We start from the raw sequence: 72089 nt of genomic DNA on the forward strand, positions 1-72089 counted from the left end.
AAGGAAATTGACCCACAGAGAAGCCCCAAAATCGAGACAATCTGGTCTGCACCAGAGGGGAGACATTGAGGAAGAAATTTTTTGATTTAGTCTAATTAACCGTTTGTCTAGAGAACAAAGAATAATCCAAAATGATCTTGTTAATGACCTGAGCTTCCTCATAGTAGCTTTTCCAAATAGTAATGTGTCATTCACGAATAAGAAATGAGTATGACTCATGATCATATGAGGAATGGAAATCCCCTTCCACAGGCCACTCTCTCTGGCAAATGAAATGGCTCTACTAAAAGCTTCAACCAAAATGATAAACAAAAAGGGTGACAATGGATCCCCTTGCCTAAGGCCTCTAGACAAGGAAAAAAAACCACATGGAGAACCATTCAAAATTATTGAGAACCTAGCCATGCTAATACAAGCCTGAACCCATTTGACCCATTTAATTCCAAACCCAAATTTCTTGAGCACAATCAAGGGTGCCTACCAATTTACCCTATCGTAAGCCTTCATCATATCCAACTTGAGAATCATGGCAAGAATAGATAACTGAGAGATGGAATGAAGAATCTCATGGGCCACAATAGCCCCTTCTATTGTCTCCCTACCAGGGACAAAGCCCCCTTGCTCACCCGAGATGATTTTAGGAATGAGCTTAGCAAGCCTTAATGAAATAGCCTTAGTAAGAATTTTATATAAGGTGTTGCATAACGCAATTGGGCGAAAATCCACAAAAGACTTAGGATTCTCACATTTCAAAATAAGAGCAATTAAAGTTGAGTTAAGCTCTCTTAACATAGTCCTATTACATCTAGCTTCTTCTAAAACCAAACGAAGATCCTCCCCAAGAAAAGACCAGCATTTTTGAAAGAAGAGAGCAGTAAAACCATCAGGACCAGGAGCCTTATCCAGTGACATTGAGAAGACAACATCTTTGACTTCTTCAATGGAAAAAGGAGCCACGAGCATTGCATTATCCTCATTAGTTATAAGCTTAGGAATGGAAGAGGCAAAATTAACTCTTCTAAAAGCAAAGACTTAAAAAAACGGACACCCTTATTAACAATCTCTGATTCTTCAGTGAAAACAACCGCATCAGATTGTTGAATACAAGAGATCCTACAACATTGGCATTTAACCTTGGTTGAAGTGTGGAATAATTTGGTATTTCAATCCCCATCACTCAACCATAAATCTCTGGATTTTTGTCGCAATTAGATTTCTTCTCTGGAGAGGATCTCTTCTAACTAAGAATTCAAAGACTTATGCTTCTGAAAAGTAGTAGAATCCATGCCACCAATCATAACCCTATCATTAAGAGCTTCAAGTTCTTCCTGAATCTTAGCCTTCTCAGAAAAAATAATTTTGAAATGCAAAACATTTCATTTCTTGATTTCTAGCTTAAGATAAGAGAGTTTTTTAGCAAACCAGAACATCCTAGTACCTTGAACATAAGGAGCCGTAGACCACTAGAATTGTAAGAGAAACAAAAAGGAAGGATCACAAAACCACATATGTTCAAACTTACAAGAAGAATGAACAGGGGCTTTATCATCAAAAATGGATAACACAATCGGAAAATGATCTGAGCCAGCATAAGGAAAGACCAAGGCAACCCCATCCACATTAGAGGAGATCCAATTGTCTGACACCAAAAAATGATCAAGTCTCTCAGCAATCTGTGATAAATCCTTCCTCCTATTTGTCCAAGTAAATGACCCATTCAAATTTTTACAATCCATCAGATCATTATTTAAAATGAAAGTAGAGAAATCCTCCAAGATACGTTTATTAGGAAGAATTCCCCCACACTTCTCATCATCAGAGGAGATGGCATTAAAGTTGCCTCAAAAAACCACAAACTGACCATGAAGAGGGGAAAGAATGAGGGATAAGGAATCCCAAAGAGCTTTCTTACCCCCGATTGACATTGGACCATAAACATTAAACAACCAAAGTTTAATATTCGAAACACGACTTCTAACCAAAGCCAACATCCAACAGGGAGAAGAAGCAACCAATTTCAAATCAATAGTCATATCCTTCCAAAGGAAGGCCAAACCCCCAGAAGCTCCCATCGAGGGGAATACACAAAAATTCTAAGGCTTCCATTTGGAAAACAACAAATCAGCACCTTGGCAACTTAACTTAGTTTCTTGCAAAAGTAAGACATCACACCTCATTAAATCCAACTGAGATTTAATGAGATGACTTTTGTTAGGGGCATTTAAGCCCCTAACATTCCAAGATACAAACTTCATTTCCCTCGAGGGGAGGCATCCTCTCCCCTCTTCTTAATTGCTAAATCAGCATTCTCCAGCTCAAACTTCAAGCAACGCTTAGAAGCCACAGACCGAGTAAAAGGTGGACTAAATTTTTAATATTTTTTACCAAACCCAGATTTTGGTCTCAAGAGTGTAGATTGAATGCCAGCATCAATTTCTAATTGTGTGTAAAAAGTATTCGGCTTCCTACCCCTCTTCGCATGAGAGCGAGAAGGTAAAGTAGGGGTTTATTAATCAAAGGATCCAAACCTACATTCCCAACTCCCTCCCCAGATAAACCCAAAGCAACTTCAACATCATGAATTTTATCAGGTAGAATATCAAAAGGATTGCCAGTTTGGGGGATAACCAGAGAAGAGTTTAAATTAACCAAATCTTGATCAATTGCATCAACTATTTTATCCGTGGCATCTGAATTCAAAGTAATGTTATGATCAAATACCACTTTCTGAACTTTAGAAATTAAATCATCATCAGGAAGGAAAGATTCCATACAATTAGCCATCAAACCAACATCTATCAGTGAATTGATGAGCGGGTCATCCTTCATAGATGAAGGGAGACCTAGCATTATCACACCTTCCCCACCCTTCTATAAAACTGAAGGGCTATCGCCATCATCTTGCAGAGGAGGGGGAGGAGGCCGACAAACCTCATCAAATTTAGAAGTGAGAGGAACAAATTTAGATTTTGAAACATTAATCCCAGGCCATGAGACCTTATCTGTAAAAGATAAACCCCGAAGAGAAACAAAAAGACTAACATCCATGATTACAGAAGCCTTAGAAAACCACACAGAATCACAGACAATACTATGATGCCAAATACCATCAATTGACTTCAAATTACAGTTAGAAGGAAACACTGCAGATGAAGCAATCAAAACACAGATTTTCACCAAAAAAACCCCATCCTCGAAAACTGAATATGAATGGATATATTTTTAACAATATCTTGAGATATAGAAAAAATAGGTTTCCAATTTTCAGCAAAAATTAAATTACGCCCTACCCACAAATATGATTTTTCCAAAGCCTTTTGTTTAGCCTCCATAGAATCAAAAATGAGAAGGAAAGTGTTTGCAGAGAGAACCTGAAAGTATAGTGTTCCATACTAGAGAGAATGAATTTCATGATGGAGCTTAGAAAGAAAAACATTATCTCCCCAAACCTGAATAAGAACTACCAAGGAATGTAAATCCCTCGCTTTCTTATCAAAAGGGGCGTCAGCCACAGAAATACACGGCATTGGAGACCAAACCTTCTTTGGTGAATCTAAGGGTTTATTCCCCGTAGCTGGGGCAACAAAGTTTGGCTGAGCCACGCGAGAAGGGTTTCTCCGAGGGCTATGGTGAGGATTTAACTAAGGATTTTTTCTAGACCCTCCAATCCCACGTGACTTTGCATGCCTCAAAAAATTCTACCGCGGCCCAAAGAAACCCTTAAAATATGAAGAACGCAATCTGCCCAGATGCCGCTGATGCCACTTCGAATGAACCTTTGATAACACATCCACCCAAGAACCATTCCGAAATACCCATTGGGGGACATGGCCAGAGTGATTCCTGAAAGGATCATGAGGTGGCAGAGGGTCACAGAGAGCCTCCTCACCCCAGCGCCGCTTATCCTCAAAAACCCTAAAGTGCGAAAAGTGTGAATTTTTGCCCATTTTAATTACTGTCTTTACAATAAAGAGATACCACTTTTACCAAAACCTTACCTTGATAAATTTTAGAAGATTTGACACAAACATAGAGAAAAATTCTAAATTTTTCCTATTTCTAATTTTAGCTTTACAACAATTAAACATTAATACCTCCATCATTTGATTTCCCATATCTCCCATTTCTCTATGCAACCTTGTATGGAAATTTGGCTCAATTAGGAAATGCAAAGAATATATATTGGTATAAAAAATTAATGCATGCAACCCTTATTAATAAGATAAGGCACTTATTTCCATTTATAATTTCTTTCACTTGTTCCAAATATATAATTAACATTTATTATCACTATATAATGGTGAAATAGTAAACAAAAGGGAAAGGTTTTAAATACAATATTGTTGTGAAATAAAACAAATTCAATACCAAATATTGTGAAAATCAATCCCTATCTAACAAACTAATAAAAGGATGAGATAAAAGCCTTGTATAACTACAACATGAAAATTTGAAACTCATATGCAGATCTAAAAATTTAGTTACCTTAACTATGGAAAACCAAGATTATATTCTTCTTCTTAATGATGTCAAATGTTGGGAAATAAATAGGTTCAATACTAAAGTGTTAGATTCTGTGAGAAGCGAGAACCAAGCTAGGATTTGATGTTGGTCATAGATTACATGCAACTCTAAGCAACAGATGATCAATGATCAAAATAGTTGAATGAAGATAAATCTGATATGAGAGGAAAAATAGACACATAAGAGAATTTGGAGAAGACTCTCACTGAGCTATCACTTAACTAGTGAAGGAGAGAGTATAGTTATTATTATATAGAAAAATAATAGCATATACATTCAAGGGGTGCATTAACTCCTATTCCTCATAAAAAGTGGAAGGTTTTACCTTCTTGGTAAATGCCAAAACATGTGGCATAACCTCCTTGCATGTAGATAGTAAGGGAATAGAGAAAGTTTGCACATAAGGCTAAAAGAGGGTAAGAAACCTAACTACCCTATAACCCACTTAGGAAATGACAAACTAGTGGTTGTGAGAGGTGGCACAACAAGCCAAAAGAGGGTGTGTAACTCAACAACCCATGTGAGGTACAGAGTTACACATGTAGCTGAATTATTTCACGACATGTTCTCATATTAACCACTCCTAATAACCTAAGAAAGCTTAAATAATATGTGTAGAAAAATAAATACCCCCTAACATAAGGAAAACAAAAAACCTACACTATCACAAAGGTTGTGAAGATCAATCTCTATCCAATCAAATACTCAAAGGATGAGATTCAAGGCTTGGATAGCTACAACATTAAAATCTAAAACTCATATGAAAATCTGTAAATTTAGTTTCCTTAATTGTAGAAAAATAAGATTACATCCTTCTTCTTTATGATGCCAAAAAAAAATGTTTATCATTCTTAATCAACCTATCTTATGTGAAATAATAAAAAAAAAATGATTAACATTAACATAATACAGTAGTGATAAGGCATAAATCATCAACACAATATCAACACATAACACATGATTTACGTGGAGAAACCCTTGCAAGAAAAAAACCACCAAGAAGAGAGGACAATTTTCCATTATCAACAATAGAAGTTCTTACACTACAATCAATTCCACTCTCCTAGTTCCTCCTACCCATCCTTCATTCCTACAGATAAATCTACATTCAATTGTTACATATATGAACTCTACACTTAATGGATAAATTTATGAATGGAAAGAGCTCCAAAACCACCAATACATGTTCTCAAATGAGCCTCTTCATTCATCATGACTACAACCATTTTAATGCCTCCACAAAACTTTAAAAGACACCGGTTTATCTTCCAATACTTTCCTCCAACGTACGTGTTCATACTTGCATGACAAACATTACAATAAATATAATAAATGATTGGATACCAAGAGACACTTATTGTCTCTTACATACTCCCAATTGGAGAAGCTCATAGGTCACTCTTTTTCCACTTTATTAAGCCATTAAATATCTTATTCGATATAGCCATAGGTGGGGAAAACATTATTAAATAATTATGTTCACAACCCACTTTTACCATTGCTAGTCGAACCCATGACCCCTTATGAATGCATTACAAATAATGGTCGCGAGAATTAAATATATTGTAAATAATTTTCCCAATACCTCCTAAGTGCGTTATGACACTTTCCAATGATGTCAGAACCATGCCATAGGATTTGCAAGGAAGATGGCACCTTAATCCTAACAAATAGCTCTTTTATTTTTTAATTTCATCGAATTTATTTGTTAGACCTCATCTATTCATGTTATAATAAATAAATACTTATTTTAGGTTAATACAAGATTTACCTAGGGTACTTTCCACTCCATTTTCCTCTTTATAATAATGACCAAAAGAAATGACCTCAAAAAGTATAGAAGGGTCTGAAATAAATACGATTTCAATTTTTTTGAATGATAAATGTGAATATTGTTAAGTCTAACCATGAAGCCTCCTTCAATATGAAAAGAGGAAATACATAGTCCCAAAGACAAAGAATAAGCATGATCCTCTCCCTTATTATTTGTTCCATTTAATTCCTTATGTGCTATTTTAATTAAAGAGCATAAAAAGTTCCTCAACACTCAACCAACTCTTGAAGCCCCCATATTGCCACATGATAAATTGTTAAATTTTATTTTAATAGTGTAAACAGGAAGGGGTCCATTTTACCTATATTCTTAAAAAAAATTAGGTTAACCTCCAAAACCCCATGAATGAGTAAAAATAAATTTAAATTAATTTTCACTTTTTAGAATTTTCCTCCAAGACAATTAAATTTTTCACATAGATTCAACCCAAACAATATCATCATCATTGTTCAGATATTATAGTTTTTAGTTAATTTTATCCATAATTGAAAACATGCATGTGAATCTCTTCATACCATTAAAATAATAGTAAAAGAGATTTATGGCCTTGCCTTAATTTTTTTTAAATCATTAAGAAATCGTCATTCAATTACATGAGCTCAAATTTAAGTGTAGATGTCTACTAAATGGGGGTATAGTTTCATATTTTATTAAGTTGAGAGATTAATTGATTTGAAATGTATAAATTTAATTTAAATAATAGGTTATTATTCCAACTTTAATTTTTTTTATTTCAATAAATTCTAAACCCTAGTTTTCATGTTTTAATATTAGAATTGTTAATTCTTTGATTTAATTATATTCTAACTTTAGTGTTATAATGTTTGATAGAACAAACACAATTTCTTCTAGGGAAAGAACCAAATGAGCTTCTTAGATGGGAAGACATTCAAAAAATGAAATACTCATGGATGGTAGCACAAGAAACATTGCGTTTAGTGCCTCCATTTTTTTGTAGTTTCAAAAAGGTAACACAAGTTATTGAATATAAAGGCTATACAATTCCCAATGAATGGCAGGTATAATTACTTTTTAAATATATTAGCATATATAGTGAAATAAAATAAAGTAATAGAATTAAAAATATACCTTTATTATTTGAATCAAATGATATCAAAATAAGATGATGCAAATAAAATACTATTTTTTATATTAGTATATAATTTGTTTGATAAACAGATTTTTTGGGTTACAAGCTCTACACATATGAGTGAAGATATTTTCAAGGAATGAAATAACTTTGACCCATCTCATTTTGAGACTCAAATTCCTCCCTACAATTTTATACCATTTTCAGGTGGACCTCAAATATGTCCAGGCTATAATTTTTCACAAATAGAGACATTATTAGTTTTGCATCATTTAGTATCTAAATACAAATGGTCTACTATGGTTTCAAGTGAGCAAGTAATTTGTCAACTAGAACTAGTTCCTTCATTGGGATTGCCAATCAAGTTTGAAGCTAAATCAAATTCTATGCTTTAAATTGTATAACATGGATAACAATAGTTAGGAGTTATGATATATATTTTTACTTGACCTTATTATAATTTAAAGAATATAGATAGGTTGTAAATTCTAATGACAATATAACAATGAAATAATTAAAGTGGTTTTATTTAATGACTTGGCATAGTACATGTATAATTATATTTAAGTGAAAGGGTCTTTGGTGGTAAATAATTCACTTTATTTTTGTTTGTATATAATATTTTATGTAAAATCGCAAAATGATTAAATAAATGATTAATACAAGTACTTTACTATCGACTATCATATCAATTGATATTCACATATTTTTTGATGTGATTATTATAATGACATTATTTTTTATATTTGCATATATTTTATTATAAACTTATTTGTACTCAACTTGAATGTCCACTAAATTATTCTCCAAGGCGTTATCACTTAAGGTTTCTAACATCTTATACAATTTTAAGATCTAGTGGTGTCAATGCATGTACTTATTATTGACACCCAATATTACAATTGTTCAATACATCTCCTATATAATATGTTGGCATCCTTACAATAATTAATTATAAATAATTTTATTAGATTCCCATCTTTGTGAAATTATCATATCTTTTTTCAATATATTTATATCTCTTATAAATATTAGTGATATTGATAAAAATAAGGGATAGTTGATGAAGTGTTGGAATATATTATGGAATGAAACTCAATTCTTGACACTTGATAGATATTGTAAGTGATTATTGTGATTTACACAACTGAGATGATCAATATTATTAATGGTCCAAAAGTTCTTTCATTTATTTTATTTTTGAGTTTATTTTTAATTACATAATATATAAGGAATTTCAAGGATGGTAGTTTTATATTGATTTTTGGTGCAATTTATGTCATGGCTGTTATTTTATGAACTAGAGAATTAGTGATCCCTTGAAAAGCCCGAACTTAGTGATTTCCAATAATTTCCTATTTTATAGAGGAAATATATTGTTTATATCAATAATTGAGGGAAAAAATCAACCTTATAATTCTTAGACATTAAAATAGTATTATGTTTGATTTGAGGCTTCCTTCTTTAATTTATTGAATTGAGCCTATCATCTCTACCTATGTTACATCATTTTGTCTAATTCAATTGAGTTTGTTATGGTTTATTGCAAGTTATTGTTTAAATTTAATTTTCTTTCTTGAAGGAAATGAACAATTATTAAAAAAGGAGTTAAATGCATCAAGAATTCTTTTATATATTTTATTAGTGAGCATGATTTTTAAAGTACATATTTAGAATAATATGGTATGGGAAACTCAAATATGGTGTGGAGATGCTCCTTCACTTATCAAATCATATTTAAGTTACCATAACTATATTTTGTTTTGAATTAGCTTACCACGTCACTTAATCCATCATGTTAAAATAGGGTATATTGACATATGTTCACAAGCCATTTTCCAAAAAAAATTGTGAATTTTTATTGCCAATGAGTTTAAATTAAAATCAAAATTAGATCCATTATGAGATGCAACCATTGTTATCATAAAATTGTTCCTCTGAATAACCGCATTCTCATCAATGTAGGTTCTAATGAGAGTTGAGAATATTGGGCAATCTTGTTTGTGTATAATTATACTCTTAAATTTAAATATTATGCAGCCATTTAGGAAACCAACTATTATTTTCATATATAAACTCCATAAGTTGAAAAAAAGAGCCTGCGAATTGCTAATTAATTATGAAATAATTTCCTATGCACATAAGTTGAGGGATCTCCAAGGTTTATGAAACAAAAAAATCTTTTGAAGCTTGTCAAAGTAACTCTTAGTAATATAAATTAAAGAGAGAAAATATCAATCAATTTCTATTCTAAAGAGCACTTTTGTGGCTAATCTGAAGTAACTATGTACTCCAATCTAAGGAAAATAAGGGTTTTCAAAGCTATGGTGGAAATTTTTGTAACGTGAACCCAACTATAATGCTTATATATTATTCAAGTAAAAAAAACATATTTAATTTATGAGGATGTAAATAATGAAGTGTAACCCTACAAGCATAAAGATTGTGTACCTATTCGCATTATGTATGTTAGATATTAGAGATCCTAAGCGGCCATGCAATATTAAATATTAGCTTGAAACATCCTCTTTTTGTTGCTTTGCTAGTGCACAATGTTTGAATATTTTAATTTATATATCTCTTGTTGCTTTGCTAGTGCACAATGTTTGAATATTTTAATTTATATGTCAATGAGATAAAATAAACAAGAGCTAGAGTCTTGGTTAATATGTGGGTGGTGACTTTGGTAAGGATTTGAATCTAGGTTTGTAAAGATGCATACAAGTGTAAGTAGATAAATGCTTGCAAACATTCAAAGTATCTTTAGGATAAAATACATTAAAAAAGACCATTTGAAAGATACCATCAATTTTTATCCCACTAGGAATTTTGAATTCTCCTTTTCCACTTGATGGTTCTTTGTGTGCTCTAGATCTAGTTTTATACCTTGGGTCACATGGGAAATATTCCCCACATGTTGGACATGCTAATACTCCACATATCACTTATAGCCCCAAGGGAGTGGTTGGCTTTGGGTAGTTTTCTATCCATTTTGAGGTTTCCTACTCCTATGAGGGAAGAGGTGTGGGATTGGTAGAGACTTTACTTTGGTCTATAGGTGTATTTATTCCTACATCAGGTGGTTTCATAGATGTTCTTGATTCTTCTTGTTCTCCATCTTCTCCATCTTCTACATGTTCTAACACAATTAGGGCTACTTCTACATTTCTTTTTGCTACTAGTGTGGGGCTTGTGGGTTTTTATGGTTGTGGGTAGGTTATTTGTTCCTCCTCCTTTATCAATCTATTGCACAAACCCTACTGAATTTTTTTAATTCTGCAACTTCTTTGTGCCTTTACTTACTTGGTGATCAGGCACACCATGGTTGAGATGGTCCAACTCCCTAGTCTCACTCTACGACTAAGCTCATGCCATATCTAAATTAAAGACATCTCAAATACATCATTGGTGGAAAGATGCAAAATGCCATTTTCATACATAAGCAAGACATACACAATTGGGCACGATCACCAAGAGAATGGTAAAAAGTGTGTTTGAGATCATTGTCCTAAGTGTGGTATGGTCATGAAGAGATCATCGTAAATTTATCAACCTCTTTGTGACCACACTACAATTAGGACAATGATCTCAAACACACTTTGTTCTCTTGGTGATTGTGCCCAATTGCGTATGTCTTGCTTATGTATGAAAATGGCATTTTGCAGCTTTCCACCGACGATGTATTTGAGATGTCTTTGATTTAGATATGGCATGAACTTAGTCATAGAGTGAGACTAGGGAGTTGGACCATCTCAACCATGGTGCGCCTGCATATGTATATAGTTTTGTGTATTCATTAAAGATTTTCATTTAATTTTGAGCATTTTGGTTAGCAAATCAGGGGTGCACTTTACATTCTTGTTGTTATCCAATTCACTTACTTTAGCTTTGTTTCTTTCTTCAGATTTGGGGTCTAGAGTGAACCTATTTGGTTACTAACTCTCTCACTTTAGGCTCTGCAGGACCTAGGCGGGTATACCTACTCAATAGTTGTTCCTTCAACTAATGCTTTTTATAGTAGATTTAGTGTCTTGATCTGACTTCCCCCTATCTTAGAATGGCATCAGTTCCTAGAATGGAGATATAGCAGATGAGTTCAAGATTGTTGTTGTAGAATCTATTTGATCTTGGTGCTTGAAATTTATATATATGCTATTGCTAATTTACCCTTGAATTCCTACTCAACTACTCCTATTATTCTTTATGTGAAAGTATGAATTGATGGGTGGTGTTTTATAGATGACCAGTGCCTTTATATTTCTTTAGGACTTATTGTGTAAACTTATGAGACAATTTTTAAACCCACCCCCTCTCAATGAGTCTGTTAATTACTATTTCTTATGAGCTCTACTTTGATGTCTTTATTGTAAATTACTTGAATGAAATTTAACTCTAACCTTAGGAGACCATCCAAGGAAGAAATGCGAGGAATAATTACAATTCGCAACTAAATCTTTTATTCAAATCTACAATATGAAACACAGAATTTTACTGGAAGAACACAAGTAACCTTATCTCCTTTAGATAATATCACAAGCAACAACCTGCAGAAAAATGCAGTAATCCTCAATGGTTCGAATCCACTTCCAGGATTCACTAAAATGCTTCATTTCAGTTTTCTACCTTATTGTTTATAGGTGGAAAGCCTGAGGTTTAATGTTGAACTTGGTTTCTCTGATACCATATGTAATATTCCATTAATTCTATACTTAAAGAAAATAAACTTTTATCTATATTAAGATAAAAAATTAGGCATTTCAAAATAAAACATAACTACTTCAGTTGAAGGAGAAAACTAACTAAATGTTCTTCAACATAATAAGAATCTAACTAATTTATCTAAAAGGAAGGTAATCTTTTAACGATAAAAAACATTGAATAAATAGTATTAAGCTAATCAATATGAGAAAGGAATTCAAATGGCATGTTTCATTTTTGAGGGAAGAGATAAAGGTTCAGAGGTTACAATTCATTTAACTTTCCAACTGAAACTTTTGGTATCAAGCCTCGACATAGTTTGGAATAGGGAGAGCATCATCAAGGGCTTCTCCATTCAATTGTAGACTTGTTAGTCTCCCATGCCCCTTCCAATTGGAAGAGACCCAACCCTTCATCAGGGTGCATTCTAAGGATTGGGTCTCTTTTACATCTAGCCATCTGATCTGGGTATTAAAAACCTACATGCAACTAGTCAGACACACACTATAGGTAACCCCTAACTACTATGACCATCTAACTAGTAGGTGTATCTAGTTCATGTGATCTAACAATCACTTACATAAAGCATCACCATCTTGGCCAAGGTTTTAACATTGCAAGCACCAATGCGTTGTTAGTGTTCACCTCCCTTGCTTGACTTGTACATCCAATTCTTGAGCTCAACAAACTCACTAGTTACCAACCATCTAAACAAGCCATCTACTTAATGTGTACTAACAATAATGGTTATTAACAACCATCATATGATAAATAGCATACACTTGAGCCAACTAACTCACTGGTTTACTAACCAACTATCTAGCGAACTACTTAATGTCTACTAAGAATAACGGTCATAAATGACCATCATAAGATAATTAACATAAACTTGAGTTAGTTGATTCATTGGTTATATAACTTCTAGGTTTAGCTGATCCAATTCGTTACATAACAATCTCATGTCTACTGACATTAACGGTTTACAAGGACCTTCATGGGATTGTGACATAACCTAATAAACCAACTGCTACAAATCCCCTATCTCTAACAAGCTTCAACTGTCATCATGCAATTAAACCTAATACAACATTGGCTCCCTTATTTAGCTAAATTAACACATCATATTATGACTCAACAAAAAATACGGTTCTAATATATTTTTTGTCTTTGTATATTCCCAAAAGTATGCATCTAATTGATGATAAGAATCCTTCTTCAGGTCTTGCAACCATGGAGATTGGTTATAATCTGATTATAACCGATGTGCATTTATTCCAAGATGAACCATATTCAGTTAAACTATGAGTTAAGAGTGGAAAACAAATAAACATAGAATAGCTACAATACTCGGCTATTATGCCCTCGTGGGCTAGCAATCATATTCTATAGTGAATGCTCTAAGGTTGCTACTCAACCATACTATACACAAGATATGAATGCAGTATTCAATTTTCTTATGAATAAGGTAAGATAGTGTATTCAATGAAAAGTAACAAACTATCGTCATGATTTATATCTATGAATAAATTTTTCTTCCTTAAGTTCAAGACTTGATAATGAATGAGTAAATCATTTAGGCTCTACAATTTATCTTAAGAAGAAAGATCATGAACATGCAATAGCTATACATCAGCTACTCAAGGCAGAATTTACACGGCTATGCAAGATAGAATAATCACAGTTAGGCATGATAGTATGCTCACAGCTATCAGAGCAAGATTCTTTTCAATTCATTATACCTTTTCTTTTAATGAGTAATATTTCCACAGTCAATTAGTGATACATGATTAACCTCTGCATTTTAGTCAGATGTGAAATAGATACATACCTGATGTGAGAGGAAACGAGGAAGGAAATACCCCTCGAATGCAACATTTGCATGACTATGATAGAAGAGAATCTGGAATAGTCTTTGTTTCCTCCTTTCCCCACTACTAAAAGTTCACATATGCAAAGGAAAAACAACTGATTATATTATATATATTTGCCAAAATAGTACAGTGGTAAGCCTTAGGCTATAATCTACTCCTTTCTCTAAATTTCCTCCATATTACAAAATCTCCCTCCTTTATATGAGAGTATACATTATCACCAAGCGTCGTGGCTTTTCAACATATAACTGTCAACTAACACTTTTGTTTCGAACATTACTTCGACTAGGTATTTTCTCCCTTCATCGAAATGTTGTATTTGGTCACTGTGGCTGTCTCCTTACCGATACCTATATGATATCCATCGGGTTTTTATGTCAAAGAAACCTTGAGCTTCGGTTACCTCCTTTATTTTTCCACCGAAATACCTCTTCCATCGATATCACTATGCCCCGTCGATGAATGGATCTATTGTCTCACCGAAGCCTTTCTTTATCCTCTCTTGTCGTCTTCCACCAATAAAGTTATATCAGTGAAACAACGCATATCGGAGACATGCCTTTTAGCCTCCTCGAAACCTATTTCCTCATTGATATATATCTGATGTCCATTGGGTTCCATGTTGAAGAAACCTTGGGCTTCAATAACTTCCTTTATCCTTCCATCGAAACACTTTTTCTATCGACATCACTACACTCCTTCAATGAATGGGTCTATTGTTTCATCGAGGCCATCTTTCTTTAGATGATTTGCTTCCACTATCATCTTTCATCAATGAGCTCATTAGTAATCTTCCTCGATAAAGTTGCATCGATAAAACCACACATATCGGTAACATACCTTTTAGCCTCCTCAAAACTCATATCCTTATCGGTATCTTTTATCAATGTAGCTTCCTTATGTTTGATCGATATCATTCTTTTGATAAGAATGCTTCTTTCGGTAAGTTTCCTTCATGTTGCACCGATGGTATTATTTCCATGGAAGCCTTTTCCTGTCAATGAAAACTGTCTCTGCTTTCTTCGATATCCTCTTACGGTGGAATCATTGCTTTCGATGAGTCCCTTTTAGAGTTCATCGATGTTACCTTTCCTTCGATACCCTTTTTATATCGATGAAAATTGTCTCTGCTTTCTTTGATATCCTCTTTCGATGGAATCATTGCTTTCGATGAGTCCCTTTTAGAGTTCATTGGTGTTACCTTTCCTTCAATACCCTTTTTATATCGATGAGACATCGCTGGGTCTCATCGATACTATTTAAATTTTGGATATTTCGATAGAATGCTATTAGACTTGTTCGATAACTTATGGGTTATTACGGTATCAATGAAAATGATGATTTCTTCCAAAGATAGACGACTTCTATGATTTAATCTCTCAAATCAAGATATTTTACTTAATTCAGATTTGATGCTCAACAGGTTCCACAAGGAGGAAGGTTTATAAGAAAAGTATTGCATGCAACAGTCAAAGGGTTACTTCAAAGTTTGAATGAGAGGTTTGCCTCTTCGATGAAGGAGTTTCATAAAAATATGAAGAGAATCCATAAGGACATTTACAAAGCACCTCATGCCAACACCATGCAAACCACATGCAGAGTTTAGGCATGACAGAAGTTAGCATCAAAGCTTCTGGAGAGAAATTGTCATAGTCATAATAGTAGATATCCACATTTGGAGGTAGGGTTTTTAGAACCCTATTTTAGAATTTTTATTATCTTATTGTTTAAATCATGCATTGGATACGCCTACAATAATGATTCAAGCAAAAGTCGGGTTAAAGGAGAAATCTTATTATCTATAAAAAATAATATAGTTTTAGCTTTGTGTTATGACAACATCTATAAGTTTTTCAATGCTTTCTTGCTCACCATAAGGGTTCCACATATTATTTAAAAGGGTTGATTGTCTTGCTAGATTTTCTTTTTCCTTAAAGTGAGCAAATCCCTAGGTCTCTTTTGTTCCCTAGGATAGCTTAGAAAGTACAGTCATGCAAAAGTCATTTAGTGAAATCATCAAGAGTTTTTAATCCCAAAATAAATCTCAATCATAAATAGAAAAGGTGCAATTGTAGGATTGACACAAACCAGATAAAGATCAAGTACGGGAAGCAATGAGCAAGGTCTTTTACATATAGGGTAATAAAAGTAATGAATTGTGGCCCAAAATTATTCAAAAGGTCAAGAAATAGAGCAAGCTCGAGAGTCAAATTCAAAAGACAAAGACATCATATGATCATTGAGCAGTGATCTGAAATGCAAATTATAGCAAGGTATTGTGACTATAAGATAGAAACCATCCTAGGAGCCTCCAATATATCAAAAGTTGAGAAAGTAGCAAGCTTACTATACAAAGATAGTGATCACTATAAAGTTGCAGTCAAGTTCAAAGCATTGATTTGTGGGAACAAAGGGTTTCATATGGGGATAGAATAGTCTCATGATATATCATGATAGTCATAATCATAATATAAAGAGTAGTCAAATCTTCAAGATAAATTGGTGATAGTGCAGTCATTCATTAATTGTTTTGGACATTTCAAGCTATGTTTTCCTAATAGATGGTCAAATATAGAACAACAACACTCAGAAAATATAGTCTAGAGAGATTGTAGTCTACAGTAAAGCCAGTAGGTAGTCATACCTAGTACCAAATAAAATGACAGTAATCAAGTCTAATGAGTGAAATAGAGTAGGGTATAAGTTTCTAAAAGGTCTTTTCAAACCTTAACAACAAATAAAACGTTATTGTTGCAGCATTGTCAAAACTTGACAAGAACAACACCTTATAACCTCAAGAGGCATAGCAGTCATAGGGCAACTCATGTCAAATGTGCAACTCAATACAATAAATAATCTTAGTTTGTATCCCTATAGCATTATAATGCATTCCTTGACCAAGTATGCATACAAGAAACATCTAGTTCTATTAAGGCACAAGCATCAAAGTTAGAGGTTATGACAACTAGTCAAAAACATCAAGTACAAAAAGGTTAGTCTCAATCACTAGAACACAATTTGCAACATGTATTAGGAGTTGTCCTCCTTACAAATAGTGCAACATTAAAAAGGTATTATCAAATCTACAACCACAATTCAAAGAGGAAGCTTACAAAGATAGGACAAAGCTAGGTACTGTCATAAGTCAAGGCAAATACATAGTTGAAACTCAGTCCAAAATAGTGAAGAAGTGCAACAAATGACATGAGAAGTCTAAAGAAGTATTATAGCAATCATGAGTCAAGGATTAATGAAGAGATTTTTTTCATCCATGATACAATCCTTAAAAGCATCCATGATACAATCTCAAACACACTTTTTACCATTCTCTTGGTGATTGTGCCCAATTGTGTATGTCTTGCTTATGTATGAAAATGGCATTTTACAGCTTTCCACTGATGATGTATTTGAGATGTCTTTGATTTAGATATGGCATGAGCTTAGTCATAGAGTGGGACTAGGGAGTTGGACCATCTCAACCATGGTGCGTCTGCATATGTATATAGTTTTGTGTATTCATTAAATATTTTCATTTAATTTTAATGAACTAAAGAGCAATATTCATAACTTACAAGGAATAAAAAAACTTACAAGGATGAGGCATATTCATTACTTACAAGTAATAAAAAAACTTACAAGGATGAGGCATATTCAGAACTTTTGCAATCCTACCTTGGATATCAACACTAGAAGCAACTCATATTGTTCGTGTACAGACAAGACAATATGGGAGTTCATTATACCCAGCAACTTGTGGTGTTGTTGTTCATGTTGGCTCTGTTGGACCTTGCAATTAAGATTCAATATACATTATTCAATAAGATTAACTGTGCAACATAATGAAATATTGAAAAGTGTGTTATCTTGTTGAACTTCGCTTGGTTTCGAGAATAGTTTAATATTCTCTACTTAACATCACTCTAAATTCCTCATTAACATCGTATAACATTCATTCATTCATTATTTCTACCATTAATAAAATATAGCATTCATTCATTAATATCACATAATGTTCATTAACACATAACATTGATTAACATTAACTAACACGCAACATTCATCAATATTAATTAACACATATCATCCATAACCATTAATTAGCACATAATTACATTCACTAACACATAAAAAATCAGTCATTATCAAATAAGTTAGATTACCCCCCTCTGCATCATTTCCCCCCTCTGCAGATGTTTCACCAACTGCTCGTGATCTCAATGTATGCCTAGTCCTATACTAAGGATAAGGACACTGAAGCGAAGGGGGGTCCTCTGCAATAACAAAGAAATGGGTTAAATTCAAAAAAAAAAAATTATTGTTACAAGTATTTCATTAATTTAGAGAACATAATTGTTGTGCTCTTTACTTGATGGGGCCACATCATTTTGTGTAGCCTCAACCTCAACATGTTGAACACCCTCTAGATCATCTGGAGTTGAAATACTTAAGGTTACATTAATGATAAACACCAATTGTAAATATATTTATTTAAAGAAATAACAGTGGTCCTCTTTACCTGAGTGGGGAACATCACGTTCCTTATGTTGTGTACCCAAATCATGCTCCACTTGCTCACCACTGACTACATGCTCTAAAATATTAACAAAAAAGGTTACATTAATTACTACTCTAATTACAAATTAAGATGTTTAATTGTATTAATAGCTAAATAAATAAATTTGAATAGCAAATGAATACCTCCACTACTGGGATGCACATCCAGACCTTAATGTGCAGGTGGTGTTTCACAATTAGTAGGCTGCATTCGAATGATATGCACATTGTTATCATTGCTTGCTTATTTAAAACAAATATAGTCACTTTATGTTGGAACTCAACATCAATTAGCTTATTGGTAAAGTATTCAATTTGAAGCAACTTCCATTTAGCATATTTACTTGTGTGACGGATGCACTTGAATGTTGTGTATGCCCACTCAATTCTCGTAGCCAATCAGTCACGACTGAATAGCCTTGCTGGTAGGCAATTCTCTTGTCATCTTCTGTGGGTGCTCTATTGAATTCAGAGCCCTTCATTTTTGCTTGGTACCATGAATTTTGCTTGCATTGCTTGATAAAAAAAAACGTTTGCAATTTATTAATATTTTGATGCAATATTTCGTTTACATGAGATACTTACAATTCGTGCAGCAAGTTTCATGTAACCACCAGAGCTGAGTTTGTGTTGCCCGTGCATTTCTTACCTTACCTTGGTTGCCTTTGATGTGTCACTCAGTCTATAAAAAGTTTGAAATATGTTAGATTATATAAATATAAAGAGTAATTAATTAGTACATAATTACATTCTTAATAGTATCACGTACCTTTTGCTGGTGTCTAGTGGTGTATTTCCTTTTTTCCTTTCAATTTTCTCCTTGGCATCCAAAATCAGGTCCTTCCACTCCCTCTCTAGAATCATGGGGGGATGCTCTTACTTTAAGTTCCTCTCCAAATGGGTCCTGTATTGGTCCCTTGCATACTTTAGATATGTGCCGGCTTTTTCAAGGAGCTTGGTTTTGTCAAAGGTGTCATTTCCAAACCACTCAACCATTTGGTTTGTCAATTCATCTTTTAACCGTTTTTCTTGGTCATTCCACCTTTTAGAGAAAAAACAAACCTATTAGATTCAGAAATGAACTGAAGCTACATTTATTACACTTCAAGAAATGGATCAAAGGAAAACTATTCTAGCAATGATATGAAATCAAATGTGGATTAGGGTTAGTTCACATATGATGTACCACCTTTTACGTATGGTGGGCCTAAATATCTGCAATGCAATGTCACTAAGATGTTTATAGAAAATATCATTGGCTGCAAAAAATTCATGGGATCATTAGTTCAAAACAAGTGATCATAAAGTAAATTACAATTAGAGTATATACAATAATAATTTTAAAGTACCTGGAACCTTTTGTATCTTTAAGGGAATCATTTCTTTGTTGCTCACCACCAATGTGGCCTGTAACATTCCCATACTAGCAATACGAGAAGATCCAGGAAATGATGGTATGTTATCAGCAGTAGTCGCCTCCGGCACATCCTCATGTGCATCTCCTCCTGCAAAAAATGAATCCACTATGAAATGGTATTAGAATTCAAGAAAGAACGCTTGAAGGGAAATAAACACCTAAAGAATAATACATTAAATATATCAAACATTAAATATATGAAAAGTGCAAGAATTGTAAACAAGGATGAACCTTTATTTTGAAAATTGACAGTATCAAGTATGATGTGTTTTGGGTACTTAGAGTGATAAGCCAAGCAAGTGATAATACAAGAAAATCGTCATCACCTAAAGATCCTGCAACACCCTGATCGTGGGAACGACTTTGATGAGGGCGGATAAATTGGTGTAAAAACAATATGTACATATTTTAGTTAATGGCATAAAATAGAATAAAATATAAACCATTATTAAACTTTTATTATAATTAAATCTTTCATTACTGCTTACTTGCAATTTTTCTATTGTCCAAAGCAATAATTCCACCCTCTCTCGTACCTCATCAGTGATAGGATGCACGGCTGCCAAATCAACAATCTCTTTTCTAATTTTTACAAGAGGCATTTTAAAGAATTTTATAAGGTCTGTGGGATCTTTAGGGTCATCATTGCTTAACCCTAATGATTCCACGTCCCTAGAAAGGTGCTCAGGTACTGCAACTCCCTTTCCCTTTCCCCGAACATTCGTCTGTGTCAAGAATATCATTAACAATTACAAAATTAGTATAAATCACTAAAAAAAAGAACATAATAATGTAACAGTTTGCTTCTATCTAATTTGTACAATTACAATGAGGTTTACCTACTCGGTAGAAGTGTCGTGAGCTACATCTCTATCTATAATATGTGATGGATCTATGTCAGCCTGTGACAAAGAAAAAATATAAAAAACGTTAGGGAAATTAAACCAATAGACTTAGCAAAAAAACTTCATAATAAAATGGTATATTGGATTCATTAATTGGAGGTTGGTTAATTTAAATGGTATATAGTACGTACCACCCCCATGATATTAACTATGTTTGTATCTATACGATTCAAACTGTAATTGATTAAAAGCTCTTCACCTGCACTTATTGATTTTATCACATATACAAATACACGATTTCCCTTGTGTGCCTTAAATATGCAATTGGGTGTTTATTAGTTGACCCAAGTCGCGTACTATTTATAAAACCTGCAATATTTCCTGTTTCTTTTGGCCGACCATCAATGTATACAGCCACTTGTTTACTTTGATCATTATCTTTCTGTTGTATATAATTTGCTGACAATGCATACCTATGCATACTTTTTTTATATTTACAATCTACATCCAATGTTTGTAATTGTAACAAGGTCCAACAACCTCCATCAATTCTGCAACTCTATTGTAATAGACCTTTATGTCGTCCATGGAAAATAAGCCTAAACCATGTAACGACGAACGTGCTATGTGATATATCCTATCATTAACACAAAAAATGGTGTTTATTGGAGGAAGTTCCTTAGGCACCCATTGTTTCTGTAGATGTTTGTACCTTAGTGGCACCTCAATGTCGCCTTTGGTCTCATCAACATAAGAACATGACCCCCCTTGAGCAAGGAAAAATTTCATTCGTTTATTGAATTTTCTTCTAATCTTTTGACCTCTTGTTGATCTCCCTATTGTAGACCTACTACATGTGTCACTTTTATTTTCTATTACTGCATTTTCCTCACTCGATGAAGATAGATCTGACAAATAACTATTTGGGGGTACCTGCACTCCATGAAATGAGAGAGTTAATTGGTAATGAGAGAGAAATTTTGCAAATGAGGGTAATGTTGATGAAGAAGTCAGCCCTAAAGTTGATTTTGGGATGAAAATTGGAATAAGTCCAACCGGAGCCTCAAGTGTTGATAACTATATTAGATTTACTGCTAATGTCGAGGTTTGAAAAACTGAGGAAGTTTTTTTTCCAAGTAATTTTTAAAAAATAAACTGTTTCTATAGGTTGTATTGACTAGTTATACCTGTCCATCCATGAGACTGTGCAGGATCCTCATCAAAGGGGTTCAGGGTCCTGTACAATGTAATTCAATTATCTTATGTTAGCTAAAAATTACGTAGTACACAACATGAACAACATGAACTTTGTAGACAAAAAGAGTATTAAATAATAAAAAGATGTTGTCATCAAAATCATTGTAATTTTTTTAATTCCTTACCTTTACTTTATGTAGACTATGCAGGATCCTCAACTAAATGGTTGATGATGTCTGTAGTCAACGACCTATTCCCACCAAGGGTGACAACATCACATAGGGACTATATCTGAAATCAACACTATCAATTGAGCATCATAAGCATTACTACATTTGTAAGTTGATAAACAATAAATACATACATATCATAAGCATCAAAAGCATCACATGATGTGTCATCATATATGTAATTGAGCATCACAATTAACATCACATATCATGTGTCATCATAAACATGTAATCCATCACATATGTATCATAGATCACCATCCATCACATAGGTAATAAACAATCCACGTTCTATAAATAAACACAAAGTTCAAAAAATGTCACATGCATCATCATAAACATGTGATCCATCACATGTTTATTTTAAATCAACATCCATCACATAGCTAATAAACAATCCAATTTCCAGAAATAAACATAGTTTAAAAATTGTCACATAAATAGTCACTCTCCCTATCTCCATCTCCATATTAAAAGGTGCATCATGAATTAATTATGTAATGGCATTAGAATTCAAAACATAATGAATTAATTATGTAAAAAAAATTATATCAAGAAGTCAATATTCAATAGATGATATACTAATCCCATACCTCATACATTTCATTCTTCGTCATCATGAACATCAAGGTCATCATCACCAACATCATCTTCATCATCATCATCATCATCGTCGTTGTCGTCGTTGTCATCGTCGTCATCATCATCATCATCAACATCTTCTTCATCATCATCACCATCATCACCATCACCATCACCACCATCACCATCACCATCACCATCACCATCACCATCACCATCACCATCATCATCATCATCATCATCATCATCATCATCTTCTTCTTCTTCTTCTTCTTCTTCTTCTTCTTCTTCTTCTTCTTCTTCTTCTTCTTCTTCTTCTTCTTCTTCTTCTTCTTCTTCTTCATTGAGAAACTATCGATCATGATCATCATCCACTTCATCTTCTACTTCTTTGGTATCTTCTTCTTCCATCACATTATACTTTATCGGCCTTCCTCTTGGATCATGTCGAACAACAAATGACCAACCCGGTTTATGTGGAACCTCTGAATAAAATACTTGCTCACATTGGCTTGGAAGAACATAGGGCTCATCCCCAACTGGTTCAAATGACCTTGTATTTGGCATTATAAAACCATTTTCATGTTCAATAACAGTACGATCAGGATCATTTTTATTCAATTGTAGCTTGTACCATTTGATGACGAACAAAACTAATTTGAAGGAATTAAAGTCACACTCAAGTATATCATCCAAAATGCCATAGTATCAATTTTGAGATTGTTGAGGATGAATGTCATTTCTCGATGAAATATTTGTCGCCTCAAAGACTGCAGTGATGCCAGAATCATAAGTTTTCTTCGTGTCATCCAACTTTTTTATGCGAAATTTATAACCATTGCAGCACATAGCGTTGTGGTGTTTGACCTGCGATATGTCAAACATGTAAAATTTATTGCATTGTGAGTTGATAAACATATGGGTGATTAATAAATTTGTACTTACTTGTTTATCTCTTAAACCATATGCTAAATCAATTTCCCTTTGCATAACATTGGAATTTCCATTACGATGTGCTTCTTTAACCAATGAAGCCACACCTTCCCATGTTAACGTGCGTCCAGAATGTTGACAACGTTCAATCCATACCTTCATCCAATCAAGATTTTTTGCAATATACAAATGTAGTGCATCCCACTCTCGACCAACTATACAAAAAATAAATAGACGTCTTACAATCGATTTATTTTGAAGATTAAGAATTAATTAACTACAATAACATCTTATAATTACCTCTCACTTTCCTCAATCTACCTTTCCCCATCAAGTACTCCCCTTTAAATTTGTTAATGGTTTTGGGATCCCAACTGCGATCCACGTGGATCTTTGTTGCAAACTTAGGAAGATATTCAGAAATGTACACCATAGTTTGGTATACCATATATCCCTCCACCATAGAACCCTCAGGATATGCTCTTTGTTGAACCAAAGCCTTCAAAAATTTCAAGTGCCTCTCAACCATCCACATTGACCTAGTGTGTACAGGTCCACACAATTCAATCTCCTCAACTTGGTGTATGAGGTAGTGTTCTTGTGCATTAAAAAAGGCTGGAGGTAGACACTTTTGCATTTCACACATTAAATGAGGAATTTTTCTCTTCCAATATTTTATATCATCTTTATGGATTTCTTTACATGACAACCACCTACAAGGTATTCAAGACACAAAAAAATATATTACATAACAAGTAAAACAAATTGCAAATATAATATCTATACAACGAACTAAACAAATATCACTACTTACCTCATGTATTTTCCAAGATCATATATGACTTGCTTGACATTATTGTCGAAGTCGTCTGGGAGAGATAGAGGTAGAATGTATTGCAACAATTATAAAATTATCTTTTCATTTTTTTGTAACATAATGAAAAGTACACGTACACACAGTACTTAAATAAATACTAAAAACACAAGAACATGAATTACCTTAATGAAGGTATGCCAATCATGCGTTTTCATCCCTGGCCCAAATTCACTTTTCTTTGATATGAGATTGTTTATGTTCGGAGCAAATCCTGTGGGAGATCAAATTTTTCGTATGACTTCTTTTATAGCATTGCTTTGTTGGTCCATTAATAACCAAGGAAGCTCACTCATATTAATCTGGTCTCCATGGCTATTTGATTGAATGACATTTATCATTGCATGATTGGAATCCTAAATGTCACTACATATTTTGACAATTTTTTCTTTGTCATGTCTTCCATCCAATATTTTCCATACTGTCTATGTTATATTCTTTCCAATATGCATACTACCAAACAAATGAACAATTTGTAACTGCTCGTAGTAGGGCAACCTACTAAATTGTCGGGTATAACTTTTTAGTCCCTTAGGAAGGTCGTCATTTATGCCTTCACAACCTTCATGATCATCAATAACATCATCAGTAAACAAAATAAAATACAAAAGATGTTTTATGACAAACCAATAGATAAAATGGCATTACCTTGACGATTAATTCTATTATATTCCAATTTCCATAGGTGAGGTGTCATTCTTCGTGGCTTTGATGTATTCTCTTCTTTCCCATTGAAAAGATGTTTTTCAGTATTTTGATACTTATGATTTTTGTGGAGAAAGTGCCTATACTCATCAAACACATGCTTTCCTAAAATTTTTGAATGATGAGATTTCATCTTTGGACCACAAACAGGACATGCATATTTTCCCTTTGTTTGAAGACCTACTAGATAATGTATAATTCGATTAAATATGATAATTTTTTAAATTATAATGTTCATGCACAACTTAAACACTATAACATACCACAAAAATGTGTTAGCCCTGGGGCATCGTGTTTTGTCCATAGAAGCATCACATGGAATTGAAATTGTTTTTGTCCTATTGGTCTAGAGATGTCATACATAGTGACACCATTCCATAACTCCAGCAACTCATCGATAAGAGGCTCGATATATACATTCATATCTTTAACTTGGTACTTACCTAATTGAATGAACAAAAACATTACATAATTATTATGACCATTTTACTGCAATATTTATAATTAAATTTAGACGACTATATTTAAATGATAAAACACCTGGAACAATCATTGCCAACATTATGTGCTCCCTCTTTATTGACATCCATGGAGGAATGTTATTGTTGATAACAAAAACAGGCCACACTGAGTAAACAGATCTCATCTCTCCAAATGGATTGACACCATCCGCTACCAATGAAAGTCTGAGATTACGAGGTTCTTTAAACTGTGGCCACTTTTCCTGTATGTCCATAAATTTTGAACCATCCGCAGGCATTCGAATAATGCCATCTCGACTTCTATTGCGTGCATGGTAATCCATAAATTGTGCCAAGCTAGTGCACTTGAATAATCATTGCATACGTGGAATAATGGGAATATAGCAAAGAACCTTGCGAGGAACCCTTTTTGTTATTTGATCTGTTCAATATCTACTGATATGACATTCAGGGCATTTAGTTCAAAATTCATGTCATTTGTGATATATAATATGATCATTGGGACAAGCATCTATTTCTTGATACTCCATTCCAATATCTTTCATAACGGCAGATAATTCTCGGTATGAGCGAGGTAGAATATTTGATGGTGGTAACAAAAACTCACCTATCAATCTACAGCAAAAAAAATATAATTTGTTATAATAAAGAATATTAATGGTACAACATGATTCACAGTTTATTATGACGTATATGACATACCTTAACATACGTGAAATTGTTATGTTGGATAAACCATTCATAACCTTCAAGTTCACCAACAACAATACAGTGGAGAGAAGACTTGCCCACAAGCATTCATAAAGGGCCTCAGATGCCCTCTCAAGTAGAGGGACATCATGAACAACATCAAGGTCATCTTCATCATCATGATCAGCTGCACAAGTACTAAATGAGTCATGGATCAATGTATTTGTACCATCATCTTCATTTGTGTTTTCTGGCTCATGATCGTCATCTTCCATGGGATCATTACCTTCAGCTTTGATATTCACACCTCCATGTTCGTCCACTTCAAAAACCATATTCTCAGGGTTGTGTTGATCCATACCATGTGCTCTAGGGTGCTAGACCTATATAAAATTAATAAACATAAATAAACCATGATCATGATCTCATCATCACGTGATTTATTATGTATATAAATTGTCAAAACGATATAATGAAAAACTTATCAATGGATGATAATCATGTCCACCTTTAGTGTGACCATGCAGCCTACAATGTTTCTTTGTTGTTTTGATTAGAAGTCTTCTATTCTTTAACCCCTTACAAATTTTGCACGGACAATAACATTTTCCATCACCTTTTCTTTTCAAGTTATACCACAATCTAGCAATTGTCTCCTTATTTTGTTGTTCGTTGATATTGTCTGACATTGTCTTTCTTCATAGGCAAGAAAATAGAAATTATCATCATTGAACAAAGCATCTTATTGAATTTAGATTATTAGTTTGCTTATGGTACATCACACAACATGGAAAACAAGAAATACTCAATAAATAATAGGATTCATTGATCTAGCATTATCACAATCTGCACTTGGCCTTCAATATTTTCTCCTCCTAACACTGTTTATCCATTACCTGTCAAGTACAAAACTCTAAAACCCATGGCTATTAAAATACATAAGACAACATTGTAGAATCTTATAATCATCTGTTATAAAACCAAAGCACTTGGGAGTGATTCTTTTGTTTGTCATAGTCCAGGAAAACGGTGTCTACTGGAGCCTCGAATAACTGACTAGAAAGATTTTTAATTCCTTTTCTTTTTCCTTCTGATTTTTTCACTGTCACTTCCATCCTCCGAGTCAGATGCCCTCGCCCTTTTCTTTCTTCTTGTTTTTTTATACTCATTGTCATGCTTTGAATTATTTTTCTTTCTTGGTGACTCCTTACTGCTCTCACTGTCACTTTCACTCTCAGAATCTGACGAACCTGATGAACTAGAAGAATTGTCATTAGAGGTAGATTCATTTGACTTAGGAATAAACTTTTGCTACTGCATTACAAGGCTTGGCATATTCTTCAAATACTTACATAAACTCTCAGTGATACCACCAAGACCAATAGAAGTAAATAAATTGATAGGAAACTATGAATTTTTGGGATTGTCCTTTGGATAAATTGAATCAAAAGACTCCTGCATTGTTGGATCGTTCAACCTTTCATTAAGCAAAAATATACCAAGCTACTCTACTAGCTCCTGCAAGAGAATCTTTATAAAAATACAGGAAGAGGAAGTAGTATCTTCCTCTGTTAGACGTATCTAAGCAAGACAATGCCATGGAAGAGCATCTGTGCCAAGTAAGTGGGCAAAAAACTTTGCAACATTACGCAGTTTATTTGTTTCTAGTTTGTGTATCATAGAATACCGTTGTACAAAACACTTATCAAAAAATTCCTCATAAATTTTATTGATCATACAGAATCTTGGCCCAAGAAGACCATAATAATGAAGTTATTTTCTCTCTTGACTAGGTTCAAGCTTGATCTTTAGTAGCTTATGACCAGTTTCCTCAAAATCAACACTTGACACAATTGTCAAATAAATTGTACATCTTAAATTGACCAAGTTTGTCTCTATCTCATCATGTATTCTCATTGCTTCCTCACCTTCCTCTTCATCATCATCATCATCTGAATCATCACCTAAATCATTCTCCCCTTCTACTTCATCTGAAGAAGCATCTCCCAGGATATCTTTCTTCACTTTTTCATAGGTTGCCTCATGATCTAAGAAATCAGGATCTGGCTTGAAAACATCCAAACCAGCTTCTTGATCAAGTTCATCTTCTAGGAAAACTTCATGTGTTAACTGATCTGGACGCACAGCTGGATGACCCTCAAACTTAGCTTTGCGAATTGTAAAAAGGCCTTCAATTAAAAATTGTACTCATTTGTCAAATTCCCCCTCATGGAGAATACCTCTAAATATTTCAAAAATCCCATAGAGACCTTTGGGTGAAAGGTCTTGCAACAAAGAACCACATTCTTTCACGAACCCAATAGCAACCTCTACACTGTCATCTGTGGGGCTCTCTAGTAAAAGGGTGAGAAGTACCAAGGCAATGATCTCATGTGCAACTTTTTGATTCACTAATGAGCTATGAATTTGGCTGCTACTATCAACATGTGCTTGTCATTGTGTTTGTATGCCCTCTTAAGCTGCAAAATAATTCTTCACAAAAGAAGACTGCCAACTTCAGGAAATTTTGTATTTACCATAGCAACCAACGCAGCAAAAACATCTATAAATCCAGGGGATGCATTTGGGATTTCATACAAGACCTAAAAAATAGACCCCTCCCATGGATGAGATTCTCTGCAAACAACTCTAGAATTATGTTCTTGATGTTAGATGCGTTTACCTTGTTTACTAACCCATTGATACTCTTCCAAAGGGCATCCCATGTCATGTGTTGGTATTCCACACTGCTCTTGTCTTCCACATCTTTCATCATTTGAGCCAGCTTAAATGGGGAATGTAAACACCCCCAATTCTTCCAACACCCTTCCCAGCTCCTCTTACAACACCTTCGCCATTCCCATTCTGAGATGGAGGAGACACAACACCGAAATTTTTCACTTCCACTGCCTCTTTGTCCCTCTTGTTTCTAGAAGCCCCTTTACCACTTAATTCGTGCTTATTTCTGTACATAAACCCATCAGTAAGCATGAGTTTTTGCATATAAGCTCGCCCAAATATTTTACAATTATTTTTCATCAAGATTCCCTCAGGAGCTGGCAGATCCTGCTTCCATACTTTAACTCTATTTTCTCAAAGGACAATCCTAAAAATCCATGCATTGCAAACAACTTTTTACACCTTTGTTAGTTGTGGTGGCGTCACAGAGAGTTTACATCAATAAATGAAGAACATGCCAATGCTTTTAATGCAGTAGTAGAAGTCTATCTCTTATTCAATATCTCTAGTGAAACCCCCATGATCTTTTGTTGGATATAATTTGTTATATTCTAGAAAGCGTCTTGTCCTTTGTTGATGGGATATTCATCTACCTCAAGAAATAACTGTTCTTTTCTCCAACAAGAAGTGGAACTAAATGAAGATCTAGCATCATGAAATTAATCCTCAAAAGGATTACTATAGTTAGTTTTGGTAGATAATGATCTGGGTAAAATACTAATGTGGCTTTACGAAACATTATGTACTAGCTTAGCATACTCTAACAACTTTGGTGTGACATGCTACATCCAATTAAGTCTCCATCGACCTATCTCTATTGTGTTTATGGATTGGGATTCAATGTACTCTTTTTATACACAAATTTTACTTTCAACTAAGGAGGTTTGTATGTACTTACTTGTCTTTTGATTGTATCCCTATTTCAATAATTTATTCTATCAACAAATCATTTGTTGTAAGTTGTACAAGTGGAAGCTTGAACATTCCTTCCATGCTAGCCTTGTTCATACGTTCAACACCATCTTGTGCAAGAAATCTTTAGAACTCCACTATTTCATTGAAGAGTGAGTAGTAGGGACAATCGAGGACACTTACAGAGGTTTTGCAAGATAGATAAATAGACCTAAATATTATGGATTAATAATGATCAATAGGTAAACAGATAAGAAACTCTCAATATCAAAATGACTTTCTCAATTGTCTTTACTAGAAATGGATAGATCTGCTAATAATGGCTTTATGATTGTATGCCAACTTTAGACTCAATCCAAGAAGACCTAGAACTAATATGCTATATCTAGATTTATGATCTCTATAATATAACAATCCCATAATTATGTTTCCACGCATCTATACGACAACATAAACATAATGCTAGTGTTCAGCCATAGCAATTGATATCCTAATTATAGAATGTGAAATATGCACATAACTATGAATAAAGATTAAGAAAAACAAAGAAAGATGCTTATTGCAAACATAAATGACTAATAGACAAGAATTGAATTCATTGTAGATAGTTTTGAATATCAAATTCACTTATTTGTGTGCATTTAGTAACTCATGTACTTGTGGCCAACCATTTATCTCTTTCATAAATTAAACATTTATTAATAACATTAAATGGCTGAGTAATTATGTTTTAGTTGAAATTGAAAATAAAATATTTTATTTCAGGACAGCTCACACTATTCCCTGTCATATTTTAGACTCTCGGTTTTATTAGTAGTGGTTTGATGTCTTTGGAGCTGATCATTGCATTTATTTAGTTATGTTTGCCAGCGTACTCCCAGCCTGTGCCAAAATGGGAGCTTTGGAATAGGGTATGAACATCTATCAAAGCATAAAAGATAGAGGAATTTTGTTAGATGTAGTTGCAACTGCTCTGTTAGCATGTATGCAAAATGTGGAAGCATAGACAAGGCATGGGAACTGTTTGACGGATTGCCTCAAAGAAATGTGGTTTCTTGGACTGCAATGATTGCCGGATATGCACAAAATGGATTTGTTGAGAAGGCTTTAGAAACTTTCAAGCAAATGCAATCGGCAGGTGTAAAGCCAAATTCCATGACCATTGCTACTATCCTCCCTGCCTATGCCAAAATGGGAGATTTGGAACAGGTTATGGACATTCATCGAAGCATAAAGGATAGAGGAATTTTGTCAGATGTTGTAGTTGCAACTGTCCTGGTAAACATGTATGCAAAATGTGGAAGCATAGACAAGGCACGTGAATTGTTTGATAGAATGCCTGAAAGAAATGTTGTCTCGTGGACTGCAATGATTACTGGATATGCACAAAATGGATTTGTCGAAAAGGCTTTAGACACTTTCAAGAAAATGAAATTGGAAGGCATAAAGCCAAATTCCACAACCTTTGCCAGCATCCTCCCTGCTTGTACAAAAATGGGAGCTTTGGAATAGGGTATGGACATCCATCAAAGCATAACAGATAGAGGAATTTTGTTAGGTGTTGTACTTGCAAATGCCCTGCTTGACATGAATACAAAATGTGGAAACATGGATAAGGCTCATGAATTGTTTGATGCGATGCCACAAGGATATGTGATCTCATGTGAACAATCAACATGCGCATATATGGGAGGAAGGGATTGTTGCTACAAAATTGAACGCTCACTCCTCAATCATAGTTCTATGGTTTTACGAGATTAAACTAGGCCAATTAACCACCACATGTATATTTTTTGCAACATGAAATTAAAAACTAGGGAAATTTGAATCTACCTCCTGTACAGGATTGCAAGCAATGCCACAGATGCCTTCGACATGGGTTTGATGTTCTTGGGGGTTGAAGTCGCCACGGATGCCTACACAGGATTACAATGAACAAATGAATTCCCCTCTTCTTCTTTTTTAAGTAATGGTCATTGTCATCAGAATTAGGATGAACTCGAGCACTTTTTTGAAAAAAAGAAAATTCTCATTGCTAATGCCTTCTTTGTCGAAACCAAATGGGAAATTGCCGTCGGAATTACAACGAATACGGGCATTTTTTCAAAAAAATCAAATTTGGCCACAATCTACCTTCTCCGTCAGAAATCTCAGTCGAAAATCTAGTCCAAATGTATTAGTGTGGGGGTCTCCAAAACAGAGAGAATTCTCCCCAAAATACCACTTATGTTGGAGGAAACTTTGGCTCCCTTCATTCCCCACACCCTGTGAGTAGCTACTATCAAGGTATCTATACCAACACACTTATATGGAAAAGGCTACTTAATCATGCAACAAATGGGATACAAGGGTAAAGGACCTATTGGAAAATGTTAGGAAGGCGTCACAAAACCATTAGATCCTCCTTCACAATTTAGTAAAGACAAAAAGGGATTAGGCTTTGAACTCACTGTACTACCAAGGAAGACACCACGCAAATATCAAAACCCCAATGGAAAGCAAAGAAGAAATAAAAAGAAGACTCTTGATAGGAGGCACTATTTGAGCCATCTGAGACAATACGCAAAGAACGTGAAAATCATGAACAAAAACAACATCAAGAGAAGCCCATCAAACAAACTCGAAGGAAGCATCTACTGCAGAAGCACATCATATTCAAGAACCAATATCCAACAAAGAAGAATCACCTCTTGATAACATCATTCCTCCCTGGTGAGAGATGGTCTATGAACAAATGCAAAGAGTGGAAGCAACATCTGACACAGAATCAGAGAAAACTATCAAACTTGTATCAATTATCAAAGACCTATTCTCACCCTACAACATACCAATTCATAGCACTGCTAGAATCTGGGATACTACCTCTGAGACTAACTCCAATGAATATGAATGAGGTGGCTATTCTAAAATTCCTAAAGATATTTATGCAAATGACATTCATACACCCATCTCTCAAGAAAAACGCAGCACATAATCTAGACCACTTGAATTTGGTCCACAAAATATCTATGATGCCAAGGAAAACGAGCAACGACATTATGAGAAATTCTATATGGAAGATGATACCATCGAAGACCTCGATGAAATCCTTAACTTCTTTAACACCCTGGCCAATCACAATGATATCTCCATCCTGACACTTACAGTAGCAGAACTTGATCCACCAAATGACTCCTTACCACTTGCCTTTCCAAACCTCATAGACTAGGATGAACTTGAAACTCATGATATACCAATTTTCCCAAGTGATAAATCCATTATCCATTACTTGTGTACCGTTAACCAAGAAACAGACTCTACCAGTGAACAAAGTAACAATAGCTGCCATCAGGGGAGTGCCAAGTTTCTCAGTCGCAAAAATAAACAAAATAAAGGATCTACTGCTGAAAACCAGTCAATGGCAGCAATAGATCACAAAAAAAGTAAAAATAAAGGATGCATCTAAGGGTGAAAACCTTTGTAAGGCACCTAAAGATGGGAGACTTGACACTCTTCCTGAGCATTCTCATGGGCGATCACACATATTGATTGAGCCCACTCAATCAATCAACATTAGTACTACAGAAGCAGCCAAAAATATACACTTGGCAGAATCTTTGACAAAGGAAGAAAGATCAGAGTTGATCAATTTTTTTAAGGAAAAGAAAATCAACTTTGCTTGGTCATATGCAGATATGCCTAGGATTGATCCACAATTAATCATGCATCACTTGTCCATTACTCCAGAAACTAAGCTAGTCAAGCAAAAACTGTGAAAGATGAATCCACATGTGGCACTCATGGTTAAGGTTGAACTGAAGAAACTATTAGATGTCGGATTCATTTGACCTATCGACTATGCTAAATGGATTTCCAACATTGTACTAGTATCAAAACCAGATGGCAGTATTAGAATATGCAGTAATTTTAGAGATGTCAACAAATCATGTCCCAAGGATGACTTTCCTTTACCTAGTATCGACATAATTGTAGACCTCACAGTAGGCCATGCAATGCTATCACTAATGGACAGATTTTTAGGCTATAATCAAATCAAGATAGCCCCGGAGGATCAAGATAGAATAGCATTCACCTATCCCTAGGGAACATACTATTGGAATCTCATGCCTTTTGGCATAAAGAATGTAGGAGCAACTTATCAATGAGCAATGACAACAATCTTTCATGACATGATGCATACCTTCATGGAAGACTATGTGGATGATTTACTAGCTAAATCATTCACCAGAGAAGATCATTTAAATAGCTTAGAAAATATTTTTGACAGATTGGAGAAATTCCAAGTTAGGCTCAACCCTAAGAAGTGTGTCTTTGGGGTTACATCAGGCAAGTTACTAGGCTACATAGTTTTAGCTAAGGGTATTGAAGTAGATCCAACAAAGGTACAAGCCATAATGGAGCTGCCACCACCAAAGAACATCAGTCAACTCAAATCTCTACAAGGACAGCTCCAATCAATCAAGCGATTCATCGCTCAATTAGCAGATAAAACTCTCCTGTTCAATCATTTTCTATATAAAAATGTGCAGAATCATTTTATCAAATTAAGCAATATCTAATGAACCCACCAGTTCTATTACCACCAATAGCAGGGAAACCACTCATCCTCTACATTTCAACAATAGATATATCATTGGGAGCATTATTAGCACAAGAGGATCAATAGGGCAAGGAACGAGCTATATACTACATCAGCAAGACATTAAACGGATATAAACTCAACTATACATTCATTGAGAAACCTTGTCTAACAGTGGTATTGGCCTCTCAAAATTTCTGGCACTACATGCTAGCTCACACAATTAAGTTGGTCACAAAAATTGATCCTCTCAAATATTTACTCAGCAAGGCAGCTCTTACAGGCAGATTGGCTAAATGGGTCATGATTCTTAGTGAGTTTGATATCCACTACACAAAACGACGAGCTTTCAAAGGACAAGCAATTGCAGATCAACTAGCAGAAGAACCACTACTTGGAAAACAACCTATGGAGATCGAATTTCCAAACAGAGACGTTCATCACTCCTGAAGGGCACACCATACCAAGATCATATAGGCTTATGTTTCCATGCACAATTAACATTGTTGAATATGAGGCATTGGTTATAGGCATCAAAATGGCTGTAGAATGGAGAATCATAGAATTAAAAGTCTATAGAGATTCACAATTACTGTTGATACTTTATACCGTCGAGGTCTAGATGGTGGTCTTCTTCGTTGCCTTGATCGTAATGAATCTGACTCCACTTTACAAGAGCTTCATGAAGGTATCTGTGGCACACATTCAAGTGGTCCTACTCTTGCTAAAAAGCTTCTAAGAATAGGATATTACTGGTCGACAATGGAAAAAGACTCTTATCACTTTGCAAACAAGTGTCCTAAATGTCAAATCCATGGCAATCTTATACATGCACGAACACTGGAACTGCAACCATTCACAACATCCTGGCCCTTTTGCCAGTGGGGACTAGATTTAGTCGGTAAAATTCATCCTTATCTTCAAATGGACACAAGTTCATTATAACTGCAACAGAATACTTTACAAAGTGGATTGAAGCAGTCCCCATGACCACAGTAACAAGGAAACAAATAGCCTCTTTCATCCTTAATTATCCGATCTACAGATATGGCATTCCAAGTTCCATCATCACAGATAATGGACGACCTTTCAAGAACCAAAATGTATGAGAACTATGTGAAAAATTCAAAATCCAACATCATTTTTCTACACCTTACTACCCATAGGGGAATGGTCAGGCAGATGCATCCAACAAGACAATATTGAAAATCCTAAAGAAAATAGTAAATGATGCAGGCAAAGATTAGCATGTACAACTCAATCCATCACTTTGGGCATACAGGACTAGCATCCACACACCCATGGGACCTACACCATATTCATTGGTATATGGATCGGAGGCAATTTTACCCCTGAAGGTAGAAATTCCATCTCTCAGAGTCTCTTTGAAAGGCCTAATTCCAGATGAAGAGTATCAAGTTAACCGACTGCAAGAGCTCAAACTTCTAGATGAAAGATGTCAACATGCCTACACTCATCTCAAAGTATATCAGCAACACGTGTGCAGAAGCTACAACCACAAGGTCATTCGTAGAATTTTTTAAACTAGTGACCTAGTACTCAAAGAAAATCCTAGAAATCAGCAAGATTGGGAAAAGAAAGGGAAATTTGAACCTAACTGGTTAGGTCCCTATGTCATTATATCAACCTATGGATCAGGCGCCTATCAGCTAACAACTTCAGAAGGAGATGTGCTCGACGAACCAACTAACAACATCCATCTGAAGAAATACTACACTTGAGTAGTCTAATGCATGGAAAAGTCAAAAAATTAAAAGTATCAAAAAATCAAGAAAAAGCAAATAAAGGGGTACAATAAAAGCAACTGGTGAAAACCTGGCAATAGGCACTATTGTGAGAGGACATCTCCTCTATCTATATCATACCAGTATATCCATAGTTAAACACTATCGACCATTGCCTGACATTTTATCACAATATCCATCCAGGACATACTTAGCGTAGTCACTATCCTGGTTTATCCATATATCCTTTCACTGCATCTCAGCATGGCTTGGTAATCACTGTACATATCCACATTAAGAGGAAAACTTAGCTAGGGGCAGCATTGATCAAAACTTGCAGTAAACTCAGACAATCATATCCAGCAAACAAAAATCAAACAATTGCAAACCCCCACATTGATCACTTAACCGGAATCACAAACTATAATGGATGATTTTCTGAAGTATCAAATGTTGCATCTTGCATAAAGTTTTGACTATTTTTGCACTTGAAATTTTTGAATTATTGGATCCTCTACATGTTCTCAACAAAAGCTTGACGCTAGAGAAAGTCGTGGGGACTCCAATATTTTTTTTAGTTTTCTGTTTGTGAGGCGATCATTTGTATTGTGTAGATACTTGTCTCAAGACCTTATTCACAACATATCACTGAAGACATGATTCCACTTTACACATACAAATGGTTTAATCTTGTCTATTTATACGCAATCCGCACTCAGGTCATCCTGGTTCAATTATACCTTGACGCTTGTGCTATCTTGCAAAATAAAAAATCATGTCAATTTTCTCAGGTCATTATGGTTCAATTATACCATTATGCTTGTATAAATTTTAAACATATCCCAAAACAAATCGATGCTCAATGATGATACCTACAAAGAAAGCAAATAACATGTGACTATATAGGGATGACGAATGCAGACTGAGGATGCTCAAAATCAATTAGTTGCATATCATTATCATACATCTCATTTTCAAGATACATCTCACAGCATATCATTATCATACATCTCATTTTCAAGATACATCTCATAGCATATCATTATCATACATCTCATTTTCAACATACATCTCACAACATCATACATCACATATCACATCACATACATCTATCTAAGCATTACATCATCATAAAAACAACAAAATCATATAGAAAGGATAATCCATAACACATCACATAAGGATCAAAGAAAATGATGTCATATATATCTCAAAAATGATCAATGTACAAAATATGTCATGTTTGTGCCAATACAACAAAATGATCAAAATACAAATAGAAACAACATCTCTCAGGTATGACTATCTTCTGAAGGAGACGGTCTCACTGCAAATGTCCCAACACCTAGATCTCTAGATGGATCCTGTCTAGGAGGCCTTGTCACGCCTCTGCTCTTTGTCCTCGACCCAGTCTCTCGAGATCGACTGGATCTCGATGCTGTGAAACTCTGCACTCAACGCTCCCTAGGCACCACATCCTCATCATGTCTCTGGTAGTACTCTGCCTCCTTGGCATTCAAAGCTAGCTCTCTCAAGGTGTCTCTCATTGAGCCACCTATTGTCGCTCTCTGCGAGCTCCTCTGCTCGACCCCGACGCTCTATCTTAGTATCATTCTTTGTGGTCAACTGAATAATCTGACGCTGATGCACCAACAACTGTGTCTACAAATGATGCACTAACAATTGCAGCGATCTCATCTGTGCATCCTCCACATGAATTGGAATCCACATCTGTAGGGGTAACTATGAAGGGGTACCCCCTGTCCCTCTACCTGTCCTCGGTGCAGGTGGAGGTAAAACATCTGACCTCCTCCTCTGGGCTGGTCATCTGAAATCATCATGCCCTCCCACCACCGCTATCACCTCTCCAACCCTCTCCTCACCCCCAGCTCTGATAGCCAAACCTCCTCTCTCTCTATCCACCATGGCTTGCTGCACTTCTCTCTCCACCCGTATCCCTCTATCACCACCATCTCCACCCCTATCTCCTCTCCTCCCCCGATCCAATCTACCTCTATCCCCTCGCCGACCTCGGCCACCTCCTCCACCATCTCCGCCATCACCTCCTCCTCCATCACCTCCTCACCAGCCTCTCCCTATCTCCCTAACCTCTCAGGCTAATCATCCTCCTCATCATCATCTTTGCTAGATCAAATATCCTAGCCACTGCACGCACTGCAAAGAGTGTTGCAAACTCATCAGTTATCCCTGCATCCACTATCTGAGGGACATAGTCCCATATTTGACCAGCTAAGTGAAAGAACTCCTAAACTTTCATCGCGCTATCAATCATAGGTCCCCACTCTAGAATGTCCTATCTGCATTGAGCATAAAAACATGCTCCTTGTGGAATCCCCTGTTGTCGACCATATTGTCGCAGCACCCGGCTATGCAAAAACCTCTCAATAACAAAGCATGTCCACCCTATCAGATACTTGGACATGTATACATAGGGCATCTCCATCCTATCCTCTGGCCATACCTCACAACCTGTATATGGTCGCCAGACGACCGTATCAATATCATCTAAAACTCTCCTCCAGTGCTCTAGTTTGCCCAGCTTACACTGGACAACTATCCCTCGATATCCATATGCATACGCAAACCCAATAGGCCTATCTATGTCTACCAATGGCCTAGTTGTGGGAATATGCTCCCATGCCCATACCTGTAGCAATGTAACCCTAGCTGATAGACTACCATAACCCAAATATACCACCTGATGCAAATCCCTGTATAAGTGGGCCAACATAGCCAAACCCCATGTGAATCGGTGACCCTATGTCACCATGTCCTCCAGGACCAACCCCCATCCTACTACCAGTCCCTTTGACCTATAGTCGGGATATAAGAAACCACCTATAAAACCTGCCAGCACTAATGGTATGGGAGCATAATCCAAATCTAAGAACTCTTGCTAGGGGATCTCATACCCACAAATGGTATCATCTTGTAGAATCCGGCGAAGTGCCTCTGTACCACCCTCCTCAGTATTCTCGTAAGTTAGCAGTGCACCTACCACAGGAATCCATAGAATCTGGTAACAAGCCTCAGGCATCACTGTGATCTTGCCTGTCTCCAAATGAAAGGTGTTCATATCATTGTGCCACCTCTCAGCCAATGCTATCTATAAACCCCAGTTCAAGATAAACTGGGGCATCTCTAACAATGAGGATGGGCCACACCTCTTAATAATATCCCTATCATTCTGTGTCAATCGTGGTATCAATGACCATGATCTTAGAAATCGCTCACACGACTGAACCACTCCAAGGTGCTCCTGTCGAAAAGCAAAACAAGTCCAATATCAGTTTCCTCATCAAAAACATAGATATCAAAATCAAATTCATATCAAAACTTGAAACTTTGAACAACTAATCAAGTTCCACATCATATCAATCCATTTTCATATCACATCATATCAGCTTGTCACACAACTCAAGTTTTACAATCATATCAACTTGTAACACAACTCAAGTTTCACAATCATATCAACTTGTAAAACAACTAAATTTCCACAATCAAATTGACTTGTAACACAACTCAATTTTCACATTAATATCAACTTGTAACACAACTCAAGTTCCACAATCAATGCAGCTTGTAAAACAACTCAAGCTCCACATATATATCAACTTCAAACAATGCAAATCAAATCAAGTTCATATCAAAAAAATCCATCTCAAAAACCACATCAAATCTATATGAACTTGAAAAATTGTAAATCAAATCAAGTTATATTGGAACTCGTATTGGACAACTTATCAAAACAATGATAGCAGACACACAGAACGACAATTTGCACCCATCCCAGCAAAAAACTAGCATCAACCTACCAATTTTCTTCATCCAAAAATCACACTTTACCAAATATTTTCCCCAATGCACTAAACACTCTTATCTATGTGCTACACTGCTTGTTATGCGCTACCCTGTTCTCTCAACGCACTACACCATTCACCCTATGTGCTAGCCTGCACCTACGTGCTATCCCTTTTCTCTAGCGCGCCACCTAACCTACCCGAAGTGCTAAACCTATTTTATGTGCTATCCTATCCTAGTCTAGCACTACAAACCTAACCCTATGCATTAGGGTATACCTACGCACTACCTAGGCCTACCCATGTGACCCCCTAGAAACCCTATGCACTAGATATCTCCTATGCACTACCCATTTTGCCCTCTATGCTACCCTGTGATCCCAATGCGCTAACCTAATCCTAAGTGATATCCTCACCTGCATATGCTCTACCCTATTCTTTTCAAATGCTATCCTATTTTCTTGAACCCTACGCGCTACAAAACCTATCGTATGCACTACGCTTTTGACCTTGATGCGCTAAAACGACAAATCTGCGTGACAAAAATTAAAAACATGATCAAAAATGACAAAATAAAAAATCCAAAAGGGGTCAAAAAGGTTGACTTACCAGTGGTCCATACGCGATGGGCCTCCAATACCTCTGCATGCGCTCGAATCTATGAGAAGCATAAGGAACCGGCATGTTGACGTTTCTCCAAGTGTCACTTTCTCTAAAGTCAACAAGCACAAATAAGACAAAAAGAAATCACTTTTTCCCTTTTATAGGGAAAATTGAAATTAGGGTTATATGGAGGAACATGTAAATTGCTCGTGGTGTCTCATACAACCCTACCAAACATCATTATTGGGAGATGAATCAACTAACCGCATTCAAAATAGACAAAATTTTACAATGCCATGAAATTTATCAAAATTATCCAAATCAAATCAAATGTTCAAAATTTTTGATTCATCTCCTGAGGGGGCATTATCAACATCATTTATCAAATCTGGGGCATAGGTTATCAAATCTGGGGCACGACATGAAAATCTCAAAATGACATAAAAATTGATCATAACTAAATCATGTCAACACATCATTTTCTTTTAATCAACATGTGCACACACATCACTTCAAAGAGGGGCAAAATGTAGACGTATAAAAATGACCATATTCCTAAATGAATATTCAATGTTCATTTTATTCCCATTCCTGTATTTAGTTAAATCTAATTTAATTAAATCACCCACATTCTTCTATTTAATTAAATAAATTATTCAATTTATTTAGTTAAATTCACTTAAGCCCTTTACATAAATTTAAATTGAATAAATCATTTTATTTAATTAAATCCCTTCTTCTTACTTTTAATTAAATTTACATTTAATTAATAGTTTACCACAAATTGAATAAATCTAATTTATTTAATTTCCTAACTTGCAACCAAATTGAAATAAAGGAATTTATTTTAATTAATTCTATTTTCCCTCACCCACTTGCATTTTCCTACATCTCCCACTTGCATCCTAACCCTATTCCTAATTTCTTCTAGAATCCATCTAATCCTAATCAATTAACCCAAACCCATTCATTATCCCCTTTCCCTAAATTTGAGGAGGTCACTTCTCAAATTTGGAGTAAAGTCTTCTAAAAGCATTAAAGCCTTTATCCATTCAACAAGCTAACTTGTTTAATACCCCCAAATTTGGAAGGACTCTTACAAATTTGTCCCCAAATTCTTCAAACCATTAATGGTTAACTAACCCTCAGTGGCATGGTTAGAGACTTTTTGACTAACTTAGCCTCAATCTAACCCAGGGGTCTCATCAAGCATTCATTGTTTTAACCATGGTTATCCCTTTAACCTTTGCACAAGAGTTTACCCCTTGGGTAAAAGCTTTATCCATTGGATAACCCTAGCCTAACCTTAACCCTTACCTCCTAAGGTAACCATAAGGTCTTCTCAAGCATTTAATGCTTCTTTCATCTCCTCTCAACTAGTCTTATGTTGACAATTGTCACCATTTCATTGGTGAAAATTATAAACATGGATTGATAACTTTCAATCCTAACCCTTGATTAACTCCTTCAATCTTGACTATCCATTTCCCTATTTTTACTATAAATAGAGCTCTCCTTCCTCCATTTTGAGGATCCATGCAAGATTTTAATATCTTATTTATGCTCAAATTTATCAATACATCTAACTTCTCTTTGTAATAGGAATTAATCTAATAAGCATTTTAGACTATTTCCTTTATCATTAGCTTAAATCATAAACTAGTATATCATGTTAGGATAGTATTGCTACTAATCTTGTCATCTTATAATCTAGTTTATTGCATTTGTAGAATCATGCATAGATAGGATGCATTTCATATGCACATAAATCCAAAGCATCCCTCATTCTTGCATTCGTCATCCCTAAGCCACTTTGTTCAGTGATTTGAGAGCAAAGGCATTGGCTTGAGGGACCTTGTGAGATAGAGAACCATGGAACCAACCTTGGGAAGTTGAGTCATTCTTCATGACTCCATAACTTGCACAAAGAAGCCATGTGGGTGTGTGAACAAGCCTCTTTGAGACCACATTTTTGTATTTTAAGTTTCATTGACCCTCTTTTCCCGCACACAATTATGTAATTGTTTTATTGTCTAGATGTCGACCTTATTGTTTGTGGTCGAGGGTTTGTATATAAATGATGTAAGATCTCATTGTAGATCATTATGGTATGGGATATGGATATGTAAGGAGCGAATAATGTAATCATCATTTAGGCAGAGGATTTGGTTGATCATTGGTGATCGAATTGGGTTTATGTAAGAGGATTTAGTCCTCTGGTATTGATTAACCAGAACTGTGCTCAGGCATACGAGATGCTATCTTTGCAGTTCATTCTTCCCTCCAGATTGTAGTCTATATTTCTATGTAGTCAATGAGACTCCTTTTGTGATGAGTAGTGTTCTCTAGGTTGTTGTCCTTCCTGGGAGTGCAGGCCCCTCAATTATAATTCACATACTTACTGCAAAAGTATTATCTGACTATGGGTACGCTTCCCACCATGGTTTTTCCATTTACTGATTTTGCCATGTATAAATCCTGGTGTCATGTGGATGGTATTTATTCTCTTATTATTGTATATGCTTAATTGGTTTATCTGCTATTTCGGTATTTGGTTTATGCATTCCGGTATTTATTTTTTGGGTTCCGGTATTAAAGTTTAAATTTATCAAGGATCTGGTAATCTGGTGACAATTTATTCACCCCCCCCGCTCTCAGTCATCTTCCAATTATTTGAACTGTCTAGCATAGATATGACACTATTTATTGATAGTAGAGAAGGTTATTGTATTAATTTTTTCTTAGGTAGTGGGGTAAGAGTGTGGAAGGGGTTGAAGGTTGGATCTAACCGATATGAATTCATGTAAATGATGAATTTGTTTGTATACCACATAAGAAATATATTTTTTATAGGAGAATTTGATCAATGTACAATTCATGGGATCTTACATGACATGAATTAAAAATGTCTCTCCCTGTGGACATCCATCAAGAGGGTCTCATACATCAAATCCATGCCTCACTTGGTAATTATAACAAAGAAAATTACCATTTTTTACCTTTTTGTAAAGGTTAATAAATATCTTATTAAAGGATTGTCCAAGGGGTTGAGCTTAACTGGTTAAAACACTGGGTTCTCACTGTGGAGACCAAGTTCAATTCCCAATAAGGACATCTGAAGTGGAATTCTAAACTATAAGGTCTTGGGGTCAATCTAATCAAACATAATAATAATAATTCAAAGATTTGTAATGGGTATGGGGCCCCCTACTATGTCCCTGATGAATAAATGATGAAGAGTTAGTGCAAAACTGAAATTGAGAGGGGGGGTGAATTAGTACAGGCAAAAACACTTTCCCTGAACCGGTTTGACTGGGAAGCAATAACACAGGTCTAAATCAAATTACTATTGGTAAAACACAATGAGAATGTGAAAGACATAAACCGGTAACTCTTATCTTTTCACACAATCTAATACCTCATTTCCACTTCACCCTTATGCATAAATAAGTAATCTATCATCAAAAATATAATGACTGCTAGTTCAACATATTTTACCAATTTGACATAAAACACTAAACCATCACATGAAAGGCATCACACATGACACATTGATTTTTCACTTGGAAACCCAACTGGGAAAAACCGGGATGGGGATGAATACCCACAAGCTTCTCTTTGAACTCTTTTGAAGTTTGCTCTGTTAAGAGCCTAGTGGTGCAGGAGCACCCTTCTAAGGCCTTCCTCTTTTTGGTTTTTGTTGGTGTTTTGCTTCTTTATGAAGCCATTGTAAATGTAGTAAAAGCCATGAGCTCATTAGTCTAAATTAGGTTCTAACTTAGGTCCTAGGTTCTCATTTCTTGTGGAGGAGAGGTTGTGTGTGCCATGGATGAGTTTGGGGTCCTTTTAGCATGATGGTTCTCATAGGATAACCCAATGTAGGCCTAGGAGTTAAGAAAAGCAACTTTGGAAAAGTTGCTCAAAAGTTGCAAAAAGTTGCATGACAACTTTTCAAAGTTGTCAAGCAACTTTTCCACCTAATAAGTAAAAACCCTTAGCTTAGCATGGAAAACCCTAATTTTTGCACACAGACCAAGGAAAGGATACTATATATGTTTCAAACCCTAAAATGATGGGTTGGATGTCAGATTGTATGGCCAAGAGTAAAGACCTTGACTGTGACTGGGTTTTTTGTTGCCAGTCGACACAAAGGAAGCATTAACAGGTTGACAATGGATTGATTTATGAACTAAATGGTGTTGTGAATCTTTCATTTAATTCATACTTTCATTTTGAGCACTTAGGGTAGGTTCTTGTGCATTTTTTTGTGTGTTTGTAATTATTTTTGTGAAGTACTCTGTCACTATCCAGTTTTGGACTATTTTGTGAAATGGAATGATAACTCCTATCCCCATTGTGGAATCACCATGATACCATGGGGAATAGGAGTACAAACCCTACACATTACTTCAAAGCAAGAAGGGCCCTTGAAGATGCAGGGAGGTCTTTCAAAGACCCACTCCTAGGCGAGACTAGACTGTGCCCGGCTAGGAAGGGTTGAAGTTGCAGAGGTCCATGAGGGTAGGGTAGGACAAGGAGGGAGGCACCCTTTGGAGGAGGTGTAGAGGGATGTGTGAGGCACCATTGGTGAGAAGGAGGAGCTTCCATCAATCTAGATAAGGTGGCAAAATCTATAAACCATCACTATGACCCAAGCAGGCCTTAAAACCCTTGTAAACAAAACCCTCAAAAACCTTAAAATTCACCTAGGGAAGTGTACGAACTCTTGGAGGCCCAAAACTAGAAAAATATTTGAGCCCTTGCCAAATTATTAGTAGTCCTTTTGGGAAGTTTCACAAGTATGTGCATCATTTGCAAGAGGGAACCCTAAAAGACCGGATTGGAGGCCTAATTGGGCACATTCCTTATAGCCCTATTTTGTAGGAAAAAACTAAAATAGTGAGATCGGTAAGGAGTTGGAAGGTTAAAACCTCTTGGGAGCATGTGAATGGATGGATAACCATGTCAAAGACCTATCCTAACCTTTCTAGGACCTAAGAAGGTGAAGAAGGAGCTAAATCCTTATTAGCCTATGTGAGGGTTTTTGGTGCTTGAGAGTAGATGTGACTTAGGGAGGAGGACCACGGATTGTTGGTGGGTGGATTGGTCAAGGTCAGGGGATTCCACAAGAAAGGGAAGTCCTAGAGACCCTAGGGTGTGGTAGAAACACTTGGTGATCCAAGGAGAGGATCAAGGAGCATAGACTAGGCTAGTCTTTCCCATATCCATTCCCATCATATTGGTATCAGAGCAAGTTAAAGATTTGTGGACCGTGCATGTCTCTATATTCTAGTGAATCAGTAGGGGAGAACATAATGGTCACTAATGTAGAGTTGGCTAGGGAGGTAGAGGAGCAGAAGGAGAAGAATAGACTCCTTGAAGAAGCTATGAGAGAGATAAGGGACAAGCTGCAAGAAGTGGTGGATCAAAGGACACATGGACCTTGGGGTGAAGACACCAAGGATAAAGGAAAGAAAACCATTGACATAGATGACATTATACCTGAACTAGACCCCTTGATCAATGAAGAACCTTTTGTAAAGGTCATTAAGGCTTTGAATACCAAAGCTTTTGAAGGATTGCCACATTTCAGTGGAAGGATGGACATTGACACCGTCATGGAATGGATTGAGGGTATGGAGAACCACTTTGAGTGTGAAGGAGTGACAAAAGCTCAAAAGGTTAAGGTTGCCAAATCAAGACTAAGAGGACTAGCCTTGACATGGTGGAAGTACCTGCAAGAAGAAAGAATTAGCATGGGGAAGCTACCTATTGCAAATTGGAAGGCCATGGTGAGTAAGATCAAGGAGAACTACTTACCAGAGGATTATGAAGTCCAACTTCATAAGAAGAGACAGGGATTGAAGTAAAAAGACCTTGATGTGACCTCCTATACAGAGGAGTTTCAAAAGATTTTCCTTAGATCCAAAGTCCAAGAAGAGGAATCTATCAAGGTGGCTAGGTATTTAAGTGGCCTAAAGTGGAACATTCAAGAGGAAATAAGCCTATGGACTCCTACCACTGTCCAAAAATGTCATCAGCTCGTTGCTAAGGTGGAAGAGAGGAACAAAAGGAAAGGAGACTCTAATACCAGGGGTAGAGGCAGAGGTAGAGATCAAATGAATCACCGAGGTGGTTACCAAAGCAAGGCAAATGAGCAAAGGAACCAAGGAGAGTCCAAGTTGACTGAACATAGCAGTGAAACCAACCTCAGAGGAGGCCATTCTAGAGGAAGAGGTGCACAAGGGGGTCCAAGTAGGGGTAGAGTTACCAGCAGGGGTAACTCCTACTTTGCAACCATGAAATGCTACAACTATGGTCAACTGGGACACTCGGCCTATAGATGTCCTGACAAGCCTACCTCATCAAATAGTGGAAACAAGGTTGCTTATGCTCATGAAGACACATCAAGCAGCAAGACACCTGAGGTGGACCATATTGAATCAAAGAATGGAGAAAATCTGATGTTCAATAGAGTCTTGATAAGACAGCTGGTGAAGGATGAACCTAAGCATAGGAGAGCATTGTCCAGGGTGAGATGCAAGATCCTTGGTAAAGTTTGCAAGGGGATAGTTGATTTAGGGTCAACTAATAACATAATATTAGATGAGGCAGCCAAGAAGTTGAAACTCACAAGGATACCCCACACTAGCCCTTACAAGGTGACATGGTTGAACCAAGAGCAGAGTGTGCTTGTCAATGAACAGACTTGGGTAGAGTTCTCTATTGGAGGATACAAGGATAAGATCCTTTGTGATGTGTTACCTGTGGATTCCTGTCACCTACTGCTAGGTAGACCCTGGCAATTTGATAGGAAGGTGATCTATGATGGAGAGGAGAACTCCATTTCCTTCAAGAAGGATAGCAAAACCTTTAAGATTCAGTCTTTGACAGAGAATGATGATGGAACCTCAAGAACACCTAGTGTCTTATTGACTATAGGTAAAGAGTTCTTACACTTGCTACATGAGGAGGAGATAGTGAGGTGTGCCATCTTTGTGAAGCCAACAGAGGAGGAAGACAAGTTGCAGGCAGAGGTACCCAAGGAGGTGAAGCAAATGTTGCAAGAGTAATAGGACATAGTGAGCGATGGAGCACCTGCAACACTTCCACCAAGAAGGTCTATAAGCCATCAAATAGACTTTGTTCCCAGTGCATCCCTACCTAATAAAGCTACATATAAGCTCACACCTAACCAAAACAAGGAGGTGGCGAGGCAAGTGCAGGAGTTGTTGGAACAAGGATTGATCAAGAAGAGAATCAGCCCATGTGCAGTCCTGGTAGTGCTAGCATCAAAGAAGGGAGGCAAGTGGAGACTTTGCACTGATTCAAGGGCAATCAATAGGATCACCATAAGGTATAGATTTCCTATTCCTAGAATAGAGGATCTGATGGACTGTTTAGGAGGTGCCATGTATTTTACCAAGTTGGACCTTAAAAGTGGTTATCATCAGATTAGAATTAAGGAGGGGGATGAGTGGAAGACCGCTTTTAAGACCACAGAAGGGTTGTATGAATGGCTTGTGATGCTATTTGGACTTACTAATGCCCCAAGCACCTTCATGAGGTTGATGAATGAGGTGTTAAAGGACTTCACAGGTAGGTTTGTGGTGGTATACTTAGATGACATACTCATCTATAGCAGAACCAAAGAGGAGCACCTTGAACACTTGAGGTTAGTCATAGAGAGGTTGCATGAAGAGAAGTTGGCAATCAACTTAGAGAAGTGTGACTTTTTGAAGAAAGAGTTGGTCTACTTGGGATTTGTGGTGTCTAGGGGAACCTTGAAGATGGATCCAAGCAAAGTGGAGGCAATCTTGAATTGGCCTGCCCCTAGAACAGGGACTGAAGTTAGGAGTTTCCATGGTTTGGCCCAATTCTATAGAAAGTTTGTGAGGAATTTCAATGGTATATGTGCACCATTACTTGACACCATAAAAGGAGGCCTAAAAACCAAATTCAAGTGGATTGAACAGGATGACAAAGCATTCCAATTGTTGAAGCAAGAAGTAGCCACAAAACCCATCCTACTCTTGCCTACTTTTGACAAGCTATTTACATTGGAATGTGATGCAAGTGGCATTGCAGTAGGGGGTGTTTTGAGTCAAGAAGGAAGGCCTATGGCATTCTTTATTGAGAAGCTTAATGAGGCCAAGAAGAGGTACTTAGCCTATGACCTAGAGTTGTATGCACTAATTCAATCTCTCAAAAAGTGGAGGCATTACCTACTCCCAAAGGAATTTGTGGTGTTCATAGATAACCAGGCTTTGAGTTACATTAACACTCAAGAGAATCTTAGCAATAGACATTTGAAATGGATGGAATACCTCCAATCCTTCACCTTCACCATCAAGCATAAAAAGGGGCAACTCAACAAGGTGGCAGATGCTTTAAGCAGGAAGTTGTTAACTATTCGAGAGTTACAATTGCAGAGCATAGGAATAGAAGGTTCCAAGGACCTCTATGAAGTAGATGAAGACTTATCATCAGCCCACAAGGTTTGCAAGGAGTTTGAGAATCATTTTCATGGTGAGTATGTAGATTACACTCTCCAAAATGGTCTCTTATTCAAAGGTAATCAGTTATGTGTGCCTAGAGAATCCATGAGAGAAAACCTCATCCAAGAAAAATACAATGGTAGTCTAAGTGGACACTTTGGAGTCAACAAAACTTTGGATCTAGTATAGAGGTACTATTATTGGCCCAAGTTGCCAAGAGATGTGAGAAAGTATGTAGAGCAATGTGGTGTGTGTCAAAGGGAAAAAGGAGGATCAAGTAATGCAAGCCTCTATCAACCATTACCGGTCCCTAATAGGCCTTGGGAGTGTGTGAGCATGGACTTTGTAGTAGGACTCCTCAAGACAAAGACAAGTATGGATAGCATCTATGTGGTAGTAGACAAGTTTTCTAAGATGAGCCATTTCATTCCATGTAAAACTACTCATGATGCTAGCTATGTTGCACATCTCTTCTTTACAGATATTGTAAGGATTCATGGACTTCCACTAAGTATTGTTTCAGATAGGGACAGTAAGTTCATGGGCCATTTTTGGCAAACCTTATGGAAAAGATTAGGGACCAATTTATCATTTAGCTCAGCTTACCATCCACAAATTGATGGTCAAACTGAAGTCATTAATAGGGTGTTAGGCAACTTGTTGAGGTGTCTAGCCAAGGAGTATGGGCAGACATGGGATCTAGTCATTCCATAAGCAGAGTATGCCTATAATGATAGTGTAAATAGGACCACTAGAAGGAGTCCTTTTGAGGTTGTCTATGGCAGACATCCAAGGGGAGTGTGTGAACTCAGGGAACTTGGTTCCATGGAGATGAAAAGTGGCCAAGCAGAGGACTTCACTCAAACCATCAAGGAAGTCCAAGAACAGGTCAAGAAAGCCATCCTAGAGTCTACTCAAAAATTGAAAGAAAAAGTGGATGAAAGAAGGAGAGAGGTTCAGTTCAGAGTGGGTGACTATGTGATGGTCCATCTGATCAAAGATAGAATGCAAAGTGGCAAGCCTACTAAACTGCAAATGAAGAGGGTAGGACCCTGTACAATTCTATCCAAATATGGTGAGAATGCCTACAAGGTTGATCTTCCTTCAGATTTGGCTATATCACCAGTCTTCAATGTTGTTGACCTGATACTATACAAGGGTGAAATAGTAGAACAAATAGAGAATCAAGCCAAGGTACTACAATACTTGGATGTGAATGCTTTACCTCAAATGAAGCAGCCCATAGCAGAGGAGATCTTGGAGTCAAGGGTGAAAAAGTCTACTAGACACCAGGTCTATATGGAACACTTGGTGAAGTGGGTAGGTCAACCTGAGTCTAAAGCCACTTGGGTTGAAGAGGGCAAGTTCAAGAAACTTGGTATTGACTCGGCTCTCATTTCTACCTCAGTTCCATAACTTTTGTGTAGAGGGGGAGTATGGTGCAGGAGCACCCTTCTAAGGCCTTCCTCTTTTTGGTTTTTGTTGGTGTTTTGCTTCTTTTTGAAGCCATTGTAAATGTAATAAGAGCCACGAGCTCATTAGTCTAAATTAAGTCCTAACTTAGGTCCTAGGTTCTCATTTCTTGTGGAGGAGAGGTTGTGTGTTCCATGGATGAGTTTGGGGTCCTTTTAGCATGATGGTGCCCATAGGATAACCCAATGTAGGCCTAGGAGTTAAGACAAGCAACTTTGGAAAAGTTGCTCAAAAGTTGCAAAAAGTTGCATGACAACTTTTCAAAGTTGTCAAGCAACTTTTCCACCTAATACATAAAAACCCTTAGCTTAGTGTGGAAAACTGTAATTTTGGCACACAGACCAAGGAAAGGATACTATATATGTTTCAAACCCTAAAATGATGGGTTGGATGTCAGATTGTACGACCAAGTGTAAAGACCTTGACTGTGACTGGGTTTTTTGTTGCCAGTCGGCACAAAGGAAGCATTAACAGGTTGACAATGGATTGATTTATGAACTAAATAGTGTTGTGAATCTTGCATTGAATTAATACTTTCATTTTGAGCACTTAGGGTAGGTTCTTGTGCAGGTTTTTGTGTGTTTGTAATTATTTTTGTGAAGTACTCTGTCACTGTCCAGTTTTAGACTGTTTTATGAAATGGAATGATAACTCCTATCCCCATTATGGAATCACCATGAAACCATGGGGATTAGGAGTATGGACCCTATACATTACTCCAAAGAAAGTAGGCCCCTTGAAGATGTGGGGGGGTGTTTCAAAGACCCACTCCTAGGTGAGACTAGACTGTACCCAGCTAGAAAGGGTCGAAGTTGCAGAGGTCCATTAGGGCAAGGTAGGACAAGGAGGGAGGCACCCTTTGGAGGAGTTGTAGAGGGATGTGTGAGGCACCATTGGTGAGAAGGAGGAGCTTCCATCAATCTATATAAGGTGGAAAAATCTATAAACCATCACTGTGACCCAGGCAGGCCTTAAAACCCTTGTAAACAAAACCCTCAAAAACCTTAAAATTCACCTAGGGCAGTGTATGGACTCTTGGAGGCCCAAAACTAGAAAAATATTTGAGCCCTTGCCAAATTATTAGCAATCCTTTTGGGAAGTTTCACAAGTATGTGCATCATTTGCAAGAGGGAGCCCTAAAAGATCGGATTGGAGGCCTAATTGGGCACATTCCTTGTAGCCCTATTTTGTAGGGAAAAAGCAAAATAGTGAGATCGGTAAGGAGTTGGAAGGTTAAAACCTCTTGGGGGCACATGAATGGATGGATAACTATGTCAGAGACCTATCCTAATCTTTCTAGGACCTAAGAAGGTGAAGAAGGAGCTAAACCCTTATTAGCCTATGTGAGGGTTTCTGGTGCTTGAGAGTAGATGTGACTTAGGGAGGAGGACCACAAATTTTTGGTGGGTGGATTGGTCAAGGTTAGGGGATTCCACAAGCAAAGGAAGTCCTAGAGACCCTAGGGTGTGGTAGAAACACCTGGTGATCCAAGGAGAGGATCAAGGAGCATAGACTAGGCTAGTCTATCCCATACCCATTCCCATCACCTAGTCCGGTTAAAGACTATTGCAATAGATTCTGCTAGGAACCGATCCTGCTAGTGATCACCCAGTTAAGGGATGGCTAAATACCTGGTTAAAGGTTAGAACCCTATTAGAGGTTACCTCGCAAGAGGATTTGAAGAACTCATTGAATTGAGTCACCTTGTTAAAGGATTTACACAAAAGCCTATTAAAGCTACCCGGTTAAGGTATTTTCCAACTGCTGAAATGGTTAGAAGTCAACAGGTAATACACTGATATGATAATAGCACTCAATTCCAAGGCAGATCAACTTTAGCTCCTCCTCTTCTGCAATCACACTCTGCAAGTATCAACACACTTCTCCGGTCTCAAAAGAATCAAGTATCTCTTCACTTGGATACACACATAACATTTGCCAACAACTTCAAAATGAAAAACATCATCAACCTTATAGGAAATAGATAGGTCGGTAGCATAAACCCTAAACCCTAAGCATTTAGGTTTTACAATCCAGTTGGTTCAATCCTAACCGTTAATCACATTGCATCAAATACAACAGTCTTGAACAAATCTCAAGACATTCTCCAATGTTCACTCTTTGCCGCTTTAGGAAGTTGATAACTCATCACGCGCTCTCCACCGTTTATAGAGACTTCGCACATTCCCAAGGTAGATAGGATCAATCTCCATGCAAGATCCTTAAGGAAATCCTTCACACACACAAGGCTGACATGGCAACATTATCTGGTCTTCATTACAATGCTAACTCATCACAAGATGTCATCAGTTGAATCGCACAATCTTGGAATGCATCAACTGGAAACCCAGAAGCTGAGACTACCAACCGATAGTCATGCCAAATGAAACCTCGATACAAAACTTCCATATACCAGTTCTCATTCCAACATAGTGTTTCACCTTAAGTAAACATACCACTTCACTTTTTCACATATACCGGTTTACATCATCATACTGGTTCTCTTGCCAATTTGCTTACTACAACATATCGATTCATACTTCAGCATATCGACATCAATGACAACATACAATATCATCATGTCATCATGCTCTGCACATATGCCAACAATTTCCCCCTTTGGCATTAATGATAATATACAAAGATATCTTTCTGCTTCACATCTTCTCCCCAATACGGTAGATATCTTTTCTAATTCACATCTTCTCCCCCTTTGACAACAATGCCAAAGTGGAGGCATACACATCTATGTTCCATTATGTTGCTCCCCCTAAGGAGTAGCATCCTTCAACACACCAATCCTGAAAAAGATATATCAATGTAAGGACTAACTGATGTGGAGCACACACCTTTAGTTCACCTCTTGAAGGGGCGCCACCCCTAATTCACCTCTCAAATAGGTAAAGGTAGCCTTCAGTAGAGGCTTGGTGAATATGTCTGCTAACTTCTCCTTACTAGAAACGTGTTCCAGTACAACCTCTTTGTTCTGAACCTTCTCCCTCAAGAAATAATACTTGAGCTCAAAGTGCTTGGTTCTAACATGTAAAACCAGATTCTTGGAGATGTTAATTGCACTTGTGTTGTCACAAAATATACTTACCAGATCAGATATAGGAACTTTGAAGCCATTTAATACATGCTTCATCGAAATTGTCTGGGTGTAGTTCATAAATGCTACAACATACTCCGCTTTTGTTGTAGATTGGGAGATGCAACTCTGCTTCTTACTCATCCATGAGACTAGTCTACCAGCAAGAAAGAATGCACCACCAGTTGTGCTCTTCCGATCACCCACATTATCAGCCCAATCAACATCTGTAAACACTTTCAGGCTGAAATCATTACTATATGGATACCATAATCCATAGTCAATAGTTCCCTTTAGATATCTCAAAATCCTCTTGACTGCTACCAAGTGGGATTCTCTTGGGCTTTTCTGGAACCATGCAATAATGCCCACTGCATGTCCAATGTCTGGTCTGCTATGTACTACATAGTGCAACTTACCAATCATTGATCAGTATTCCTTCTCATTTACCAACGTTGAGTCATCCTCCTTTGATAGTTTACAACCGGTCACCATTGGTGTACCAACTGGTTTGTTGTCTTCCATGCCAAAGGTCTTCAATACCTCTTTGACATACTTGGACTGAGTGATAAAGATTCCATCTTTTATTTGTTGAATCTGTAGTCCAATGAAGAACTTAATCTCCCCTATAAGTGACATCTCAAATTCCTTCTTCATCTCATCTGCAAATTCATGACTCATCTTGTCATCTCCATCAAAAATTATGTCATCAACAAATACTTCACAAATCAGAATCTGATCTCCTTCTAATTTCAAGTAGGTATTGCTATCTCCACTTGTTCTTTTAAATCCAATCTTCACAAGATGGGAGTGCAAGTGTTCATACCTTGCTCTAGGTGCCTGTTTTAGTCCATACAAGGCTTCATGTAGCCTACACACCATGTCACTATCTTATGATAGGGCAAACCCATCTGGTTGCTCTATATACACCTCCTCTTCTAGTATTCCATTCAGGAATGCAGATTTTACATCCATTTAATATACTTTGAATCCCTTGAAGACTGCATATGCAAGAAGCATAAGAACTCCTTCCAATCTGGCTACTGGAGCAAAGGTTTCTTCGTAGTCTTCTCCTTCTTCTTGAGCATATCCTTTGTACACTAGTTTGGCTTTGTTTCTTACCACTGTGCCATCTTCATTTAGCTTATTTTTGAAAATCCATTTGGTGCCTATGACATTTTTATGCTCAGGTATGGGTACCAAAGACCATGTACCATTCTTTTATATCTGGTCAAGTTCCTCTTCCATTTCCTTGATCCATTCTTCATCTTTATGTGCCTCTTTAAATGTTTTAGGCTCAAATTCAGAGATCATGCAAGAATTTTCTCTGACCTTTCTTCTTGTAAGAATTCCTGAATCTTTATCTCCTATGATCTTCTTTGGATCATGATTCAGCTTTACATACCTAGGAATCATCTTAGTTGTTTCATCTTGCTTTTCTTCTTCATCCTCATCTTCATCAGCATCAGCATCAGCCGGTGTAGGAGCACGGTTACTGGTGCTAGGTTGTTTTGCAACCGATTCCCAGAAGGTTACTACCGGTTCCTCTTCTACTTGCTCACTGTCAATTTCCTCAGGTTTCTTAGAGGTTTCATCAACTCTAACATTGATGCTTTTGACAATTCTCTGAGTCCTATTGTTGAAACATTTGAGAGCTTTTCTCTTTGTGGAATACCCTAGGAATATTCCTTCATCACATTTTGCATCAAACTTGCTCTGATGTTCACTCCTCTTGATATAACATTTGCTGCCAGACACTCTAAAGTATCTTACCACTGGTGTCTTACCGGTCCAATACTCATAAGAATTTTTATCCTTACCCTTTTTGATGAGTACCCGGTTCATCGTGTAGACTGCAGTGCTCATCGCTTCTCTCCAAAAAGTGTGAGCAACTTTTCCTTGGATCAACATTGTTCTGGCTGCTTCAACTATAGTCCGGTTGTTCCTCTCTGCTAGGCCATTCTGTTGTGGAGTCCGAGGGGCAGACAGTTGCCTCTTAATGTCATTCTCTTCACAGTACTTGTTGAATTCACCGGAAGTGAATTCTCCTCCTTGATCAGTTCTTAGGCACTTAATCCTCTTACCGCTTTCTTTTTCAACCAGTGCTCTGAAGGCTTTGAACTTTCCAAAGGCTTCAGACTTGTGCTTCAAGAATGTGACCCACATCATTCTTGAGCAATCATCAGTAAGAATCATAAAATACCTATCTCCCTGCACACTCCTAGTTTTCATAGGACCACACAAATTAGTATGCACGAGATCAAGTATATTGTCTGCAGAGAAAGATTTACCTTTGAAGGTTGAGGAAGACATTTTCCCCAGTTGACACTCTCTGCACAAAGGATTCTTCGATTTGCTCAGCATAGGAAATCCTCTAACTGCCTTGATCTTACTGGCATTCACAATATTATCAAAGTTTACATGGCAAAGTCCCCTATGCCATATCCAGCTATCATCAAACTTAGCCATTAGACATGTAATGATGTTTGCATTCAGCTAAAATAGGTTACCTTTGGTCTGCATACTAGTGGCCATCAGTTCACCACTCTTATCTTTTATTTTACACACTCCATCTCTGAATTCCAGAGTGAGTCCATTATCATTCAAGTGGGCAACACTCAAAAGGTTGTGTATGAGGCCTTCTACCCAATACACATTATCAACACTGCTTTTTTTCATTTAGAGAGATGGGCCCTGTACCTTTTACCATACATGGTGCATCATTATCAAATCAGACCACACCACCATCATACTCTTCCAGAGACAAAAACTTACTTCGATCACCAATCATATGGTGAGAACAGCCACTGTCAATAATCCACTCATTGGAATTATCAAAGCAGGAGACAAGAGCCTTCTTGTCTGACACATCTTCCTTAACTACTACAAATACAATGTCTTCACTTTCTTCATCTTTTGATTCCTCATCAGTGACACCTTCATCAACTGCTACAAAATAGTTTCTCCTGTTTCCTCTTTTGAACTTATTGAACTTCTCTGATTTGTCCTTATTATCACCATTAGGACACTTTATAGCAATGTGTCCTATCCTATTGCAAGAAAAGCATTTCAAAGGGAGCTTACCTCTGTATTTACCAGTTCCCTTAGGAAGTCTCTTGGAAAGAAGAGCTTCAAATTCCATCAGGATCTCCTCATCATCCATTTCTCTGCTTTGTCTTGGTTCACCACTAGTACTAGCTTCTTTGCCCTTTCTAGATGGTGCAGCAGATGCTCTAAAGGCTGATTCAGTCTTCTGAATACTACAATCATAATTATTTAGCTCTTAAGCTATCAACTTAGCAATGATGGAGTCTAGGGATACCTTTGTCTTGTCTATAGACCTCAACTCCTGAATAGAAGCAACCCTTATTGCATAGACCGGTAATAAGGATCTCAAGACTTTTTTAACAATAGTGGAATCATCTATTTTACCACCTACACTCTTGATGTCTCCAACAACAGTTTTGATTCTTATTCCATATTGTTGAATGGTCTCTCCTTCAACCATCCACGTGTCTTCAAACTTTCCCCTAAGGATCTCTTCCTTAGCTTGTTTCACATGCTCATCACCGCCATAGATATTCTCAAGAGCATCCCATACTTCTTTAGGATTGTCTTTATCCTGAACATCAATAAACTCAATGTCAGATAGACTGTTGATTAGGGCTTCCATGACTTGCCCATTCTCCTGAATCTCTCTCTTTTGATCATTGGTGAGAGTACCGGTAGGGATAACATAAGCATTGTCAGCATAGCTCCAGTGTTGAGCACCCATGCTTCTGATGTATATCTTCATTCTGTCCTTCCATATTTTAAAGTTGTCTTTGTTTAACTTTGGACCATCCCTCTTCATCATTAGAGTAGGATCTTTTTCTCAAGAGGTTAAGCTTACAACACAGAGGACCTAGAAGATGCTTTGATACCAATTGATGAATAAATGATGAACAGTTAGTACCAAACCGGTACTGAGGAGGGGGGCACTGCACTTGAATGGAAAGCAATAACATTGATCTAAATCAGATTACTACTGGTAAAACATAGTGAGAATGTGAAAGACATAAACAGGTAACTCTTAGCTTTTCACACAATCTAATACCTCATTTCCACTTCACCCTTATGCATAAACAAGTAATCTATCATCAAAAATATAATGACTACTAGTTCAACATATTTTACCAGTTTGACATAAAACACTAAACCATCACATGAAGGCATCACACATGACACACTGATTTTTCACGTAGAAACCCAACTGGGAAAAACCATGGTGGGGATGAGTACCAACAAGATGCTCTTTGAACTCTTTTGAAGTCCGCTTTGTTAGGAACCTAGTCCGGTTAAAGACTGATACAATAGGTTCTTCTAGGAACCAATCCTGCTAGGGATCACCCAGTTAAGGGATGGCTAAATACCCGATTAAAGTTTAGAACCCTATTAGAGGTTACCTCGCAAGAGGATTTGAAGAACTCATTGAATTGAGTCACCCTGTTAAAGGATTTACACAAAATCCCATTAAAGCTACCTGGTTAAGGGATTTTCCAACTACTAAAATGGTTAGAAGTCAATGGGTAATACACTAATCTGATAATAGCACTCAATGACAAGGCAGATCCACTTTAGCTCCTCCTCTTCTGCAATCACACTTTGCAAGTATCAACACACTTCTCTGGTCTGGCAAGAATCAAGTATCTCTTCACTTGGATACACACATAACATTTTCCAACAACTTCAAAATGAAAAAACATCATCGACCTTATAGGAAATAGATAGGTCGGTAGCATAAACCCTAAACCCTAAGCATTTAGGTTTTACAATCCAGTCAGTTCAATCCTGATCGTTCATCACATTGCATCGAATACAACAATCTTGAACAGATCTCAAGACGTTCTCCAACATTCATTATTTTCCACTTCAGGAAGCTGATAACTCATCATGCACTCTCCACCATTTACAGAGACTTCGGACATTCCTGAAGTAGATAGGATAATCTCCATGCAAGATCCTCAAGGAAATACTTCACACGCACAAGGCTGATATGGAAACATTATCTCGTCTTCATTACAATGCTAACTCATCACAAGATGTCATCGGTTGAATCGCACAATCTTGGAATGCATCAACCGGGAACCCTGAAGCTGAGACTACCAACCGGTAGTCATGCCAAATGAAGCCCTGATACAAAACTTCCATATACTGGTTCTCATTCCAAAATACCGGTTCACCTTAAACAAACATACTGCTTCACTTTTTCACATATACCGGTTTACATCATCATACCGGTTCTCTTGCCAGTTTGCTTACTACAACATACCGGTTCATACTTTAGCATATTGTCATCAATGACAACATACAATATCATCATGTCATCATGCTCTGCACATATGCCAACAATCCACACTGGTTCATAGCTCCAGTCAAAAGCTATTCAGGCTTCGGCCAATTATCGATCAAAAAAAAATCTTATTGAAGGATTGCAACGCTTCGATGGTTAGATATAAGATGGGTGAATAATTATATCTCTAGTTTCTGGTAGATATAAGATGGGTGAATAATTATATCTCTAGTTTCTGGTAGATATAAGATGGGTGAACAATTATATTTCTAGTTTCTTCTAGGTTACCCTAGGCATAAATTTATCAATTCATTTTCCCCATTTGAATGTGTAAAGAAAGTGAAAATTTACCATGTATTCAAATCAAATAGTTAAACACTTAACTCTTTTAATTATATTTTATATTTATAATCTCCTATCAAAAAAAATTATTTTTTTCATTCAAAGATAGACTGTGCAATAATGATGGAAATGAAATTTACATTTGAATGTAAGAGGGTATAAAAAATGGGAATATAAAAAATTCCCATTAAGAATATTTGCCTAAAATATATGGAAAAAAGAGTGGATATTTTAATAGGAATTGCATGCAAAAAAGGATAATAAAAATTTATTACATAAGGAGTAGGAATGAAATCAAGGTACTCTTTAATATTCTAACAAAACCTATATCACTAACCTCAATTTACTCTTCAACAACATTTTTATAACATAAAAGATAAGAATGAAATCAAGATACCATTTAATATTCTAACCAAAACCATATTATTAACTGTAATTTACCCTCTAAAAATAAGATTTGTAGTAAAAAATAAATATATAAAACTCCTAAACTAGTCTCACCAAAACGGCAACAAAAAAACCTTAAACCACCAAAACCATAACATCCCTAGCAAATTAGGGAACGACTTAAACCACACACACTAAGCTTACACTTCTAAGCTTAAAAGTGTTAAACACTCATAGTTGACTTTGACAGACATTTTCTAGACTTAATATGTTTTTAAATGTGTGTTGTCACACTAAGAATACACTTCTAGGTTTAAAAGCGCTAAACACTCAAAATTGACTAACATTATCTAGACATAATACACTTATAGGTTTAAAAGTGTTAAACACTCAAAATTGACTAACATTATCTAGACTTAATATGTTGCTTAGTGTGTGATTTAAGACTCCCTAAAATTAGAGATTACAACACAAACTAATATGTAAAATGAAAATTTACCATATATTCACATGAAATAATTAATTTAAGATTCTAACAAAACCATATCATTAACATTAATTTACCTTTTAAAAACAAAGTAGATATCAAAGATAAATATATAAAATTCCTAAACTACTCTCACAAAAACGCCAACAAAAAACCCTAAACCACCAAAACAACCCTAGAAAATTAGGGATTACACCACAAAGTAGAGAAATGTTACAAGAAAGCAGAAGGATAGATAAAGAAATACCTTGGAGAACATTGTGGTAGACCTCTGGGTGGAGCGCCAACATTCTTACAATATGAGTGAGAAGAGCACAAGTGGTGTCATGGCCGGCAGTCAAGACAACGATGAGGTTATCAGTGATCTCCTCCTCGGTGAGCGGCTGCCCATTTTCATCCCTCATACACACCAAGCATGACAACAAGTCTTGCTCTGGAGAAGCACGGCCTTGTGCAATTTGCACCTTCCTCCGTTCCATGATGCCCACCAACAGCCTGCATATGCGACTACGAGCATTCAAAGCCTTACGAAACGTGGTGGCTGCGAAATCTAATGGAAGACTCAACGAGCCATTCAACAGCGTCTCAAACTCTCTGCTCAGCAAATCTTTCTCTCCGCCCTCTTTCAAACTGAAGAGGAGATCGCACGCAACATCTAAAATGCATCACTGTAACGCTCTCTTTTCCTTCCCAGTGATCAACCAATTGCTTTTGAATGATGGACTCCATTCTGCCCACCAATGACTTCAAGGATTCGGACTTGAGGAAGGGCATGACAGCCCCTCTCAAGCGCTTGTGAACTTCCTCCTCATCCGCAACCAAAATGCTCCGAGCCCCAAAAATGCGCAGAGCAGTCGGGGCTTGGGTGCTCGAAAACATCCAGGAGGAAGCTTTTGTCTTTCCCCTTCTCCAGTCTTGCCCTGAATCATCATTCTGGCCATTAGCAGCAGCACCGCAGCGAGCAATATGAGAGAGAGTAAAAAAGTTGAAAGCTCAAAATCCATGACACCCTTAAACTCCATTTCACATGCTAAATGAAAATGAAAATGTATGCTGCACACACTGAAGGGTATTTAATGCCAGCAGCCTTTCTAGAAACTCTGAAATTAACGACTGAAATTCATCAGTAGATGAAGATGTTCTTTCACACCTTTCAAGCATCACTCCACGTAGAAATTGTTGTGCGATGCTCAACTGCTCGGGGCAAAAGTCTTTCTTTTGAATTGTTCGCCTTCTAAGCTTATACTAGCGGTCTAAATCACACACCATAAAGCTTTCACTTCTAAGCTTATATTGCATACCTAGCTTAAATTGCATAAATAAATAAAATTTATGCAAAAGAGGTGGACAGATATATCAAAAAAAACTTTACATTAAGTATATATTAATTAATTTTATATGGTTAATATTTTTTTTGAATTGTTTGTCTTTTAAGCTTGCATACCTAATCTATATTTTAAATAAAATTTATGTAAAAGAGATTGAGAGATATCAAATTTGATATCTAAAAAATCATTACATTAAGCATATATTAATTAATTTTATGTGATTAATATTTCTTTTGAATTTTTCGCCTTTAAGCTTATCCTAGGAGTTTAAATCACACAAAGCAAGCTTTCACTTCTAAGCATACCTAACCTATATTTAATAAATAAAATTTATATAAAAGAGGTGGAGAGATATCAAATTTGATATCTAAAAAATCTTTACTAATTGTTTGCCTTCTAAGCTTATACTAGCAGTCTAAGTCACAGACAGTCGGCTTTCACTTCTAAGCTTATAATGCATACAGAACCTATATTTTCTAAATTAAAAAAAAATGTAAAAGAGGTCAAGAGGTATCAATTATGATAACTAAAAAAATCTTTACATTAAGCATATATTAATTAATTTTATATGGTTAATATTTCTTTTGAATTGTTTACCTTCTAAGCTTACGTAAAAGAGGTCGAGAGATATCAAATTTGATATCTAAAAAATCTATACGTTAAGCATGCATTAATTAATTTTATATGGTTAATATTTATTTGAATTGTTTGCCTTTTAAGCTTATATTGCATACCTAACCTATATTTTATAAATGCTTATACTAGCCATCTAATTTTATATGGTTAATATTTCTTTTGAATTGTTTCACTTCTAAGCTTATACTAGAATACCTAACCTATAAAATTTATGTCAAAGAGGTCGAGAGATATCAAATTCGATATCTAAAAAATATTTACGTTGAGCATACATTAATTAATTTTACTAGCGTCTAAATAACAAATAGTAAGCTTTAAAAGCTCTTTTAAATGTAGATTTAAAAACATAATTTTTTAAATTAGAAGTTTATTTAAGCCTAGATTTAAAAATATAATTTTTAGAAGTTTCTTTTCAATCTAGATTTAAAAAAATAATTTTTAGAAGTTTCTTTTAAATCTAGATTTAAAAATATAATTTTTAGAATTTAGTCTTAAAAGAATAATATTTTTTTTGTATTTAATAAACAATAATAATAGGAAGTTGCTTTTTAATTTAGATTTATTTCTTTTAAATCTAGATCACACACTAAGCTTTGATTTCTAGGCTTAAAAGTGTTAAACACTCAAATTTGACTTACATACTTAATGTGTTGCTTAGCTTATTGTGGCTAGGAGCTCATGGTCCACTTTTTGTGCAACAATTTGTGGAGCTGGTGACTCCATGGATAAAAAAGGTGAAGCCATTTGTCATTTTTTTAATAAGCAGTCAACAACTCCACAAAAGTAGGAAAATATTTCAAATTTTCCTTTCTTCAAAATTAAAATATTGCATGGGAGCAGTTAAATTGCTTAAAAATAAGCAAAAAATAGCTTGAAAATAAAAGAAAATAGACTTAAGAACCTGGAGTTAATGTGTGTGGTTTAAGGTTGTTGACGCTTTGACATTTGAAATGCATGTATTTATTCTTTTAAGCCATTGTGGGAAAAATATTTTTTATTTACAAGTTCATCTAAAAAATGTATAGTTTTATAATTTTAAATAAGTTCATGAAAATATTATAAAATTATTATAACATAATTCTTAGGTGTTTAATTTTATCTTTTGTTTTTTTTTGTTTTTGTTTTCACAATCTTTTGTTTTTTTGGTTTGTTTTTGCTTTCACAATCTAATGTAATTTTTAGATACATATCGTGTTTGTCTACAATTACTATATTTAAATATCACATTTTTCAATAGATGAACAATCAATAATTATATTACACTTCATTATATTAAGAAGTAGCAATTAATTATCTTAGTTTTATTAATCAAAATTTAGTTTTGATCTATTTCAAAGCAATTTAAAAATTAAATTAAACAACTAGGGACTAATTCACAAAGTTTGAATTTAAATTTGAGTTTGGCAACAATAAAATCTAGATGAAGCAAGGATTAAATTTTTTTTTTTAAAATAACATTAAATCTGCCTTTTATAAATTTATTTATTTTTAATATGAGTAATGTATCCAATAAACTATCAAAATTATTTAACATTGTTAAACTTATTTCAAATCGTTATAAAAAGATGGCACATCTAAATTAAAAAAAAATCCATAAAAAACATGTGAAATCACGATTATAAAGATTTTTTTTGTCAAAAAGATACAATCAAAATTCAAGATTTTAAAACAAAGCTCCAAGGCATTAAGAGCACTTGGTTGAGATGATGTAGCATCATCATAAGTATCACTACTCAATCCCATCATCAAAAAATTCAACCTTGTTTGCAGTTGGTACTACTACATCTTCTAAAATTTGTTGTTGTGAAGATGTCGAGTCATTTGTTGATTTATTTATTAAAAAATTTAAATTTTTACTACTGTAGACAAAGATCTCCCAATTTTTTGGAAAACTTGTTCCTCTTTTTGGAATGAATGTGGTCAAAGAAACTCCAATTCCTCTCACAATCTGATGAACTTGATCCTTGATTAAATATTTGAATGGCAAAGTGTTGTACTTCATGAGTTTGAGCTCTATAGTTCATCCACCATCTATAGCTAGGTACCTCATCTTGTGCCATTTTATATTTGGTTGTTATCATCCCAAAAACACCTTCTACTCTCTTGTATTTCTAGCATTGGTGTCTAATTAGAGATACAACTATTGGACCTAGTTCAAACATGCTAATGGCTTCAAAAATCCATGCCATAATTTTGTTACCAACTTGTCTATCAGTACAAAAAATCTTAGGCTCCAAATAGCAATATGTTGCATGAAAAAGTGTGTGCATCATTTCCCATCTAGAATCTTGAGTATCTCTCATATCTCCATGTACTCTACTTCTACTTAATTTATTTCTCTCTGAGTAGATTCCTTACAATGGTTCATGCTTCTATAAAGCATATCAAGGCAAGAAGTGTCACCATCAACCATACAAAGCACATAAAATATTGGTTCACATATATTCAAAACCTTTTCTCTAGTTTCCTCAAAGATACTATATAAAATAATTTTCTTTGTGTTGTTCCCCTAAGCACTTTTAACAAGCATTGGAATTTCCTACTCATTGAACTAAATAATAGATCTCAAATATGCCTTACCTTAAACTATTCTTTTCAAAGTGATATAAAATAAAGTGAACCTTTTGTCACAAGGCCTCAAAAACTCCCTAGATGCATGTTTCCTATAAAGAATCAATGTGAGAATGATTTCTTATGAAATCTGCAATTTCTCTCTTTCTATGAATTGCTTCATGTATCCATGGGAATTTAGCAAAGTCATGAAGCAACAAATCTAAACAATGGGCTACATGTAGGCTCCAATATTTTTGTGGGTATTTCTCTATAATCAATTTCCCACTTGCCTCACAATTTGTTGCACTATCAATTACCACTTGAACTATATTTTCCACCACTACTTCAATAATGAAATCCTCTAATATTTGAAAAATATACTCTAAATTTTTCTTTTGGTTTATAGTGTCAATCACTTTTGCGAACATGACACCTTTAAGTCAAGCCATCAAAATAATAATCAATTCTCTCTAACATAGCAGTGATCCCACAATACTGGGTTACACTTTTTGGCCAAACTTGACAGTAAAATCAGCATTTTGCACTAGATCTTCACTTACTAACACTTACAACAGCTAAAGCATTAATAATTTGAAGATGAAGTCATCTACTAATTTGTGAGATTTTTGTGTAAATTCTAAACATATTTTTTTTTTTAAATAGAAATAAATAAATTATGGGTCATTTTATGTAACTTTTAATTACTTAATTTTTATAGTAATCAACATTTTTCAAAAGTAGTGTTTATATGTCATTCATAACATTTTTTATAGAAATATTAAAATTCTATTTTTTTAAATATATATTTGTCCAATATCTAGTGTATGGATATTTTTTCATAGTTTTTTGTTGCATATATTTTTTTAGTTAATTTATTAAGTCGAATTAGTTGTAATTTGGATAGAGGTGTATGAAGTCATGAATAACTTTTTTATATACATTTGAATTAACTTCTTTTTGTGTTGAAATGGGGATACCAATACCTAGGGAAAATATATTTTTTACTATTTTTTCTATATTTTCCTATTTTTCCACATATGTGAAACAAAAACCTTAATGTTTGATGAAAAACCTACATTCATAAGAAATAAAAAATAAATATATTAATGAAATTAAATATATTGACAATTAAACTTTTTGGAAAGATAATAATAAGGACTACATACTTAAAAAACAAAACTTCTAAATGAATTCATTTGACCCCCCAAAAGCTAATGTAAAATCGGCTTTTTGTCAGCATTTTGATAGGTGGGAAGTAGACTCCATTGTAAGTATGATTTAAGAGTATAGAGGTTCTATCAAAGGGAGTTTGATCTAAAATGATTTAGCCTATCCCTCTTTAATAAATTGCTTCAAATGGGACCTCTTAAGGCTTAAATCATTATATTTTCTAAAAATATGCAATTTTAACTAAAATTAAGATGTACCAAAAAGTGTAACCTAGTATTGCAAGAGGGGAAGATAAGGAGAAGAAACGGAAAGGAATTAAACTTGATACCCCCCTCAACGTAGACTACGTGGACCTGGAAGATAACAAAAAAAACATGGACTTTGAGGTGCTCCTGACAAATTATACTAATTGTCAAGAAAAATGCTTTCTCTGGGTCAGCAATGAAATTAAAATGTTAAAGGAGGGCATTAAGGAGATTATTGATACATTCACTGAGAATCCCATGCCAAAAAAATAGATATGCTTCTTTGAATGACCCATAAGCTCACAGAAGATGTTGAAGTCATGAAAAAGGATCATAATAACTCTGGGACCTCGAAACCCCCAGGTTCCCAAGTCATCGCAACTCTCACAACTCCGGAAGTGTGGAACCCCCAGGTTTTGAAGTTTGCTACTCTAGAGGTCCGGAACCCCCAAGTTTTGAAGTGCTTATGTCTGAAACCCTGAAACCCTGAGGTTCCGAGGTCTCTGCTCAAAAGGTCCACTACGTGCTCATGACTTGTTGTAGCTCTAGATTTCATGCCTAGAATTCATACAAGGGCTTCTTCTAGAGGTAATTTCTGGTTTGAAGAACTCTCATCTTCAGGATCTAGAAGGCAGAGAGGTAGACCTTCATTATCACCAGTTAGGGAAGTCAAGGTGGTAAACACTCCATCTCCCAGGTCTCATTCTACCCCTCCATTTACAAGATCATTACTAGCAAGGGCTCCCACCACTCATATCAATAGACCATTATTTCACATGGCAAGAAATAAGGTTTTTGTTACCTTGAATGGGGGGAGTCCCCTTATTTTGACTTAATGGAATGACATACCAGTGGCTAGGTTAAAGAGTATACCATACTTCACTGGTGAAACAGCTACTACACCCATTGAGTACATTCAAGACATTGCAAACATCTGCTCCATCCATAATATTACTTAGGATGATGTTGTTGTCAGACTCTTAGCCACATCTTTGAAAGGAAAAGCTTTGCAGTGGTATAGAGGGTTGCCGTCTAGCTCCATTCACAATTGGGATGAATTGGGGGAGAGGTTGTGCAACCATTTCGAAGACAAAGTGACCACCTATCACTTGTGGAGCAGTTGACTATGATCAAGAGGGCACCCCACGAGTTCATGGGAGATTTTAATTTTAGATTTCATAAGACATGGAATAGAATTCCTGCTCTAGTGAAGCCATCTCCAAATCTTGTCTTCTTGTATTATCTTAGATCTCTCAACAGCGATATAACTATCATGGTACAATAAATGGGTGGAGCCTCTTTATCGAGTGCATATGACATAGCCATCAAGGCAAAAAATTGTTTGATTTAGGCTGGGAAGATAGCTCCAAGGCCTCTGATGCCTCTCTACCCAGAAGCTCCTACTCAATAACCCACCTTGGCTCCTATCCCTATGACTTCCGCAGGTCAACCATCCATGCCCTCTATATCCTCAAATGAGCTCCATGAGGTCAAGGCTCTATTGCAAAACTTTAGCAATGAGTTGGTGATGCTAAATAGGCAACAAGCCCAGCATAGTAGACCTTATCAGGCACAAATTTGAACTATCTGTAGAATAGGCCACCCTTTCAAGGGAAAAACCAATGGAGCAATGCCAAGCCTTTGAATAGTGTGACCCCCATAGCTGCAAGAAACTCAAAAGTGATAGTTCCCATGCAAAATAACCTTTCTCAAGAGCAAGATTGGTGTCAACCATGCAATCTGCCACACAACCAAGGTGCATGCCAAAATCAAGGGTTTGTCCAAGCTTTAGTGGTGTAGGATGAGCTAAGCACTTCTGGCCAACAATATGACCCAAATCAGCCTAGTGTTGGCACTCAGGCTTACTTTCAAGGGGATTCTACCTTTGTCAATTGGCAAGAGGTAGAATTTTGTGGTTTGAACCAAACAAATGGAGAGTCTATGTTGTAGTGTATGAGGTCAAAGAAGAGAGCCATGGAGGTTGGCTCACCTTCAACATCAGCCCAAGCTCCAACACCCAATGTAGTTGCCCATGATATTGTTAGACAATTCAAATAATCAGAAGACAACTGAGAGGGGGGGTGAATCAGTTGTCACAGATTACCGAAACTATTAGCAATTAAAAATTTAATACCGTAACCCAAAATATTAATACCGGAATAGAAATTAAACCAATTAAGCATAAACAATAATCACAGAATAAATACCATCCATATCACACCAAGATTTATATGTGAAAAACCTAGTAAATGGAAAAACCATGGTGGGAAGCCTACCCACAGTCAGATAATACTTTTGCAGTAAGTATGTGAATTACAATTGAGGGGCCTGCACTTGCAGGAAGGCCAACAGCCTAGAGCGCACTTCTCGCCACAAAAGGAGCCTCACTCACTACAAAGAAATCCATACTACAATTTGGAGAGGTGTTGAACTGCAAAAGATAGCATCTCTTATGTCTAAGTATAGTTCTAGTTAAGCTCAATACCAGAGGACTAAATCCTCTTACATAAATCCAATTCGATCTCCAATGATCGACCAAATCCTCTGCCTGAATGATATTACATTATTCGCACATTACACCCCTTTCCATAACGATGATCTCTACCATATACTATAATCTACAATAAGATCTTATATATATTTATACAAACCCTCGACCATAAATAATCAGGTTGGCCACCAGACAATAAACCAATTACATAATTACAAACCATGTCGGCCTTAGACCAAACAAATAATATCCAACACATAAGACATCTCGAAAACACATTGAGAAGTCCAATCCACACATTACATTAAAGTCAGTCCATAACCTAGATCAACCAGAACCCAGTATAGGTCCACACGTTATAGCAATGATCTCCATCCGCCAAGTCTCAAACATGATCACCATCAGCATCTTGAAACTCCACCAGAAGATGCACCAACACCACTTATGCATTTCATCAAAGATCTTCATCAAAATCTCTGTCGGTGAAACCCTCGCCGAAACCAGAAGCCAAGCTTCTAAGCAAACAAGATAGCATCTGATCACCAAACAAAAAACAACTTACTGAATATGAATATGAGTATCATGAATAAGCCAATTACATAACTAAATCATAATGGAGTCTGTCGGATCATACCAGATCCAAAACAACCAAAAACCACTCAACCTACCGGGACCAGAAGGGTGCCGATAAAGCATCCAAATAGCTAGTGTTGGCATCAATGAGAAAACATCAATGCAACACATAATCAATTCCACCAAATGGCCAACAATCTCCCCCTTTGGCATTGATGGCAACACTAGATTTGAAAAACATCTAAGTACCAAGAAATGTCAAACAAGTCTCCCCCAATGGAAGACAACCAACAATCTCCCACATACAGATGTAGCAATGAAGTTTTGAAACAAAGACCAAACTCCCCCTGTGAATGACATCTTTGTAAAGCTCTGAATCTCTCCCCCTATCAATATCTCTCCCTTTTACTTTTTCTTTTTCACGTCAATATCTCTCCCCCTTTGACATCAATGCTAGAAATCTAACATAAATATCCAAGCAAAAACACAAACTACTAAAACTCAAAGCTAAGTACTCCCCCTAAGCAGTATCATCCCCACATCAATGTCGGAATAAATAGTATCTCTAATAATGCATACCGAACTGATGCCAAACCACATCAATCAAGTCTCTACCGAAGGGAAAGAAACTTCCAATCTATCTCTCAAGTACTCAAACGATTCCTTAGGCAAAGTTTTAGTGAAGATATCTATAATCTATTCTTTAGTGTTCACATAAACCAATCTAACTTCATTTTCTTCCACATTTTCCTTCAAAAATTTGTACTTAATAGATATGTGCTTTGTCTTAGAATGAAATACCGGATTCTTTGATATATCAATAGCAGCAGAGTTATCACATTGAATAACTATCGGTGCATCACAATCCACCTTTATATCCTTCAACATTTGCTTCATCCATAGAGCTTGTGTGTAGTTAGTAGCAGTAGCAACATACTCAGCTTCAGTAGTAGATAAAGAAGTACATGATTGTTTCTTGTTGATCCATCAAACCAACTTCTTTCCAAGAAAGAAAGCTCCATCGGAAGTACTTTTCCGGTCATCAACATCTCCAACCCAATCAGTATCTGTATATGCACATAAAGTAAAGTCATCTTTCTTAGGGTACCACAAACCATATTCTGATGTACCTTGCAAGTATCTAAAAATCCTTTTCACCGCATTCTCGTGATTTTCTCTAGGATCACTCTAAAATCTTGAAACAATACAAACAACATTCATTGTGTCATGCCTAGTCTGAGTCAAATAAAGAAGACCTCCAATCATAGATTTGTATCTTGTAGGATTTACCGATGCAGAAACATCTTTTCTTGTCAATTTCTCACTTGTAACCATAGGAGTACTTACTGGTTTACAATCTCCCATACCAAATTTCTTCAACAATTCCTTAGCATACTTAGTTTGACATATGAAAATACCTTTGTCAGCCTGAGTAATCTGTAAACCTAAGAAAAAATTAATCTCTCCAATCATAGACATCTCAAACTCTTTCTCCATATTCTTAGAAAATTCTATGCGCAACTTATCTTCACCTCCAAAAATAATGTCATCAACAAATACTTCAATGATCAATATATCATGATCAGTGATATTATAATATAAATTATTGTCAGCATTACCCTTAATATTATCCAACCTTGCATACCAAGCTCTAGGTGCTTGTTTCAATCCATATAAAGCTTTCCTTAACCTGCAAACCATGTTTGTACTATCTGATAGTGAAAAACCATTAGGTTGCTCAATATAAACTTCCTCATCAAGATCCCCACTCGAAAATGTACATTTAACATCCATCCAATAAACCTTATAGTTTTTATAAGCAACATAGGCAAGAAATAATCTTACAGCTTCAATCCTAGCTACAGGTGTAAAAGTCTCTCCATAATCAATTCCTTCCTTTTGAGAATATCCTTTACAAACCAATATAGTCTTATTTCTTATAACTTGACCATCCTCATTCAATTTATTTCTAAAAGCCCATTTAGTTCCAATAACATACTTATTTTTTAGGATGGGGAACCAAATTCCATGTGTTATTTTTCTCAATCTGATCTAATTCTTCTTCCATAGCTTTCAACCAATATTCATCTTTACATGCCTCAATTACTGATACCAATTCAACTTGTGAAATTAAAGCATACCTCATTGTAGCATCGTAAATTGTACGCACTTGCTAGGGTGGTACAATTTCACACCTAGTTTAGCACCTGCCTTGGCTCATTTTGCATTTTGCATTGCATTTCCCCTTTAGCACTTAATTAATTAAATTAATTAGGTCTAAGGTTCTATTTTATCATCTCTCATATCATAAAGTTGGGCCCTTTTCATTAAAGTGTGCCCCTTTCATTTATTCTTCCAATACATCATTTAATCTAAAACCCTAATTAGGTCCTATTTTGAACTTTAAGGCTTGATTTCGATGGTCAAAACATCTTGAAATCAGCTGTAACTTCGGGATTCTCTCTAAAATCATCATATCCGATGGCCCTGAAAATTTGGTGAAAAGTTGTCGGGACCATGGCGCCCGGAGTGCACACGGTCCTAGACATTTTTCTCGAAAT

This window comes from Cryptomeria japonica, chromosome 2, assembly GCF_030272615.1.
Source record: "Cryptomeria japonica chromosome 2, Sugi_1.0, whole genome shotgun sequence".
NCBI classification, from domain to species: domain Eukaryota; kingdom Viridiplantae; phylum Streptophyta; class Pinopsida; order Cupressales; family Cupressaceae; genus Cryptomeria; species Cryptomeria japonica.